This window comes from Triticum urartu, chromosome 2A, assembly GCF_056163025.1.
Source record: "Triticum urartu cultivar PI428250 chromosome 2A, HENAU_Tu73, whole genome shotgun sequence".
Classification (NCBI taxonomy): Eukaryota; Viridiplantae; Streptophyta; class Magnoliopsida; order Poales; family Poaceae; genus Triticum; species Triticum urartu.
The window spans coordinates 177133029-177205117 of record NC_141874.1 but is presented as its reverse complement, the minus strand read 5'-3'; the positions used below and the strand labels follow the sequence as shown (position 1 = coordinate 177205117).

At 45.1% G+C, this 72089-nt stretch overlaps 2 protein-coding genes and 1 non-coding gene across 5 annotated transcripts; 2 read left to right on the top strand and 1 right to left on the bottom strand.

Annotated features, from left to right (window-relative positions):
- The first annotated feature begins 29937 nt into the window (after positions 1–29937).
- LOC125536565 (uncharacterized) lies at positions 29938–43457 on the top strand. 2 transcript variants are annotated; one of them, XR_015616002.1, is made up of 4 exons: positions 29938–31736; positions 42465–42851; positions 42956–43084; positions 43171–43457. It is a non-coding gene; the product is annotated as an uncharacterized LOC125536565 (transcript). The 2 variants fall into 2 exon arrangements; XR_015616001.1 differs by lacking the exon at positions 29938–31736 and having other exon boundaries at positions 33668–42851.
- An 857-nt stretch (positions 43458–44314) lies between these two features.
- On the bottom strand, positions 44315–45289 carry LOC125536566 (copper transporter 4-like). 2 transcript variants are annotated; one of them, XM_048699801.2, is made up of 2 exons: positions 45150–45289; positions 44315–45042 (listed from the first exon to the last, which is right to left on the bottom strand). In XM_048699801.2, exon 2 carries the CDS (start codon positions 44938–44940, stop codon positions 44422–44424), a length of 519 nt encoding a protein of 172 aa, XP_048555758.2. In that variant the 5' UTR covers positions 44941–45042; positions 45150–45289; the 3' UTR covers positions 44315–44421. The 2 variants fall into 2 exon arrangements, with proteins under 2 accessions (XP_048555758.2, XP_048555759.2); XM_048699802.2 differs by having other exon boundaries at positions 44315–44906; positions 45150–45227.
- Positions 45290–50610: 5321 nt separating this feature from the next.
- LOC147984438 (uncharacterized) lies at positions 50611–52142 on the top strand. Its single transcript, XM_087539754.1, has 2 exons — positions 50611–50706; positions 51462–52142. Exons 1-2 carry the CDS (start codon positions 50611–50613, stop codon positions 52140–52142), a joined length of 777 nt encoding a protein of 258 aa, XP_087395880.1.
- Positions 52143–72089: the final 19947 nt, after the last annotated feature.

The following is a 72089-nucleotide window of genomic DNA, read 5'->3' as shown; positions in this document are numbered from 1 at the left end:
CCCTCAAATCTCTATAATTGGTTCAAATTCCCCCTTAAGTCCAAAACCGGATTAAGGCTACTCATAGTGGGGAGTAACATATACTAGTATCATGCATATGATACTAGTACATGATACTACCTTCATAGTGTATAGTATCATAAAGTAGTATCATAAATGGCCATATTTATTGCCATGCATGACACAAAATAGTATAGCATTTAACATGATATGGTATCTATCTATGTTACTATAACTCTCTCTCTCTCTTATTTAATTGTGTGCCACATAAGCATGTTTGCTAGTCCCAAGTGCATGTCACCGGTTATGTTACTCACACTATGGCCAGCCTAATCACCCCCTCAAATCTGTTATACCGCATAAACCAGGCCCCAAGGTGGTATTGGACAAGATTTAAGGCGGTTTTGAGTTATTGATGCTGACTGGACATATAAAAGTCAACTCCGATGAGTCTCTCCCCCCAATCATCCTCTTCTCCGGCGGGATCTGGCCGGTGAGCCCCAGGCCACATGACGCGGTGCTCGCGTGGTCATCCATTTTGCTCTGCGCGGCCCTCCACCATGAGCCTCCTCATCGCGCGGCCTCCAATGGGGAGCAGAGCCGGCAGACGTGGCACCAGTGCTCGCCGTGGTGCGCGAAGGCGAGGCCCCGGAGCGGCTCATGGGGAACCGGCGGTGCAGCAGGCCGAGGAAATTGGAGGGGCGGTGATCATCTCGTCGGGGACCTGCGCTACACGACCGCTGACAAGTGCTCGAACAGGTCGTCGTCCGCACCAACCCGTCTGGGTCAAGCTCAAAGAGCTTGGTGGCCGCCTTGGCCTAGGCCGTCTCGTGAAGCTTCTTGTCGGCCATCCGCTCCACCTCATAATCTCCGATGACCGGCCGCCACGGTGGCAGTACTAACCTTCTACTACGAGGCCGGGGAGGAGATCACGAGCCACGGCGCGTGAACCCGCCTCTGCCTGCGCGCAGGAGTACGAGCGGCGCCCAAACGCCGACAGCTTCCCGAGCGCGCACACCGACGATATCCCGCGGCCAAACGATCACATCGCGTTTCCGTCGGCATTTTCTGCGGCAGCCCCGGGGCAGTGCAGTACGAGCACCTGCCAGTCCGGGAGAAGCACGACCTCAGTCTCTGGCAGCAAAGATCGTGAATTTCCCCAAGCGCCCTGATGCGACCTGTATTGCGGACTACCGCCCCATCAGCCTTATTCACATCATCGCCAAGCTTGTGGCCAAGGTCCTCTCCCTGCGCCTCGCCCCGCGCCTCAGCGAGATGATCTCGACGAACCAAAGCACCTTCATCTCCGGAAGATGCATCCATGATAACTTCCTCCTCGTGCAACAAACGGCGTGCCGCCTCCATAATCTCAAGCTGTCCTGCGTCATGCTCAAGCTGGACATTGCTCGCGCGTTTGATTCAGTCTCTTGGCCCTTCCTCCTCGACATCCTGCGACATCTGGGTTTTGGCCCACGATGGAGGGAGTGGATCTCCATCCTCCTCGGCACGGCAAGCACACCAGTCCTCCTCAACGGCTGTCCCGGGCCCCCTATTGCGCACCACAAGGGACTCCGTTAGGGCGACCCTGTTTGCCCCATGTTGTTTGTGCTGGTCATCGACGTCCTGGATCGGCTCCTCCAGTGGGCCATCGCCGACGGTGTCCTCCGCTGCCTTACCCCACGCCACATGGCATCCAGCATCTCCCTTTATGCTGATGATGTCATCGTCTTCTGCCACCCGGATGAGCATGACCTCGCCGTGGTCCGCGAGCTTCTTCGGGTATACGGCGTTGTCTCATGCCTCCACACGAACTTTGCGAAGTGCTCTGCTTCCCCGATCCAGTGCTCACCGGATGATCGCGCCGCTATCCATCACGGCCTCGCCTCCCCGATCGTGGATTTCCCCACCAAATACCTTGGCCTGTCCCTATCTATCAGGAAGATCTCCTCCACCGCGCTCCAATCCTTCATTGACAAGCTCGAGCACAAGCTATCGCCTTGGTGGGCTTCCTTGCTCTCCAAGGGAGAGAGGCTGGCGCTTGCTCTCCACGTCCTCGGGGCCATGCCGCTGCACATCATGATGGCCATGGCTCTCACTCCACCCATCCTTAAGCAGCTGAACCGATTGGTCCATTCCTTTCTCTGGCGCGGACGCAAGGAGGCCAACGGAGGCCACTGTCTCATCAATTGGAGCATGGTCTGTCGCCCTATTTTGCTAGGAGGCCTCGGCATCCCAGACTTCCAGCGCGTAGGGATTGCGCTCCAGACTCGTTGGCTATGGCTCCAAGCGACAGATCCTTCCCGGCCTTGGCACCACCTGCACATGCCGAGCTGCCTTGAGACCCAGGCCATCTTCCGTGCTTCCACGTCATGGGCCCTCGGAGACGGCCGCTCCTGCCGCTTCTGGGTTGACCCCTGGCTCGACGGCAGGTCTATTGCGGAGCTCGCCCCGCTAATCTTCGACAAGGTGTCGCGACGTCGGCGCAAGATCCCTTCGATCCGCGATGCCCATGCTGATCGCTCTTGGGTGCGGGACATCTCTGGGTCCTTGGGGCCGGCGGCTCTGGTTCAGTATGTTCACCTTTGACAGCGGTTGCGTCAGGTTACTCTCTCGGACTCCCCAGACTCGCTCTCGTGGCGATGGACTACGAATGGCGCATACTCTGCGAGCTCCTGCTACAGCGCCATGTTCTTCGGCTCCATTGAGCTCCCCCACTGGCGGCTCATCTAGCGCCCTTGGGCTCCTCTTCGGGTGAAGATCTTCTTTTGGCTCGCGCTTAGGGATTGGTGCTGGACGGCGGAGCGCCTAGCCAGGCACGGCCTCCCCCATGGTTCTGTTTGCCCCCTTTGCGACCAGACTACGGAAACCATGGCTCACCTCCTCTCGGGTCGTCCATTCTCTAGACAGGTTTGGTACGACTCCCTCGCTTGGTGTCCGTTGCCGGTGTCCACCCCCACCGCGGACACCCCCTTCATCGATTGGCTGGCCGCTTCAGCTGCCACCACACCCGCTTGCCTACGACGGGGATTCACCACCCTGGCCTTGCTCATCGCATGGGAGATCTGGAAGCAACACAATGCATGTGTCTTCGACGCTGCCCGGCCATCCATCTCTAGGACCTTGGCGACGATCAGGGAGGAAGCTTGCGGCTGGGCTCATGCGGGCGCCCTAGGACTCGGCCTCATCCTGCCCGACGAGTAGTTCCTTTCTGCTTTGGGGATGCGTACACCCCTTTCTGTTGTATGCATAACCTCCTGACTCATGCGGCGCTGCGTGATCGTCCTCGTCAGAGTTGTTCCTGTAATTGTTGCTAACACTCTTTTCTACCTATCAATGCAATGATACGCAAGCCTTTTGCGTATTCGCGAAAAAGATCGTGAATTTTGGCCGGCGGACGCAGTAGTCCGCGGACGGCGAAGAGGCGGGCGTACAACCGACGGGGCGGGACGAGCTGCAGCATGTGGCGGGCCGTGACAAGCAGCCCCATGGGGTCGAGGCGGCTGAAGCAGAGGACTGATGCGACCTGCAAGTGACATGGTGATGGCCACGGCTGGCAATGAGTGCGCGACACCGTGTCATGGTGTGTCGCCGGCGCGCGTGCAGCTGGACTGGCAAGCTGCTTATTGCCGGCGCAGATGCATGACCGATATTGCACAGGCCTCAATTCCACATGGCAGAACGAATACCAAGCAATGGGTGCATATATTGACCAAAACAAAATTTCATACACAATGGACGCACCGTGTAAGTTCTTTACAGAATACAGTGATTTCGGTTGCCAACCAGTTAATCCGGTCCTCGAACCATCCTACTACTAGTCTATCAAAGGAGAAGAAACATACTACTACGTCTACGTACCACCGATCCCAAACGCAGACCATGTCAGGAATTAATCAGTCGATCCGACCAGCCAGCCGGCGCCCGGTCATCATCATCTTTGGCGGTGGGGACGCCTAGGAGGTCGAGCGCCGAGTGGCGACGTGCTCGTCTTCGCCAAGGGAGTCAACTCGTGGCAAGGCGTGAACCGCGTGGCCTCCGACATCTGGTGCGCACATACTACTTGTTGGAAATATGAGCAATTTACTGAATGATTTTATTAACAGAAATATTAGATAAAGCATGACTAATATAACATGGATAAAAGTAGTCATGTGATCTGACAGAGAGAAGGTAAATAACATCTGCATATACGAACTGCAACCAAACATGTCTAAATCAGATAGTAGAACAGGTTGCATATATGGCGTAGAACCTATCATATGTAGGACAGACACTAGAGTAAAGAACTGCGACAGGACCTCTAACAGAAAGAGTAAGAGCACGTACGGGACAGCAGCAGCAGAAGCACTGGACTTGGGGTCGACATCCTCTCCAGCCATGTCGTTGATGAGGTTTTCGACGTCAGGGAAGAAGTCGTCGGAGTCCGTGATGAGGAAGTCAGTAGTCGCACGAAGCGCTTCCCAAAACCTTATCACCCTTCTCCCGTACATGACTCAAAGAGGTGCGGTTTCGGAGGCCTACTGTCCGGACTCGCGGTGCACGCCGCAAGCCGGGATGAGGAAGACAGCAACAACTCAGAGATTGGAACTGGTGGCGAGAGGAAGGAGAAGTTCTGGTGCATCTCTCTAAGAGGAGCGACCTCCCTTTTATAGGCGCAAGAGAAGGAGGCGATAGGCTACGCCGGAAGCTGAAGGGAACACGGAAGACGAAATGAACGGGCAGCAAAAACTTTCCAGCTCCCGAGTGGCTTTTCGTATACCCGTAGTGCGTGACAAAAATTTAGATATCGGCTCGGCTCATTCCCGCAACCCGCGGCGCGGCGCGGCGAGGCGTGGCATGGTGAGGCGAGGCAGGCGGCGGAGGAGGAGCGCACGTGGATATCCCTCCTGTTCTCATGCTCATACAAGTGGGGAAAGAACCTCCCTTATAAGGAGGTCCAACTCCCTCTAAACTAGCAATGTGGGACTAAACTTTAGTTTCACCTCTTGCCTTGCACGAATGGGCTGTGTGGGCCTCTAGGATTTATTAGGAATTTCTGAAACTGCTATTGGGCTAGGCCCAAAATAGAAAAAATTCCAGCAATCCCCCACCAGATCCCATAGGCACACAAAATTTGCCTTTGGTTCCAAAACATTGTTTTATATACCGGTACTGCAGTGGAGACTGTTAAGTTGAACTTCCACCTAGAACTCTATGCTACATTAGTAAGCAACTTGAACAGTGGACTGGGCCTTGGACTGCAAGTTTTCTGGGAATCTAGCTTCACATAAAGCCTTGACCGATGCGTGGCTACCGTGGGTCTTCCCTGCGGGTGGAGCTTATGCGTCATACTCCGAGACCTTTCATGAGTTTACTAGAGAGAACCCTACTCTCATAGATTGCGACGTTTGATAATCAGACTCCTATAGGTGTGTTCTTCAAAAGATGTTCTGCAGGACAACATCTGTGCTTAAAAGCAGGGCCGTCTCCAGAAATTCAGGGCTCCGGTGCGAAAAGCAAAATGGGGCCCTAACATTTGAAAAAAAAATCATAACATATAACTCAAGCATAATCACTTAATTATACAATTTAAAATCATGTTATTTAGTAGTACAATCTTTAGAAAATTCACAACTAGCAATGCAAATTCTTACAACAAATTTATCAAGAGCACCCCTTTGAGATTGATCATCTTCTTCTAATTATTGTTTCTTCTTACGCTTTAAGGCACAAAATCATACTTTATTCTAAGACTAGAATGCAAGATTGTTTCTGTTTATGAACCAAACAAAAAAATATTAATGCATTTGAACTGGTAAACTCATATGAATTATAGGCTTGTGACTTGAATAGTAAGACTCAGATAGAACCTTCATTCTGGTCTTGGACCACAGGACGAGCAACTATTGAAAATCTTGATTCTATGACAATTTCTGAACTTCAACAACTAGAAAAACAATTGTTCCAAACATATTAGTGAAATCTTAATACAACTTCACAGTTTGTATCAAAATTAGAAAAAAAGGAGGAGCTTAGGGCACCGGTTGGCCTTCTATTCGGGGGCCCTTTGATTTTGGGGGCCCTGTAAGAGTGCACAGCTCGCACAGGCCCCTCAACGGCCCTGCTTAAAAGAGTCACTTAGAACACATTAAGATATACATCAACCTGCCATGCAGATTAGAAGAGTATTGCATCTTCATGGAGTGGTATTGTTAATGAAGGAAATATGCCCTAGAGGCAATAATAAAGTTATTATTTATTTCCTTATATCATGATAAATGTTTATTATTCATGCTAGAATTGTATTAACCAGAAACATAATACATGTGTGAATACATAGACAAACAGAGTGTCACTAGTATGCCTCTACTTGACTAGCTCGTTAATCAAAGATGGTTATGTTTCCTAACCATGGACAAAGAGTTGTTATTTGATTAACGGGATCACATCATTAGTTGAATGATCTGATTGACATGACCCATTCCATTAGCTTAGCACCCGATCGTTTAGTATGTTGCTATTGCTTTCTTCATGACTTATACATGTTCCTATGACTATGAGATTATGCAACTCCCGTTTGCCGGAGGAACACTTTGTGTGCTACCAAACGTCACAACGTAACTGGGTGATTATAAAGGTGCTCTACAGGTGTCTCCAAAGGTACATGTTGGGTTGGCGTATTTCGAGATTAGGATTTGTCACTCCGATTGTCGGAGAGGTATCTCTGGGCCCTCTCGGTAATACACATCACTGAAGCCTTGCAAGCATTGCAACTAATGAGTTAGTTGCGGGATGATGTATTACGGAACGAGTAAAGAGACTTGCCGGTAACGATATTGAACTAGGTATTGAGATAGCGACGACCGAATCTCGGGCAAGTAACATACCGATGACAAAGGGAACAACGTATGTTGTTATGCGGTCTGACCGATAAAGATCTTCATAGAATATGTAGGAGCCAATATGGGCATCCAGGTCCCGCTATTGGTTATTGACCGGAGACATGTCTCGGTCATGTCTACATTGTTCTCGAACCCGTAGGGTCTGCACGCTTAAGGTTTCGATGACAGTTATATTATGAGTTTATGAGTTTTGATGTACCGAAGGAGTTCGGAGTCCCGGATGAGATCGGGGACATGACGAGGAGTCTCGAAATGGTCAATACGTAAAGATCGATATATTGGACGACTATATTCGGACATCGGAAAGGTTCCGAGTGATTCGGGTATTTTTCGGAGTACCGGGTAGTTACGGGAGAAGCAATGGGCCTTGATGGGCTTTAGTGGGAAGAGGAAAAAGGGCCAAGGGGCTGCTGCGCCCCCCCTCCCCTCTAGTCCGGATTGGACTAGGGAAAAGGGGGCCGACCACCTTTCCTTCTCCTCTACTTCCTTCTCCCTTCCTCCCCTCTTGGTGGACTCCTACTAGGACTTGGAGTCCTAGTAGGACTCCACATCCTGGCCGCACCAATTGCCTTGGCCGGCCTCCTCCTCCTCCATCCTTTATATACTGAGGCAAGGGGCACCCCATGAACACAAGTTGATCCACGTGATCATATTCTTAGCCACGTGCGGTGCCCCCTTCCACCATAGTCCTCGATAATATTGTAGCGGTGCTTAGGCGAAGCCCTGCGACGGTAGTACATCAAGATCGTCACCACGCCGTCGTGCTGACGGAACTCTTCCCCGACACTTTGCTAGATCGGAGTCTGGGGATCGTCATCGAGCTGAACGTGTGCTAGAACTCGGAGGTGCCGTAGTTTCGGTGCTTGATCGGTCGGGCCGTGGAGACGTACGACTACATCAACCAAACGCTTCCGTTGTCGATCTACAAGGGTACGTAGATCATACTCTCCCCTCTCGTTGCTATGCATCACCATGATCTTGCGTGAGCGTAGGAATTTTTTTGAAATTACTACGTAACCCAACAGTGGCATCCGAGCCTAGGTTTTATATGTTGATGTTATATGCACGAGTAGAACACAAGTGAGTTGTGGGCGATATAAGTCATACTGCTTACCAGCATGTCATACTTTGGTTCGGTGGTATTGTTGGACGAAGTGGCCCGGACCGACATTACGCGTACGCTTACGCGAGACCGGTTCTCCCGACGTGCTTTGCACATAGGTGGCTTGCGTGAGTTTCTTCGGACATGGTTTAGTTGATTTGGATCACGTAATCACTTAGAGGATTAGAGGGATGTCTATCTAAGTGGGAGTTCTTTAAGTAAATTAATTGAACTTAAATTTATCATGAACTTAGTCCTGGTAGTATTTTGCAAATTATGTTGTAGATCAATAGCTCGCGTTGTTGCTTCCCTGTGTTTATTTTGATATGTTCCTAGAGAAAATTGTGTTGAAAGATGTTAGTAGCAATGATGCGGATTGGATCCGTGATCTGAGGTTTATCCTCATTGCTGCACAGAAGAATTATGTCCTTTATGCACCGCTAGGTGACGGACCTATTGCAGGAGCAGATGCAAACGTTATGAACGTTTGGCTAGCTCAATATGATGACTACTTGATAGTTTAGTGCACCATGCTTAATGGCTTAGAATCGGGACTTCAAAGACGTTTTGAATGTCATGGAGCATATGAGATGTTCCAGGAGTTGAAGTTAATATTTCAAGCAAATACCCGAGTTGAGAGATATGAAGTCTCCAACAAGTTCTATAGCTAAAAGATGGAGAAGAATCGCTCAACTAGTGAGCATGTGCCCAGATTGTCTGAGTACTACAATCGCTTGAATCAAGTGGGAGTTAATCTTCCAGATAAGATAGTGATTGACAGAATTCTCTAGTCACCATCACCAAGTTAGTAGAACTTCGTGATGAACTATGATATGCAAGGGATAACAGAAACGATTCCCAAGCTCTTCGTAATGCGGAAATTGACGAAGGTAGAAATCGAGAAAAACATCAAGTGTTGATGGTAGACAAGACCACTAGTTTCAAGAAAAGGGCAGAGGGAAGAAGGGGAACTTCAAGAAGAACAGCAAGCAAGTTGCTGCTCAAGTGAAGAAGCCCAAGTCTGGTCCTAAGCCTGAGACTAAGTGTTTCTACTGCAAAGGGACTGGTCACTGGAAGCGGAACTACCCCAAGTGATTAGCAGATAAGAAGGATGGCAAAGTGAACATAAGTATATTTGATATACATGTTATTGATGTGTACTTTACTAGTGTTTATAGCAACCCCTCGATATTTGATACTAGTTCAGTTGCTAAGATTAGTAACTCGAAACAGGAGTTGCGGAATAAACAGAGACTAGTTAAGGGTGAAGTGACGATGTGTGTTGGAAGTGGTTCCAAGATTGATATGATCATCATCGCACACTCCCTATACTTTCGGGATTAGTGTTGAACCTGAATAAGTGTTATTTGGTGTTTGCGTTAAGCATGAATACGATTTGATCATGTTTATTGTAATATGGTTATTCATTTAAGTAAGAGAATAAATTGTTGTTCTGTTTACATGAATAAAACCTTATATGGTTACACACCCAATGAAAATAGTTCGTTGGATCTCGATCATAGTGATACACATAATCATAATATTGAAACCAAAAGATGCAAAGTTAATAATGATAGTGCAACTTATTTGTAGCACTGCCGTTTAGGTCATATTGGTGTAAAGCGCATGAAGAAACTCCATGCTGATGGGATTTTAGAATCACTTGATTATGAATCACTTGATGCTTGCGAACCATGCCTCATGGGCAAGATGACTAAGACTCCGTTCTTCGGAGCGAGCAACTGACTTATTGGAAATAATACATACTGATGCATGCGGTCCGATGAGTGTTAAGGCTCACGGCAAGTATCGTTATTTTCTAAACTTCACAGATGATTTGAGCAGATATGGGTATATCTACTTGATGAAACATAAGTCTGAAACATCTAAAAGTTCAAAGAATTTCATAGTGAAGTGGAAAATCATCGTAACAAGAAAATAAAGTTTCTACGATCTGATCGCGGAGACAAATATTTGAGTTACGAGTTTGGTCTTCAATTAAAACAATGTGGAATAGTTTCACAAACTCATGCCACATGGAACACCACAGCATAATGGTGTGTCCGAACGTCATAACCGTACTTTGTTGGATATAGTGCAATCTATGATGTCTCTTACCGATCTACCACTATCGTTTTGGGGTTATGCATTAGAGACAGCTGCATTCACGTTAAAAGGGCACCATCTAAATCTGTTGAGACGACACCGTATGAACTGTAGTTTGGCAAGAAACCAAAGTTGTCGTTTCTTAAAGTTTGGGATTGTGATGCTTATGTGAAAAAGCTTCAACCTAATAAGCTCGAACCCAAATCGGAGAAATGTGTCTTCATAGGATATCCAAAGGAGACTATTGGATACACCTTCTATCACAGATCCGAAGGCAAGACTTTTGTTGCTAAGTTCGGAAACTTTCTGGAGAAGGAGTTTCTCTCGAAAGAAGCGAGTGGGAGGAAAGTAGAACTTGACGAGGTAACTGTACCTGCTCCCTTATTGGAAAGTAGTGCATCACAGAAAACTGTTTCAGTGACACCTACACCAATTAGTGAGGAAGCTAATGATGATGATCATGTAACTTCAGATCAAGTTACTACGGAATCTCGTAAGTAAACCAGAGTGAGATCCGCACCAGAGTGGTACGGTAATCCTATTCTGGAGGTCATGTTACTTGACCATGACGAACCTATGAACTATGAGGAAGCGATGATGAGCCCAGATTCCGCAAAATGGCTTGAAGCCATGAAATCTGAGATGAGATCCATATATGAGAACAAAGTATCGAATTTGATTGACTTGCCCAATGATCGGCAAGCCATTGAGATTAAATGGATCTTCAAGAGGAAGACAGACGCTGATAGTAGTGTTACTATCTACAAAGCTAGAATTGTCGCAAAAGGTTTTCGACAAGTTCAAAGTGTTGACTACGATGAGAGTTTCTCACTCGTATCTATGCTTAAGTCTGTCCGAATCATGTTAGCAAATGCCGCATTTTATGAAATCTGGCAAATGGATAAACAAAACTGCATTCCTTAATGGATTTATTTAAGAAGAGTTGTATATGATGCAACCAGAAGGTTTTGTCGATCCTAAAGGTGTTAACAAAATGTGCAAGCTCCAGCGATCCATCTATGGACTGGTGCAAGCATCTCGGAGTTGGAATATACGCTTTGATGAGTTGATCAAAGCATATAGTTTTATACAGACTTGCGGTGAAGGCTGTATTTACAAGAAAGTGAGTGGGAGCACTACAACATTTCTGATAAGTATATGTGAATGACATATTGTTGATTAAAAATAATGTAGAATTATTCTGCAAAGCATAAAGGAGAGTTTGAAAGGAATTTTTCAAAGAAAGACCTCGGTAAAGCTGCTTACATATTGAGCATCAAGATCTATAGAGATAGATTAAGACGCTTGATAAGTTTTTTCAATGAGTACATACCTTGACAAGATTTTGAAGTAGTTCAAAATGGAACAGTCAAAGAAAGAGTTCTTACCTGTGTTGCAAGGTGTGAAATTGAGTAAGACTCAAAGCCCGACCACGGCAGAAGATAGAAATAAAATGAAAGTCATTCCCTATGCCTCAGCCATAAGGTTCTATAAAGTATGCCATGTTGTGTACCAGATCTATTGTATACCCTACACTGTGTTAAGAAAGGGAGTACAATAGTGATCTAGGAGTAGATCAATGGACAGCGGTCAAAATTATCCTTACTGGAATAAGGATATGTTTCTCGATTACGGAGGTGACAAAAGGTTCGTCATAAAGGGTTACGTCGATGCAAGTTTTGACACTGATCCAGATGACTCTAAGTCTCAATCTGGATACATATTGAAAGTGGGAGCAATTAGTTAGAAGTAGCTCCATGCAGAGCATTGTTGACATAGAAATTTGCAAAATACATACGGATCTGAATGTGGCATACCCGTTGACTAAACTTCTCTCACAAGCAAAACATGATCACTTTTTGGGTCTTAATCACATAGCGATGTGAACTAGATTATTGAATCTAGTAAACCCTTTGGGTGTTAGTCACATGGAGATGTGAACGAATCACATAAATATGTGAACTATTGATGTTAAATCACATGGCGATGTGATCTAGATTATTGACTCTAGTGCAAGTGGGAGACTGAAGGAAATATGCCCTAGAGGCAATAATAAAGTTATTATTTATTTCCATATATCATGATAAATGTTTATTATTCATGCTAGAATTGTATTAACCGGAAACATAATACATGTGTGAATATGTAGGATCTTGAAGTAGATGTGTCTAGAGGGGGGTGATTAGACACTTAATGCTAAAGTTGCAATTTTTAAGCTTTTTCGGTTTAAGTGGAGTTTAGGCATAATTTCAACATTCACAATACATATCAAGCAAGCATGCAAAGAGTGTATAGGCAGCGGAAAATAAAGCATGCAACTTGCAAGAATGTAAAGGGAAGGGTTTGGAGAATTCAAACGCAATTGGAGACACGGATGTTTTTCCCGTGGTTCGGATAGGTGGTGCTATCCTACATCCACGTTGATGGAGACTTCAACCCACGAAGGGTAACGGTTGCGCGAGTCCAGGGAGGGCTCCACCCACGAAGGGTAATGGTTGCGCGAGTCCACGGAGGGCTCCACCCACGAAAGGTCCACGAAGAAGCAACCACCCACGAAGGGTCCACGAAGAAGCAACCTTGTCTATCCCACCATGGCCATCGCCCACGAAGGACTTGCCTCACTAGCGGTAGATCTTCACGAAGTAGGCGATCTCCTTGCCCTTACAAACTCCTTGGTTCAACTCCACAATCTTGTCGGAGGCTCCCAAGTAACACCTAGCCAATCTAGGAGACACCACTCTCCAGAAGTAACAAATGGTGTGTAGGTAATGAACTCCTTGCTCTTGTGCTTCAAATGATAGTCTCCCCAACACTCAACTCTCTCTCATAGGATTTGGATTTTGTGGAAAGAAGATTTGAGTGGAAAGCAACTTGGGGAAGGCTAGAGATCAAGATTCATATGGTAGGAATGGAATATCTTGGTCTCAACACATGAGTAGGTGGTTCTCTCTCAGAACATATGAGTAGGAATTGTGTATGTGTTCTGATGGCTCTCTCTACAAATGAAGAGGAGGTGGAGGGGTATATATAGCCTCCACACAAAATCCAACCATTACACACGATTTACCAATCTCGGTGGGACCGAATCAACAAACTTGGTCAGACCGAAATAGGAAACCTAGTGACCGTTAGAGATTTTCGGTGGGACCGACTGGATCAACTCGGTGGGATCGATGTGCTAGGGTTAGGGTAAATCCAAAACTTGGTTTGACCGATTACTCAAACTCGGTGGGACCGATTTGGGTAATAAGTGAAACAGAGAGTTGGCCAAGCAAACTCGGTGGGGCCGATTGCATATCTCGGTGGGACCGAAAATATTGCAATAGGTAACAGAGAGTTTGCAAGCCCATCTCGGTGAGACCGAGATCCCATGGGTGAGATCGAACTGATTAGGGTTTTTGGCAGTGGCTATGACAGGTGAAACTCGGTGGCGCCAGATAGGAATAATCGGTAGGTCCGAGTTTGGCTTCGGGTTTAGGTCATATGTGGAAGTGGGAAAGTAGCTGAGGATTTTGGAGCATATCATTAAGCACATGAAGCAAGAGGCTCATTAAGCAACACCTCATCCCTCCTTGATAGTATTGGCTTTTCCTATGGACTCAATGTGATCTTGGATCACTAAAATGTAAAATGAAGAGTCTTGAGCTTTAAGCTTTAGCCAATCCTTTGTCCTTAGCATCTTGAAGGAGTTCCCACAACCTTTAGTCCATGCCACTCCATTGTTGAACTTATCTGAAACATACTAGATAGAAACATTAGTCCAACAAAAGATATGTTGTCATCAATTACTAAAACCACCTAGGGAGCACTTGTGCTTTCAATCTCCCCCTTTTTGGTAATTGATGGCAACATACATCAAAGCTTTAGATAAGGATATAAAGAACAGCAAGTAAAGCTTTGGAAGGACATGCAACAAGCATAGGCTCCCCCTACATGTATGCACTCATGTAAATATGAAATATAGAGGCATGTGAGAGCATAACCATGACAGAGTAGGCAATGTGTTACATGTATCTTGGCCATATGCATCAGAGCAAAAGATTATCAAGGAAAATACCTTCATGCTCATGAGTCCTTCTTGCAAACAGTATGTACATAAGCAAGAACTCCTCATACTCATGATTTTGATGCATATACTTACCTTGTGGTCTTGAGTTGGCTTAGGATGGAATGAACCTACACAAACAAAGTTAGATAAAACAGGTACATCCACTAGCCAGAGCAAACAAAAGAAATCACAAGAATACCAAGAATGGGATGACATGTAGAGAGTGAGTACAAGGTACCACATTGGATTCAACATGTCCCCAAGAATAAAGATATGCAATGAATTTGACTGATTTCTTTCCCTTAGGTGTCTTGCTCCCCCAGAATCTTACATGGGATATTGGGAGAAGATAAGGAACAGCAAATCAGAGCTGAAAGATACAAATGAACATGTCTTTCCCCCTAAAAAGACATGTGACATCTCTCCTCTTGAACATCAAGCATCAAGCATCTGGGACATCTGGGATCCTTGAGTATTCTCTCCCCCTGGAAGTCTCTCTCTCCCCCTTAATACTTTCTCTCTTGTAGGTTTGGTCCTTGAGACTTTTTCTCTCCCTTGATGTGATCTCTCTCTCCTACAAGCTTTGATGTGATCTCTCTCTCCCCCTTTGACATCAATTTCCAAGAAGGGCTTTCTGGAATCCGTCGTATAGGTTTGGTCCTTGAGACTCAGCGCAAAGCAATGGATAAATCTGTGATGCTTGTAGAGGACAAGATTCATTGAGTAGAGCTGGATCAGAAGAAATATAGAACAAGTGGCAAACTGTTTTTCTTGTTGCGAAGTCGGTGGCACTGAGTGGTATGTTTCGGTGGTACCGAAAGGATTCGGTTGGACCGAAAATTACAAGTCGGTGAAACCGAGTTTATAAAGAGAAAAACATTTGTCACCTCAGCTCACTAGACATGTAGGATCTCACAAAGATTTGCAATGAATTACCTGAAGGATTTGCAAGGAATTGAATGCAGAAAATGCAGAACAAAAACAAAGAGAAAAGAGAAGAAACTGAAAGATCTAGATGAAGTTTTTTTTTGAAAAAGAGAAAGAAAATAAACATGCATGAGACAAATGCAATAACACAGAAAAGAACACAAGAGAACTTCATCTAGAGTTGGGCGGTGACATAGTCACCTATGTTAGAGTATATTGACTTAGGAGTCAAGTGAGAACACTTGATCATAGGCCATACTCATCGTTTAAGCTCAAAATGGGGTTACCATTTTTCGTTTAAGCATCTTGATGTATTCACATCTTGTTGAGTTGCTTTGACTCATGTCTTGGAGTAAAGCTTCTCTAAGATGGAATAACATACCTTGGGTGGTGGTGTGGTTCTTGCTCATGTAGTTGAACTTGTGTGGGTGCTCAAGGTTGATGTAGCTCATCAAGAGTTGGGAGCACCACTTGGAGTTTGAGTTCATCTATCTACATGGGTTAGTTCTTGCAAGGAAGAGCACTTGTGTATCCAAAAATGACAATCATGAAGCTCAACATAGAATTTGTCAAAGGATATGTTTGAATGGTTTTGTGCTTCCTTGTCTTCAACCACCATTGTGTAGAGTCTTGGTGATGTAGAGATTGCTCAAGATGTGAGTGAGTCGCAATCTCATGGAATTAGATTCAACCAAGCACCTACATGGGTTAGACAACATGCAAGGTGCAAATATATCCAAGACATAAGATAGTTATCATAAGAGATATATCATGGATTAGTCATAAGCTCATGTCTTGCATGTATCCAATGGAGTTTCTACTCCAAGTTCGAAGCATCAATGATGTTCAATTCTCCTCTCAACCTGCAAAATACTTTCTCATCAAGAGGTTTAGTAAATATATCCTCTAATTGCTTATCGGTGCGAACATGCTTAAGATCAATGTCACCCTTAGCAACATGATCTCGAATGAAATGATGACGAACTTCAATATGCTTAGTTCGAGAATGTTGTACAGGATTATGACCAATTTTGATAGCACTTTCATTGTCACAAAGTAGTGGAACATGTTTCACATAGATCCCATAATCTTTAAGAGTTTGGGTCATCCAAAGTAATTGAGCACAACATGAACCAGCGGCAATGTATTCCGCTTCGGCGGTGGATAAGGATACCGAGTTTTGTTTCTTGGAAGACCAAGACACAAGAGATCTACCAAGAAATTGACAAGTACCCGAAGTGGACTTTCTATCAACCTTGTCTCCGGCATAATCCGAGTCGGAATAGCCAACAAGATCAAAAGAAGACCTCTTAGGATACCAAATGCCAAAAATTGGTGTATGGATTAAATATCTCACTATCCTTTTCACAGCCTTAAGATGACATTCTTTAGGAGCAGCTTGATATCGTGCACACATGCACACACTTAGCATAATATCGGGACGTGAAGCACATAGGTATAACAATGAACCAATCATAGAGCGATAAACCTTTTGATCAACCGGTTCACCATCTTTGGTCAAATCATTATGTCCACTAGTAGGCATGGGTGTAGACATACCTTTGCATTCTTGCATATTGAACTTCTTGAATAAGTCCTTGGTGTACTTCGTTTGAGAGACAAATGTACCTTCCTTAGTTTGCTTGATTTGCAAACCGAGAAAGAATTTGAGTTCACTCATCATAGACATCTCAAACTTCTCTGACATTAGCTTTCCAAACTTTTCACTAAAGAGAGGGTTAGTTGAACCAAATATGATATCATCAACATAAATTTGGCATACAAATAGTTCTCCATTAACCCTTTTAGTAAAAAGAGTAGAATCAATTTTACCAATTTCAAAACCACTTGTAGTAAGGAACTTGGTCAAGCATTTATACCATGCTCTAGGAGCTTGTTTAAGACCATAAAGAGCTTTGTGAAGTTTGTAAACATGATTTGGTTTCTTAGGATTGATAAAGCCGGGAGGTTGTTTGACATAAACTTCCTCCTCTATTTCACCATTTAGAAAAGCACTTTTAATGTCCATTTGGTACAAGGTGATATTATGGTGATTAGCATAGGCAAGTAAGATGCGAATGGACTCAAGTCTAGCAACGGGAGCATATGTCTCACCATAGTCCATACCTTCGACTTGTGTGTACCCTTGGGCGACGAGACGTGCTTTGTTGCGAACCACTTGTCCATCTTCATCTTGCTTGTTGCGAAACACCCATTGGGTACCAATGATGTTGTGGTTGTTGTCGGGCTTCTCAACTAATGTCCAAACTTGGTTTCTCTCAAAGTTGTGTAGCTCTTCATGCATAGCGTTTATCCAATCCGGATCTTCCAATGCTTCTTCAACCTTCATAGGTTCAATGCTAGAGATGAATGAATAGTTTTCACAAAAGTTAGCTAAACGAGTCTTTGAGCGAGTGATTCTCCCGGTTTGTATATCATTTAAGATTTGCTCGACGGGATGATCTTTGGCAATTCTTGCTCGAACTCGTGAGAGCTTTTGCTTGGGTCTTTGTTGAACATCTTCTTCATCTTGTTCTTCTTCTTGGTCTTCTTCATTGTTGACGTTGTCGTTCTCTTGTCGTGGTGGAGAAGGAGGTTGTTGATGTTCGTCTTGATGTATTTCCTCATTTTCTTCATCTTGGTGTGTCCCACTTGTGGATGCTTCCGTGTCAATTATTGGTTCACTTTGTCGTGAAGTAGAAGCTTCCACTTGGACGAATGAAGTACTCTCCTTCACCTCCGTTGGACGAATTTTGCCAATGGACAAGTCTTGGATTGCTTCTGAAGGGTCTTTGTCTCCTACATCAATTGGCAATTCCTCTACTTGCGAGCCATTAGATTCATCAAACTTCACATCTACCGTCTCTTCAACCTTTCGGGTGAAATTGTTGTAGACACGGTAAGTGTGAGAGTTTGAGCCATAACCAAGTAGGAAACCTTCATGAGATTTAGGAGCAAACTTTGAACGACGATGCTTATCAAGAATGTAGCACTTTGAGCCGAATACTCGAAAGTATCCAACTTGGGGTTTGTTACCGGTGAGAAGCTCGTATGCCGTCTTGCCGAGTAGCTTGTGAAGATATAAGCGATTTGTTGCGTGACAAGCTGTCTCAACCGCTTCTGCCCAAAAGTGCTTCGGCGTCTTGTATTCATCAAGCATCGTTCTTGCCATTTCGATGAGCGTCCGGTTCTTCCTCTCAACAACTCCATTTTGTTGAGGTGTGTACGTAGCCGAGAACTCGTGTGAAATCCCTTCTTCGTCAAGAAAGGTGTCCACATTTGCGTTCTTGAACTCTGTTCCGTTGTCACTCCGAACCTTCTTGATCTTCACGTCAAACTGATTTTGGGCCTTCCTAGCGAAGTTTTTGAAGATCTTCTGGACCTGCGACTTGTCATTAAGAAAGAACACCCACGTAAATCTTGAAAAATCATCAACTATAACTAGACCAAAAGAATTTCCACCGAGACTCTTGTAGGCGTTGGGACCAAAAAGATCCATATGAAGTAGCTCGAGTGGCCTCCTTGTGGTCATGATGTTCTTCACGGGATGTCTTCCTCCAACCTGTTTACCTGCTTGACAAGCACTTCAAAGTCTATCCTTATCAAATATGACATCGTTAACTCCAAGGATATGATTTCCTTTAATAAGCTTGTCAAGGTTTCTCATGCCAACGTGACCTAGTCGTCTATGCCACAACCAACCTTTTGAGGATTTAGCAATAAAGCAAGTTTTAGGTTGTGCCTTTTTAGAGAAATCGACAATGTAAAGATCACCTCTACGCATACCGGTAAAGACCATTTTATGATTGTCTCGACGAAATACTTGGCAATCTACTTCAGTAAATAGGACATTCAAACCGAAATCAGCAAGTCTAGATACTGAAAGTAAGTTGTAGCCGAGAGATTCAACGAGCATGACATTTTGAATGGAACTATCATGTGAGATGGCCACCTTACCAAGGCCAACCACTTTACCCTTTGAATTATCACCAAAGGTGACATATTTTCGAGGGCCGTCATTTTCAGCAAGCTCACGAAACATCTCTTCATCTCCGGTCATATGATCAGTACATCCACTATCAAGAACCCATTCCTTTCCTCCTGATTCATATCCCCGAAGATTTGCCATAAGACCAAAATGTCTCATTGCATCATCAAGATCGAAGTCACTATCATCATCATCATCATAGTATCCATGTTCATCATGATCTTGTGACTCATCATTTCCTAGAGAGGGTAATTCATTAGATAAATGATCATCAAAGTGGTCACTTTTATGAATTCTTATAGCTTCGAATATGATATCACTAATGATTCCAACATCTCCTTTAGCATGCTTAAGATTGGTAAGTTCAAATAGACAATTACCAAAACTAGGATCACTAGAGTTCATCTTACTCAAGGCAATAGATTTATGGAGAATTTCATCCAAAGTTTTCAAGGAATGATCGAGAAATCGTTCCTCAAGAAATTTCCATATAGTATAGGCACAATTAAGAGTAGGCAAACTAGCAATCAAATTTTTGGGCAATCCTCTAATGATGAGCTCAATAGTTCTAAGATTGCGAATCATGTCAATATCTTTATCTAGGGTAGGATGCAAAGGATCAATATGAGGTGCACAAGGGCTAGCAATATACTTGTTCAAATGATATTGATTGAAAATTATAAGCATCTCATTTTTCCACTCATGAAAATACTCTCCATCAAGAATAGGCACTCTATGTCTAAGACTCCCTAAGGTAGACACATCCATCTTCCTCCAATGGTGATTAAACCAAGGCAATGGAAACCAAGGCTCTGATAACACTTGTAGGATCTTGAAGTAGATGTGTCTAGAGGGGGGGTGATTAGACACTTAATGCTAAAGTTGCAATTTTTAAGCTTTTTCGGTTTAAGTGGAGTTTAGGCATAATTTCAACATTCACAATACATATCAAGCAAGCATGCAAAGAGTGTATAGGCAGAGGAAAATAAAGCATGCAACTTGCAAGAATGTAAAGGGAAGGGTTTGGAGAATTCAAACGCAATTGGAGACACGGATGTTTTTCCCGTGGTTCGGATAGGTGGTGCTATCCTACATCCACGTTGATGGAGACTTCAACCCACGAAGGGTAACGGTTGCGCGAGTCCACGGAGGGCTCCACCCATGAAGGGTAATGGTTGCGCGAGTCCACGGAGGGCTCCACCCACGAAGGGTCCACGAAGAAGCAACCACCCACAAAGGGTCCACGAAGAAGCAACCTTGTCTATCCCACCATGGCCATCGCCCACGAAGGACTTGCCTCACTAGCGGTAGATCTTCACGAAGTAGGCGATCTCCTTGCCCTTACAAACTCCTTGGTTCAACTCCACAATCTTGTCGGAGGCTCCCAAGTAACACCTAGCCAATCTAGGAGACACCACTCTCCAGAAGTAACAAATGGTGTGTAGGTAATGAACTCCTTGCTCTTGTGCTTCAAATGATAGTCTCCCCAACACGCAACTCTCTCTCATAGGATTTGGATTTTGTGGAAAGAAGATTTGAGTGGAAAGCAACTTGGGGAAGGCTAGAGATCAAGATTCATATGGTAGGAATGGAATATCTTGGTCTCAACACATGAGTAGGTGGTTCTCTCTCAGAACATATGAGTTGGAATTGTGTATGTGTTCTGATGGCTCTCTCTATGAATGAAGAGGAGGTGGAGGGGTATATATAGCCTCCACACAAAATCCAACCATTACACACGATTTACCAATCTCGGTGGGACCGAATCAACAAACTCGGTCAGACCGAAATAGGAAACCTAGTGACCGTTAGAGATTTTCGGTGGGACCGACTGGATCAACTCGGTGGGACCGATGTGCTAGGGTTAGGGTAAATCCAAAACTCGGTTTGACCGATTACTCAAACTCGGTGGGACCGATTTGGGTAATAAGTGAAACAGAGAGTTGGCCAAGCAAACTCGGTGGGGCCGATTGCATATCTCGGTGGGACCGAAAATATTGCAATAGGTAACAGAGAGTTTGCAAGCCCATCTCGGTGAGACCGAGATCCCATCGGTGAGACCGAACTGATTAGGGTTTCTGGCAGTGGCTATGACAGGTGAAACTCGGTGGCGCCAGATAGGAATAATCGGTAGGTCCGAGTTTGGCTTTGGGTTTAGGTCATATGTGGAAGTGGGAAAGTAGCTGAGGATTTTGGAGCATATCATTAAGCACATGAAGCAAGAGGCTCATTAAGAAACACCTCATCCCTCCTTGATAGTATTGGCTTTTTCTATGGACTCAATGTGATCTTGGATCACTAAAATGTAAAATGAAGAGTCTTGAGCTTTAAGCTTTAGCCAATCCTTTGTCCTTAGCATCTTGAAGGAGTTCCCACAACCTTTAGTCCATGCCACTCCATTGTTGAACTTATCTGAAACATACTAGATAGAAACATTAGTCCAACAAGAGATATGTTGTCATCAATTACCAAAACCACCTAGGGAGCACTTGTGCTTTCAGAATACATAGACAAACAGAGTGTCACTAGTATGCCTCTACTTGACTAGCTCGTTAATCAAAGATGGTTATGTTTCCTAACCATGGACAAAGAGTTGTTATTTGATTAACGGGATCACATCATTAGTTAAATGATCTGATTGACATGACCCATTCCATTAGCTTAGCACCCGATCGTTTAGTATGTTGCTATTGCTTTCTTCATGACTTATACATGTTCCTATGACTATGAGATTATGCAACTCCCGTTTGCCGGAGGAACACTTTGTGTGCTACCAAACGTCACAACGTAACTGGGTGATTATAAAGGTGCTCTACAGGTGTCTCCAAAGGTACATGTTGGGTTGGCGTATTTCGAGATTAGGATTTGTCACTCCGATTGTCGAAGAGGTATCTCTGGGCCCTCTCGGTAATACACATCACTGAAGCCTTGCAAGCATTGCAACTAATGAGTTAGTTGCGGGATGATGTATTACGGAATGAGTAAAGAGACTTACCGGTAACGAGATTGAACTAGGTATTGAGATACCGACGATCGAATCTCGGGCAAGTAACATACCGATGACAAAGGGAACAACGTATGTTGTTATGCGGTCTGACCGATAAAGATCTTCATAGAATATGTAGGAGCCAATATGGGCATCCAGGTCCCGCTATTGGTTATTGACCGGAGACGTGTCTCGGTCATGTCTACATTGTTCTCGAACCCGTAGGGTCCGCACGCTTAAGGTTTCGATGACAGTTATATTATGAGTTTATGAGTTTTGATGTACCGAAGGAGTTCGGAGTCCCGGATGATATCGGGGACATGACGAGGAGTCTCGAAATGGTCGAGACGTAAAGATCGATATATTGGACGACTATATTCGGACATCGGAAAGGTTCCAAGTGATTCGGGTATTTTTCGGAGTACCGGGTAGTTACGGGAGAAGCAATGGGCCTTGATGGGCTTTAGTGGGAAGAGGAAAAAGGGCCAAGGGGCTGCTGCGCCCCTCCTCCCCTCTAGTCCGGATTGGACTAGGGAAAAGGGGGCCGGCCACCTTTCCTTCTCCTCTACTTCCTTCTCCCTTCCTCCCCTCTTGGTGGACTCCTACTAGGACTTGGAGTCCTAGTAGGACTCCACATCCTGGCCGCACCAATTGCCTTGGCCGGCCTCCTCCTCCTCCATCCTTTATATACTGAGCCAAGGGGCACCCCATGAACACAAGTTGATCCACGTGATCATATTCTTAGCCGTGTGCGGTGCCCCCTTCCACCATAGTCCTCGATAATATTGTAGCGGTGCTTAGGCGAAGCCCTGCGACGGTAGTACATCAAGATCGTCACCACGCCGTCGTGCTGACGGAACTCTTCCCCGACACTTTGCTGGATCGGAGTCCGGGGATCGTCATCAAGCTGAACGTGTGCTAGAACTCGGAGGTGCCGTAGTTTCGGTGCTTGATCGGTCGGGCCGTGGAGACGTACGACTACATCAACCAAACGCTTCCGTTGTCGATCTACAAGGGTACGTAGATCATACTCTCCCCTCTCGTTGCTATGCATCACCATGATCTTGCGTGAGCGTAGGAATTTTTTTGAAATTACTACGTAAGCCAACAGTTAATAGTAAGGACACTCTCCTCTTAGTTGACCAACAGCTTGTCTTCCACATCTAATTCATGGGATCTCCGGTCACAAAGAATAGGTTACCACTGTGAACAACTCATATTGTGGGTCTCATACCCATCTCCCTCGATGCATTATCTATCACATTGCGTGATAGACCCTTACTACCGGATTTTTAGATGTTTGGATATAATCCAATACAATAAATCCGGAGTTTCTCATTTTCCTGACAGACTTTAACCTTCTCTGAACGTGTCTTGATAACTTCATGTTATCCTTTGAGCTGCTCACTTTCGTGCTCACTTTCCTCTTCCCACTAAAGCCCATCAAGGCCCATTGCTTCTCCCGTAACTACCCGGTACTCCGAAAAATACCCGAATCACTCGGAACCTTTCCGATGTCCGAATATAGTTGTCCAATATATCGATCTTTACGTCTCGACCATTTCGAGAATCCTCGTCATGTCCCCGATCTCATCCGGGACTCCGAACTCCTTCGGTACATCAAAACTCATAAACTCATAATATAACTGTCATCGAAACCTTAAGCGTGCGGACCCTACGGGTTCGAGAACAATGTAGACATGACCGAGACACGTCTCCGGTCAATAACCAATAGCGGGACCTGGATGCCCATATTGGCTCCTACATATTCTACGAAGATCTTTATCGGTCAGACCGCATAACAACATACGTTGTTCCCTTTGTCATCGGTATGTTACTTGCCCGAGATTCGATCGTCGGTATCTCAATACCTAGTTCAATCTCGTTACCGGCAAGTCTCTTTACTCGTTCCGTAATACATCATCCCGCAACTAACTCATTAGTTGCAATGCTTGCAAGGCTTCAGTGATGTGTATTACCGAGAGGGCCCAGAGATACCTCTCCGACAATCGGAGTGACAAATCCTAATCTCGAAATACGCCAACCCAACATGTACCTTTGGAGACACCTGTAGAGCACCTTTATAATCACCCAGTTACGTTGTGACGTTTGGTAGCACACAAAGTGTTCCTCCGGCAAACGGGAGTTGCATAATCTCATAGTCATAGGAACATGTATAAGTCATGAAGAAAGCAATAGCAACATACTAAACGATCGGGTGCTAAGCTAATGGAATGGGTCATGTCAATCAGATCATTCAACTAATGATGTGATCCCGTTAATCAAATAACAACTCTTTGTCCATGGTTAGGAAACATAACCATCTTTGATTAACGAGCTAGTCAAGTAGAGGCATACTAGTGACACTCTGTTTGTCTATGTATTCACACATGTATTATGTTTCCGGTTAATACAATTCTAGCATGAATAATAAACATTTATCATGATATAAGGAAATAAATAATAACTTTATTATTGCCTCTAGGGCATATTTCCTTCAAACCCAACATGCGACACGGTCCCGATCACCCTCAACTGGGCACCACTACTGATCATCAGGAAAGGAAACATAGTAACATTGAGAGTCCTCATCAAACTCCCACTGGAGCTCGAGCGCGTCACCTGGAGCGGAATCATTAGGCCCTGCATCTGGTGTAATAGTAATCTGTGAGCCACAGGGACTCAGCAATCTCGCACCCTCGCGATCAAGACTATTTAAGCTTAATAGGTAAGGCAAGGTAAACATATGTGGAGCTGCAGCAAGCGACTAGCAAATATGGTGGCTATCTTGTTCGCAAAAGAGAGCGAGAAGAGGAGGCAAGGCGCGAATGAATAACTAGAGAGCAACCTGCGCAAACATTACTCCAACACCGTGTCCACTTCCCGGACTCCGCCGAGAAGAGGCCATCACGGTAACTCACGCTGTTGATTCCCTTTAATTAAGTTAAGGTTCAAGTTATCTACAACCGGACATTAAAAAATTCCCATCTTCCCATAACCGCGGGCACGACTTTCGAAAGTTCAAATCCCTGCAGGGGAGTCCCAACTTAGCCCATGAGAAGCTCTCACGGTCAACGAAGGAATAGACCTCCTCCCGAGACATTCTGATCAGACTCGGTATCTCGGTTCTTCAAGACACTTCGACAGGTTAAAACAAATCCAGCAACACTGCCCGAATGTGCCAACAAATCCCGATAGGAGCTGCACATATCTCGTTCTCAGGGCACACTCAGATTGTCTAAACTTCCGGTAGGCCAGCCCAGAGTTGCCCCTGGTAGCCACCGGCGGCTGACGGGTTGGACCAACACTCAGAGGAGCACTGGCCCGGGGGGGTTTAAAATAAGATGACCCTCGGGCTCCGGAAACCCAAGGGAAAAAGAGGCTAGGTGGCAAAAGGTAAAACCAAGGTTGGGCATTGCTGGAAAAGCTTTAATCAAGGTGAACTATCAAGGGGTTCCCATTATAACCCAACCGCATAAGGAACGCAAAATCCGGGAACATAACACCGATATGACGGAAACTAGGGCGGCAAGAGTGGAACAAAACACTAGGCGAGAGGCCGAGCCTTCCACCCTTTACCAAGTACATAGATGCATTAAGATAACATGGCAATATAATGATATCCGAACAAGTAAATAATGTTCCAACAAGGAACGGTCTCCAATCGTCACCTGCAACTAGCAACGCTATAAGAGGGGCTGAGCAAAGCAGTAACATAGCCAATCAACGGTTTGCTAGGACATGGTGGGTTAGAGGTTTGACATGGCAATTTGGGAGGCTTGAAATCAAGTGGTAGGCATCGTAGCATTGGCATAGCAAAAGAGCGAGCATCTAGCAAAGCAAAGATAGTAGTGATTCCGAGGGTATGATCATCTTGCCTGCAAAGTTGTCAGAGTTGACTGGATCCTCGAAAGCAAACTCAATGGGCTCCTCGTTAGCGAACTCGTCTCCCAGCTCTACCCAAACAAGACAAACAAGCAACAAGGACACAATCAACCACGTGCAAGGATCAAACAATATGATGCAAACATGGTATGCTATGCGGGATGCGATGCGGGATGCATATGCAAGATGTGACAAGGAATGCATGACCCTGGCCTCAACTTGGAAATCCAAGTGTGCCACTGGAAAGATGAGATGAAATCGCTTGAAAACGATATAAAGAGCGCCGGAATCGGAGTTACGGTTTGGAGATGGCAATCAATTCAAATATGACCACGTTTTGCGATTTACAGCAAGTAGCCATCTAAATGCAACGAGATGAACATGCTACAGCACCCAAACATGACAACAAAATGCATGGCAGGAATGCATTCAAGATGCTTAACAAAAGTCTAGCACTGAGCTACGGCCAAATCATCCATTAACAGGTTCAAACAAGCATGGCACAAATGCATCTGGTAAACAGATCTCAGACTTAGTGAAATTAACATTTGTCTGGAATTTCAGATCAGGTAGCACTCTTTGGAGCAACAAAACTACATGCTACAGGACCTGAACATGGCAAAGTAAAGCATGGCATGGAGATACTCAAAGAGCTTAACAAAAGTCCCTTAGTTACCTTGAGCCAAAAGGGATCAGAAAATACAATTGCAAGCATGTGAACATGGCAAAAATATAATCAGATCTCATACTTAGTGAAAACTGGAGCATGCTAAAAACAGATATCAAGTAGGCATGTTTACGAGCTCGATGCACTCACTACAGAGCAAGTCATGATGATATAAGCATACATCCATCAAGAATACACAAAATGCAAGCTAGACATGGCAAGAACAATAACATAGCATGCACGGATCAACTACCACATCATCGGCAAAATCGCTAACAAGTAGACAATCTGCCCAGATTCACGAAGTAGCAAAAGTAGAGCTCAATTGGCTCAAGCTAGGGTGCTCCATAAATGCAAACAAAGACATGGATGGATAGAGCATTACAAGATTAACAAAACATCCTTAGTGATCATCCTCAAAAGAGGCACGGATCACTAGGAAACAACATGAACATATGGCCATATGAGATAAACAGCTCAAGGACTTGGTGAAAATGCTAAGTCCCTGAAATCAGCTTTACCAAGTGCCTCACTTTGCAAGCTTGTGCTAGTCACCACACACATCACAAAAATACATGGGTTGCACCTCTGGAAATATGGCAAAACTCTTAACAAAACATATGTAGAGCTCATGGGCATGTCATGCATACAATAATCATGGCAAAAATGACAAATGTCTAAATGGAGCAGCAGATCTGACAATTATCTCAAGTAGCACTCTTCTAACAGCATTTCGGGCATCAAGATGAACTCAAATGAAAATGATGCAATGGAATGAAATGATGTAATCTCTGAGACGAACATTCTGATATGCTATATGCCCAAAACGGAGCTACGAATGCAAAGTTACGGCACGATGAACAAGGGCACTTGAATCTGGAAAAACGGGGACTTAGAAGAAAATTTGGACCTCCAGATCTAGGGTTCTCACGCGACCCGAGGTTGGCCGGAGCGCAGCGGCCTTGTCCGGCGACGTGGACGCGTGGCGGCGCCGGAGAGTGGTCGGGGAGGCGGAAGAGGAGTAGATCCGGCCTTCTCCGGCCGGATCCGGCGGCGAGGAGGCGCGGGGACGGGTCCGACGACGAGCTTCCTCGCCGGACGGAGAGCGGGGCAGCGGCCGGCGACCTGGGCGACGGAGGCGGCGACCGGCCGCGAGGAGGACGAGCGGCGGATCGGGCGGTAGGCGGCGGAGGGTGCGCGGGCCGGGAGGGCCCCGCGCGGGCCTGACTGCCGGCGGCGCTGGCGGCGATGTGGGCACGGGCTGCGCCATGTGGCAGCGCGGGATTGGCCCGGGTGGGGCGGCGGACGTGTCCGGCCGGGGACGGACGTGTCCGGCCGGCGCGAGGTGGATTTTTTTAGGGTTTGGAAGAGGGGATCCGCGAATTTCGGGAGGGTGGTGAATATATAGGCATAGAGGGAGCTAGGAGAGTCCAAATGAGGTGCGGTTTTCGGCCACGCGATCGTGATCGAACGCTCTAGATGATGGAGAGGGTTTTGGTGGGTTTGGGTCCAAAATGGAGGGGTGTTGGGCTGCAACACACACGAGGCCTTCTCGGACCCCCGGTTAACCGTTGGAGCATCAAACGAAGTCCAAATGATACGAAACTTGACAGGCGGTCTACCGGTAGTAAACCAAGGCCTCTTGGCAAGTCTCGGTCCAATCCGGAAATGTTTAATCCCCACACACGAAAGAAAGGTATAAATGACCACCGGAGGAGAACGAAGCGCCGGAATGCAAAATGGACAACGGGGAAAATGCTCGAATGCAAGAGACGAACACGTATGCAAATGCAATGCACATGATGACATGATATGAGATGCATGACAACGACAACAACACACGGAGACAAAAACCCGAACCCGAGAAAATAAAATAACTTAAGGCCGGAAACGGCAAGAGTTGGAATACATATTGGGAAAGTCATATCCGGGGTGTTACAACAGGACTCAAAGAGGTGCGGTTTCGGAGGCCTACTGTCCCGACTCGCGGTGCACGCCGCAAGCCGGGATGAGGAAGACAACAGCAGCTCAGAGATTGTAACTGGTGGCGAGAGGAAGGAGAAGTTCTGGTGCATCTCTCTGAGAGGAGCGATCTCCCTTTTATAGGCGCAAGAGAAGGAGGCGAGAGGCTGCGCCGGAAGCTGAAGGGAATGCGGAAGACAAAACGAACGGGCAGCAGCCGAAGGGTGCAGCGTTCGTATTCAATATCCACTACAGCAAAAACTTTCCAGTTTAGATATCGGCTCGGCTCATTCCCGCAACCCGCGGCGCGACGGGCGGCGAAGGAGGAGCACGCGTGGATATCCCTCTTGTTCTCATGCTCATACAAGTGGGGAAAGAACCTCCCTTATAAGGAGGTCCAACTCCCTCTAAACTAGCAATGTGGGACTAAACTTTAGTTCCACCTCTTGCCTTGCACGAATGGGCTGAGTGGGCCTCTAGAATTTATTAAAAATTTCTGAAACTGCTATTGGGCTAGGCCCAAAATAGACAAAATTCCACCGACGTGGAAAGTAAGAAGAGAGAAATAGAAGCAAAACCACCTTCGATTCTCTCCAAAACTACCCAGGGTGAGATTTATACGGTTTTGCAAAGTTTAGTGGGGAAATAATTCGGTTTTGAAGTTGAGGGGGTTATTGATCCATTAAATAGGATTTGAGTGAAAAACTATACTTTCTTCAAAAATATACGACGATGTGCCTACAATCAGCCCAGTTTTATGTCGAGCTATATTATTCCGGACACGTGCTACATGTACGCCAAACACACGTCTAGCAACGTCTAAATTTCAAGAAGATATGTTGATCCAGTCTTTCGGAGATGCTCATAGAGATAGAGTGTGCGTATGTGCGTTCATAGGGGTGAGTGTATGCGCGTGTATATGAGCACTTGTGTCTGTACTGTATTTAAAAAAACTACTTATCCCCCTCATTTAGAATGTTTCACCCTTGCAATTTATTAATATTTTAAACTTGAAATTTGTTCAAACCTTAAAAAAATTATTCATGAATCCAAAAAAGTGCTTACATCTATAAAAATAGATTATGCGCTTAATTTATCGAATAACATTACTTAGTGAAATTTTAAAAAATGCTTGCAGGTAAAAACACAAACAGACCATGCACTTAACTGAATTGAGTAACACCTTTCAGAGGTAGAAAAAACCATTTACTAACGAATGGAGAGAAAAGAAAAAACATGACCATTTTATTTAATGACAACTTGGTATGCCAGAATTCCTTACAAGATTAAAACACCCTTTTCTGGTGTTTTTTCCAGCTTTTATCGGCACTAACAAAAGAATCTATTATTACCAGCTCACCCTCAAACTGACTGGCGCCTTCTCTCTTACGAAAAAAATATAACACTGGCGTGCCGCAGCACCTCTGCTTGCTAGTGACTATAACATTGGGTACCATCTTTCTGATAGTATCTATCCTCTGTTGACGATGTTTGTCAAGACCATCTCCAATTCAAGGGGTAACAGAAAATGCCATGTTTTTCAAAAATAAGAAGGATCTAGAATGGATGTGGAGAGGACATTTGCAGTGCTCCAAACTCGTTTTGCAATTGTTCGCGAACTTGCTAAACTATGAGACTCAAAGACATTGTGGAAGACGATAACAACTTGTGTAATCATTAACAACATGATTGTGGAGGACGTGGGTGAGGGGGTTCGCCATGGCCTGAAATTTCAAGAGATGGGTGATCATATATCCAGCTGCCACCGCAAGATCAGACAACATTTCATTTCAGCAATTTCTTGAAATGCATCATTAGTTGACAACAGAGGAACTCATATACAACTTTAAAATGATGTGGTTGAGCGTCCGTGGGCGTTTCATAAGGTGGCAAGGCAAACAATAGCCACAAGCAGCTGCTGCGCTTGTAGTTCTTTGATACGTGCGCAGCAAGTTAGCTCGGCGGGCCAAACCCAAAGAAGAGCCGAAGCCTGGAAACGAGAATAAGCACTGTAAAGAAAACCCCATGAATGCATTATGCATAAGCATTGGGAACTGGTGCGTCTGTTACAGTAGCAGTTAGACTCCATGGGCCCCACCGGCGTGCAGAGCTGTACCAAAGCCTGCTGTGTATATAAACTGCACCGGGCAACGTCATGCTTTGGGCGCCACATTTCCATTTCTCTGTTGCCGATTCGCACAGGTTCTTTTCCCCTCGTCCCTCCCTTGCTCCACATTTTCCTTCCTTCCCTCCCTCTCCCCATAGCTATATGCACTGAAAAGAAAAGAAAGAAAATAAAAGAAAGATGGGAGAGTAATATCGTCCAGCCACCCTTGGTTGATTTCCCTTCTTCGATCTACACACCTTCTGTCTTTGTATGCTTCCGATCCATGTATTCCGTAGAGCAAATCCATCATGCATGCGTACATGCTTGTGTGTGTGTGTGTGTGTGTGTTCCTCTTGTCTAATTTCTTGAAGAACGGCGCCTCATGTTCTTAGATCCGTTCATCTGTGCATCTTGCTGCTATGTTTTAAGTTGGTTTGTTGTGATTTCTACGGTCTAGTCTAACGTGTACCGTATTTTTTCTGTGGACAACAGCACCGATCCGAGCATATGGCGGCGCCCCGTGAGATCACGCACACCGTTCTCGGCATCATAGGTGGATACACGGAGCTTACTTGGATCTTTACCTTACGAATGCTTAAACGAGCACATAGCTTAGTTTTTCTTTTGATGGAACACAGAGCTTAATTTTGGTGTTTGCGTTGTTGCAGGCGTTCTGACTTCCGCCACCGGATACACGGTACCCTGGTACGCAACTCGTCTTACAACCCTTTTTCTAGATCTGGCCCGGCCCTAGGGCAGGCATCTTGGGCTTTTTCGTGAGTGTATGTATGTAAATCTGCTCAGGCCCTTGGGCCGTTAGTATCCATCCTCGCTCGAAGAGAAAAGTTCCCCTAAAAAAAAGGGGGAAAATATCCTCGCTCCTCTCCCTCCCCTCCCAATGCCTCTGCCTTTGCTCGCCTCCTTTCCCGCCGCTCGAGCACCGTCGATCCGCCGCGGGGTCGCCGCCGTTGATCTTCTTCGGCCAGGTTCAGCCGCTCGCCCCTGACATCAACGGAGAAGCCGTCTTGCCGACCCCGTGCCAACCCGGTGATGTTTGTTTGGTTACTGCAATCGATTGTACGTATAATTTGCAGTTCATTATGAGCGACACACTATTTCAAAAATTAATGAACGAATGCATCTTCGCCGCCGGATCCTTGCTCTGCTCCCAAACTCCTGCCACTTTTCCGTTGCAGTCTGCCTCTTCCCCAAGCTTGACATGTCTGCTGTGTGCAACAAGGCGCCAAGGCCCTCGCCACCTGCTCGATGGGTGATCCGGTCCAGGGTGGTGACGATGAAGGTCCCATGTCTGTGGCCATGGCCCTCTGAAGCACACCAGTGGCCGCACCATCCCCGCCGCGGAGATTGGTTCCTAACCTCCAGCTTGTCATGACGACGCCCACCAGTTGTTTGTTGAAATGCTTCGTCGCCGCCGACTACATGTTGATGCCCGTGTCGATGCCAGAGCTGACACTGGGGTTGAAGCCACAAGGGCAAGTGATCAGGCCAGCACCATGGCCTTCATTCATCGACAAGCATACTGATACAGCTTGCAACGACATTGTCGAGCTGCCGGCAAGCGCCGCCACTGCATCAAGCAGGGAGGTGGTTCCCTATTCGACCTTGCCACCGCTCCCCTTCACACTTGTGGCGTCCCTGATGTTCTGACATGGTAGCGGACATGCAGGCCCCATTGGGCTCCATGAAGCATCTTTTTTCTGTGGTTTAGTATCAAGGGTTGTCACTACCTTGGTACCACCTCCGGTCACGGGTATGCATTCAAGTACCGTTATTTATCCTGAAATTTCTGTGCACCTGCTCATTGTCAGGCGGGGGAATGAGACTCGAATGGCACTATGCTCTCTGAAATTAGATGTTCTTCAGATAGCTTCCTGCTTGGGTACTGTTGGGTCTGGTGCTTGTTTGCGGGAGATGTTGCTGGTTGATATCTATCATGAGAAGGTGTGCCAAGAGGAGCTCAGTTGTTGTCCTCAGCCAAACTCACGTACTACAATCCCTCAACCTCCTGGGCAGGCAAGAAATGATATGTGGCAATGCGTTGCTGAGATATGGGAACAGTACATCATGGCTTAGGATTGGCAATCAGTTTAACTCTATGGATGGCACCATGTTTGTTTGATAAAAAATATTGAGGAAGCTCCAATTTGTACAGAAGATTTCAAAATACACCAAAATGGAATTCAAGGTGTGGGTGATTGTTACATGTACAAGGAGAAACAACCATGCATGGTTGGAGCTTTATTTGTGGCAGTTGTTAGTGCGAATTTTCATGGATTGTTGATTATTACCAAGAACACCTTGGGCTGGTACTTACACCTACTAGGACGTGTGAAGAAGTTAGATACTGCAGGTGAGACTTGTTTGACTAGAGAGTTGGATGTGCTGCACATACATGACTGTATGGGGATGGTTGTGGAGTAGCCTTGGCCTTCATGGAAAATCAGTGGTCATTACAATGGTGGTTTCTTCTTCAGAATGCATTCTCCGTAATATTTTTTGCAACTATAGAAAATGTGCTGCACCTAATGGATTGGTGGTCTGTTATTCCATTTGTACAGCCAGCTCATGCCTTTGATCCCAAGCCTATTTTTCAGACAGAATGTGCAGCAGTAGTGTCTTGGTGGCTTACAACTCAAGAGATGTGCTATTTGTGTCAGACTGCAGTGCTCAGTTACAAGATATGGTGCACACAACCTGATGGGAAGATATCTTCTGTTGCTGAAGCTAGTACTTGTGGCTCACTGAATTGGATCAAGCTAGTGGTGGCGGAGCATCAGTTCTTCACACAAAGCGCCACCTCCCAAACAGCAGATGTCACAGAACAATGGACCATTATATGAGGTGTTGTCTCCGGATGTATGCGGCACAAGGCACATATGGGGTTATGTGGCCATCCCCTCTTTGCCAAATGTGTAATTATCGGTTGTTAGGGTCTTTCCTTGAATGGTCAGTCATGCAAAGAGCTTACATTGGGGGGGGGGGGGGGGGGGGGGGGATCTTGATGCTCCAGATGAGACTGATGTAGTTCGAAGAATGGGAAGGCTGCTGTTGAAATTGGTATTCAGAGCTTGCGCAATACCATTCATCAGCAATCCATTTCCAGATCGCTTCACCAGGTTGGTTGGAGAGGAGAATCACCCGAGTTCTATGCCACAAGTCAATGTATTCGCGCAGAGTTTGCAAGCTGGGGGAGCGGTTTGATCAAGGATATCCACCTGCTATCCTGGAGGCATTGCGGGACGCGCAAATTTCTTTGCCAGCTGTGTTGAAACAGGTTGGGAAACAATAGTTTTGGCGCCATTTCATCCATCCAGCGGGCGTGCCAAAAGAATGTGCCTCTTCCATCACCAATTTGAATCTTTGTGCAGGCTCGGAACAACTCTTCTATGACCTTATCAATCGGGAGGGGAAGCCCGTGCCATGGTTTGTCAGTGTTGTGCACATTCTTCCAAAGCCTCATTCTCAAAGCTCTGCTTTGCAGCTGCATATCTGGTATTCCAAGGCTTCCCAGCTCAAGAGGTCCACAAACCAAAGTCCATTTGACCAAACATTTACCTCCTGAAACTTCGTCCGAGGCCGCCCATAAGAATGCCCTTTTTATTTTATCAATCATTTTATCAAGCCATTTAGGATGAAGGATGGACATCATTTGGTAGGTGGGCATTGCAGATAGCACATTCTTCATCAACGCCAACCTTCCAGCCATTGTGATCAATTTTGCAATTTTATCGGTAAACCTTTGGAAGTCACTTCTTTTCAATCTTCTGTCAGACAGGGGCATTCCCAGGTAAGCACATGGGGACTGAGAGATGGTGCATCCCAGGACAGTGTGAATGGAATTAAGGTTCAGACCCTCACAAGCAATGGAATGATGCCGCTCTTCTTCTTTTTCTCTCGAATACGCACGAGTGTGCGTACTATATATTAAAAAAGGAACGGGGAAGAGCCCCTCCACGTTGGGTGTTACACAATATTACGATAAAGCCCAACTCCACCACAAAATTACCTATACTACTCTCTCATGCTCTCCCACCTAGCCACAACCCTAAAGAGAGCTTCCACATCTCCCTTCAAAAGTCCCGCTTCCTTCCATGCCCGGCCCTCCTTTCGATGGTTTGTAACGAAACTCATAGGGACGGGGTAGCACCGTCAAAGACGATGGCATTCCGGTGTTTCCATAATTCCCACATAACAAGGAGGATGATCGTTCGCATCTCCTTCATGCTCCTGTTTGCGCCGTTCTTCTCCGCACACCAATCCACCAGGTTTGTTCCGCCTGTCGGCACCCATTCCGGCCTGTTTAAAGCCGTACAGACAATAGTCCACACCTTTCTTGCCATGACGCAATTTAAGAGAATATGCCCAATGGTCTCATGCTGGGCGCAGAAGGGGCAAGCGTCGTGGTGATCAAGGCCATGACGGGCCAGCCGGTCCGCCGTCCAACATCTACTCCGTACTGCAAGCCAAGTGAAGAACCGACAACGGAGCGGAGCCCTGGATGACCACGTGAAGATGGCAGCCGGAGACACTTCCCGGCCCCAAAATCTAGCTTGGTAGGCGGATCTACAAGAGTATCTTCCATCCGGCTCCCAGACTCAACTAATCTTATTTGTGGCATCCGGAATCAGATTGACGTGAGTAACCTGCGCCCATAGCTGAAAGTATTCCTGCAGCGCATCCGGAGAAAGCTCCGGGCCGACATCCCGAGCCCAGTCTGTGGTTGACAGGGCCTGGTGGACCGTCCTAGAGCACCTAGCTGCTCGGCTCACTGATGCGTAGACGTGCGGTGCAATCTCCTGCAGCCGGAACCCACCAAGCCACCGGTCCTCCCAGGATAGGGTGCGCATTCCGTTGCCAACGGTGGAGCACATAGCCGCTGCGCAGAGTGCCCTCGCTTGCTCCGGGACTTGGATTTGAAATTCTGCCCATGGCCTGGAGGCATCCGTTTGCTGCAGCCATGGCCATCGCGCTTGCATAGCAATGTTTAGCCAATTTTGGTTCGGAATACCCAATCCACCTGCCCACTTTGGCGTGCATAGTGCGTCCTAAGCGACCATGTAGTGGCCTCCACTAGCTTTGTTCTTAGCGCACCACAAGAAGCCCCTGCAGATTTTGGTCATGGCCGAGATCACTTTCTGCGGGATGTCGAGGGCCATCATCGCGTGCATCGGAATAGCGCAGAGGACGGATTTGACAAGCAGTAGACGACCACTTTTAGGCATGTTTGCTACTCTCCACTTTGGTAGACTCGCAAGGCAGTCTGCGATGCCCATAAGTTGGGCTGCCGTTTGCTTCCGAATTGTGAGGGGTAGGCCAAGGTACTTGCACAGATATGATCCGATCGGACATCCTAGCGTGGCTTCCACCCTCAGCATGGTTTGCTCATCGCACCAAATTGGCAGTGCTTCACTCTTGGAGAGATTGACCCTTAGCCCTGATGCGTGACCGAAGAGATCCAAGATTATAAGGAGGATGCTTGGAGATCTAGCTTGTTAGGCTTGATAAACAACATGATGTCATCCGCAAACATAGAGATGCGCCGCCTGAGGCCGGTCCCCGCAAGCGGCGCCAAAATACCCCTAGATGAAGCCAATTCCACCATTCCGTGCAGGGGCTCCATGACTAGTATGAATAGCATCGGAGATAGTGGGCCTTCCTGGCGTAGTCCACAACAGTTGTAGATGGGCCGTCCCGGCAATCCATTCACCAAAATCCTCGTGGAGGAGCTCCCCAATAATCCGCAAACCCAATCGATCCATCTTGTGCCAAACCCCATCGCGCGTAGGGTTTCCACTAGGAAGGCCCAGTTTACTGTGTGTCAAAAGCTTTTGTGATGTCGAGCTTGAGCATAACAGTGGCCTCGCGCAAAGCGTGTAGTCGGCGAGCCGTGCATTGTACCAACATAAAATTGTCGTGTATCGATCGCCCTTTGTTGAAGGCGCTATGATGATGTCCTACCAGGTTCGGCAACTCAACGGCCACTCTAGTTGCCAAGACTTTGTCGAAGATCTTGATCGCGCCATGCATGAGGCTCACCGGCCGAAAATCTTTGAGTTGAACTGCACCATCAACCTTCGGGAGCAGGGAGATGATGGCCTTGTTGATCGATGGCAGTCCGCGCATGTCGCCCCTGTGGAAAAGCTCGAGCGCCCGCATGATATCGTTCTTGATGATATGCCAACATACAACATAGAATCCCCCAGTGAAGCCGTCCGGGCCCGGCGCCTTGTCCAGCGACATGGCTTTGACCACTTTCCTTACTTCATCCTCCAAGAAAGGCATTTGAGGTGCGACATATCTCTTCGTGGCAGAAAGCTCATTCTGGCCCATAGCTATTCTTGACCCGTGTGTCAAGGAGGTGATCATATTCCTCCTCTGCCGGTGCCGTGCGTGGCTGTGGAAGAAGCCAGTGTTCGCATCTCCCTCACGGAGGAAGAGCAGGCGAGATCTTTGACGCGCAAATGTTCTCTCTAGTGAGCATAGGCCAAGCAACTTCTTCAGCAGCTTCCGTAGCGCATGTTCAGGCTGGGAGAGAGGCCTACTATCCATTGCCTTGTCCAACCGAAGGATCACTTCCATTGCAATGGCTATTTGTAGCTTGATATTGCCAATTCTCCTGTCACTCCACTTATTTAGTGGTTTGGCCGTGGCTCGAAGCTTCGAGTCCAGAATCACGTATCGGTTTCCAGCTGCGGGTACGGGCTCCCACGCCTTGCTGACCACATCCAGAAATCCATCCACTTTAGTCCAGAATGCCTCGAACTTGAACCGTCTACCCATGAGCAAATCCGCGTTGAGGTCAAGGAGCATTGGACAGTGATCCGAGACTGCTGAACCCAAAGCCATGAGATAGCTAGTTGGGTGTAAATCCTCCCAGGAACTTGTGCAGAATGCATGATCGATCTTCTCCAGGGTAGCCGCCGCTCTCTCATTTGACCAAGTGTATCTACGACCATTATGGTACAATTCCTTCAGCTTCAAGAGGTTCAGTTTGGCTCGGAACCGAGCCATCATCATCCTGTTGATTCTGTCGTTTCTTTTGTCCTCCGGGTTCACTAGCAAGTTCAAGTCACCAGCTATCAACCAAGGGCCCGCCTGCTGCTCTCGGACGTCAACCAGCTCCTGCATAAAGTCAATCTTCTGACTATTTGCCTGCGGTCCATATACCCCTGTGATCCACCATTCCGCTCCACTGAGGGGCTTAACAAGGGCCGTGAGGGTGTTGTTCATGTAGTGAGGGTGGGAGAGTGCCACGGCCGAGGCATCCCATGCAAGAAGGATCCCGCCTCTCGTGCCAACCGCCGGCAAGTAAAAGAAATGCTCAAATTTATTACCAAGACAATGGTTGACGATGTCCACCGTTACAGTCTCCGGCTTAGTTTCCTGCAAACACACCACACGTGGATTGGCCGCCATGACCACTTGGGCGATGGCCGATCTATGGGCTGGGCTGTTCAGGCCCCGGACATTCCACACTAGTGTTTTTAGGGGAAGAGCACTCATTTTTGCAGCCTACCGGTGCGTCCACAGCAAGGCACTAGTGCCCGCTCACCACAACATCTCCGTGCTCGAACAGAGGCAGAACCGAAGGTTCCCAACCGAACAACGCTAGGATAGCCCTGATGTGGTTGTCCGTCAGTGGCTGGTTGAACAGCTGGATGTACGCCTGGAGGGCCTCGTCAGAGATGACATCCCCTTCATTAGCTATGCATAGCTTGCGGATCAGAACTCCTTGTTGCTTCGTGGTCTGCGAGCCTCGTCCCACGCCCCTCGCCAGTCGCACACTTCTGCGGGGGTTAGATGTTGGCTCCCTCCTCTTGTGTGGTCGCCTTGTCGCCACCGGTGGTTCTCTGCTTGGCAGCCTTGACAGAATCGGAGAAAGGGCCGTGGAGAGATCTCTATGTAGTACGTCCAGCGGGCTACAGGAGTTGCATGGCGTGCCTGGCTGGGGTGCAGTGCATGCGGGGCAGGTGTCACCCTCGTCATGGCCCGAGAGACTAATCATAATCATGCCCCCTGCACACGGCCCATCGGAGACAGCAGCTCACCAGACCTGATGCCGGCCCCACTCGCCTCCAGATCCACATGGTCCATCTCCCTATCCGCGCCCACCAATGGCATGATTTGGTCCTGGCTGGGTGGCAGGAGGTGTAAGCTGCCAACTGGAGCCGGGTAAGGCTGTCATCCGCCCCATCAGGCAGTGTCAGAACGACGGAGCCCACCCGCATCAAATTCAAGCCATCACCTGTACCTTCGCCGCCCGGCTGATTCCTCACCAATCGGTGGCCATCCATGCCCCAACGTTGTAGTGTTACCGACCCTGGGGATCCACCAACCGAATCCACCGCGGTCCACGCAACGCGACTACTTGCTAGCCCACCACAGGACACAGAACTCTCCCGCGCGCCCAATGCCTGCTCTGCACAAGACTCGAGGGAGGGACCGGTCAGGCAGCTCCACTTTGCCCAACAGCCGTATCGCCCACGTCAGCCAGAGAGATGACGGCAGCAAAGCAGCTGGAAGGAGGGCCCATCTCTAGGGGCGCAGGTGGCTGATCGTCCATCGGCTTCGACTACAACAGGCCTTCCGCCGGCGGCGCTGACCCGGCGAAGGAGGCGACGGAGCCACCGTGGCTCACCCGCCGAGCAGCGTGCTGACGAACCCCGCCACGATCAAGGCTTCCACTGTGCGGGTCGTCCTCCTCAGACGGCGAAGAGGGGGGTGGGGGCGCCATCAGCGGCGGGGTCAATCCTCACCGGCGGTGCGAGCACCGCGATCGATATTGGGTACCACAGAGCCGTTGGCGCATCCGAAGCGCGTCCACCATGACCCAATCGTGGCTCCTCAATGTACAGCCAGCGGTTGGCCGGAATCCTCGCCGGGTCCAGCGTACGCAGCCATACGTGGAACCCAGACATGTCGTAACGACTCGCCGTGCGCTCCCGACCTGCTCCACAAAACCGAGGCCTCGCAGGGCCTCCGCCGCCGCCGCCAAATCCACCGCAAGCCGCGTACCAGTGACGGTGACCACCACTGCGCGCGCCAGGTCGCTCTCCATCCGTCGAAGCTCATCCGAAGACTCCAGGAAGCAGCAGTCGTCTGCATCCACAAGCACCTTCGGGGCGAGGCGGCACGGCGCCACAGCCGGCCGTGCAAACGGGACGGAGAAGTCTGGGCCCCCCACACTGGCCACAGACTCAGAGCGCACTGTCGGGCTCCACGGGCTTAGCACCCTAACCGCGTCGGGGGGAGGGGGCTGCACGGCGGGGGCGGGAGCGACGAACCGGAGCGCGAGGCAGAAACGGGGAACCGGGGAGGGGCCGACGGCATGAGGGGCGGGAAGTCCTCAACTTGGGCCCGAGGCGGGAGGGCGCCACCCCGGCGCAGGGCAGGAGGTGGGCGAGCGTGGCCCTCCAGCGGCGAGTCGCTCCGCCACCTAGTGCATCCACGGGCGATGTGCCCTCGCCACCACAACGAACGCACAATGTCTCATTCTGGCAGTCCCGCGAGATGTGCCTGTCATCCCCGCAATTGTAGCAGCAGCCATGGAGGCAGGCTGGGATGCAGGTCTCGGCGGGCGCGTGGTGGGGAGGGTCGGAGAGGTCCGGCGGCGCGCGCCAGTATGGGGAGGGCGAGCCGCAGGGCTCCGCGGGCGGCGAAAGGCCCTTGTCTGCCAAGCCGACGGGCAAGGTGGTGAGGGGCACCCACCAGGACCGGGCTGGACGATGGGTCCGAAGGCTGTGCCAAGCACATAAGGCACCAGAACCATGGAACGAAGAGGTGGCCGGGGAGGAGGCGGCGGCGACCCCGCGAGGAGGACGAGGAGGACCCCGAGAGAAAAACCTGTGATGCTATGAGGGACGGCGGGAGGGTGGACGCCGGCACCAGAGTGGTGGCCGCCGGGGCCGGGGCGGCCGACCGGCGCTCAGGGGCGTTGGTCTCGCTAAAAAAGTATTCACGGATGATGATGATAAAGAAAGGGGTTTGGAGAATTAATTGCCTTTTAGAGCTGATGCTGCTCTTCTGAAAGTTGGTGCGAAATCCAGTTGCATTTCCGAACAGCGATAGGATCTCAGCTACTGCGGTCGCCTCATTTCCCAACGGGCATATGAAAACGATAACATCGTCAGCATAGAGAGATGTCCTATATCGAATGGGTATGCTTCCCAGGGGAGATAAAATGCCAGCCTTGCTCGCCTTGTCAAGCATCCTGCAAGGCAATCAATGACCAACACAAATAACAAGGGGAAGAGGGGGTCCCCCTGCCTCAGCCCTCTGCGATGATCAATTTTCTCTGCCAATTCTAATTAACCAATGCCCTTGTTGAGGCCGTGGAAAGGAACATAAATATCCAGCACCTCCACTTCTCGCCAAAGCCTCAAAAAAAATAAAAAATCCCACGCAACAGTGTCAAATGCTTTTGAGATGTCCAGCTTGATCAACAAAGAAGGTGTCTTATGCTGCCTCAGGGATATTGTCATTGCCTGCACGTACATGAAGTTGTCATGGATTGACCTCTGATAAAAGCATTTTGGCATGGGGCAATAAGAGTGTGCATCTTTGGTTGCAGTCTTGTGGGCTCATGTCTAGAATCTTTGCGACAAGCTTTGCAAAAAAATGGATCATGCTTATCAGCCTGAACTCGTTTGGTTGCGCTACCCGTGAGTGTTTTGGCAGGAGAACTAGGGTAGCAGTGTTCAGAAGATGCAACGAATGGGAATTGAGCGTCTGGAGCTTTTGCATTGTCAACATAACCTCGTTCTTGACAGTAGTCCAACAGTGCCTAAAGAACAGTCCCGTAAAACCATCCGGACCCGATGTTTTCTCTGGGTGGATATCAAAGACTGCCTTCTTCACCTCCTCTTCTGTGAAGTCCCTTTCTAGATCAGAGTGATCGCAGAATTCCATTCCAAGCTGGGCAAGATTGAGTCCAGCGGTTGGAGGTTGGTAAGCACAGAGAATGCTATTAAAATGGTCCCAAAAATATCCTCCTTCTGCTGCTGGTCCACCACCGTGACATCCCCAACCTGCAGGGACTGAATCATATTCTTTCTAGATCGCGTTGTTGCCTTCATACGGAGAATTTTTGTGTTTCTATCTCCCTCCTTTAGCCGAAGGAAACGCGACTTCTGCCTCCATATTGCTCTGTCAAGATCCGCCAAACCTAGACATTGCATCTTATTGCTCTTGCTATTGAATGGATTAGGTTCTGACCTGCACTTGCATTTGACCTTGGTCACATAGAAGCCAGTGGGCCAAGTCATGACATGGGCTTGGAGCAGCCGTTGAGCATTATAAAAGAAGCAGTAGCAAAGGAGAATGGGAGCGCAGATTGAAACGTCTTGAAGCCTCTCATCCTCTTGCTTCTGTTTCTCACCTTCCCCTACCTGTATCTCACCCTTGTTGCTGATTCTCACCTCAAATCCCTTCTCTTGTATCCGAAATCGGCACTGATCTGATTGCTCATCCCATGTATGTGTTTGGGTCGTGACATCCTGCTAACGGATTTACCAAGGAAAGGGATTCTGGCTGAAAGAGATGCGGGTGTGGGAGATCTTCTCTCTAGTCGCATCTTCTCTGTCTCTCTCTCTCTGTATGTGATTTTTTGACAGTACTGTGCAATTTTCACTCCAATGTACTTGAGCTTTTCAAAGTTGAACTGTTTTTCACTTTTTCTGAAAGATCTTAATCCTTAACTGCTATCTACATTGTTCCGTTGCCCTAGTTAGTTGTTGTGAATATGCCAGGGCTTATGTTGTTGAATTTGAGTGATTTTGTCTTCAGTGCAATACAAGCATACACACAGATTTAATTTGACGTGTGTTCACGACTATGGCGGACTTGAAGAGAAATGAGCACGTTGGAGAGCGCTCTGTGTTTCCTTACCTGACCGCTCTAGTCAACTGCGCCCTTTGGCTTTGCTACGGCATCTCACCAATGGGTAGCAGTCTCATAATTGTGATCAATGTGTTCGGGGCTGCATGGGAGATCTATTACATTTACACATTCCTGTACTTCTGTGAGGAAGATCAACGTTCGTGGGGATTCATTTATGCGTGGTTCGGAATCCTTATTGTTTTTCTAGCAGATATGGCAAAATACAAGTTATTCTTCAGCTGGGCCTGCGCCCTGTGTGGCAGTTTGGTATCGGTTTCCCCTCTGTTCAACTTGGTACGTACACCAATACCATCTTGAATTCCCCTCTTTTGTCACAAATTACTTCCTCTGCATGCGAATGTTGTCACATTGCTCTACATGCTAATGTTTTGCTCTAGGGGACTGTGCGTCGGCAGAAGAGCATGGACTCGATGCCACCATTGCTTCAAGTGGTGTTGTCTTTGGCGAACACAACGCTCTGGGCTGGATACGCCTACATGGCTGAAAAATGCGACAATTTCATCTTTGTAAGTATGAAGTAGTGTGTTTCCTGTTCCAAACCATGACCAACTGTCTAACTGTAGTTCTCCACATCTCATCGGCCTCAATGCAGTACCCAAGCTTGGTAGGATTCTCCTGCGCTGTTATCCAGTTGGTTCTTCACATCGCCTTGAGGCAGCACGGTGACTCTGAGTTGGACGAGGTGCTTGTGTAGGTGGCGCGGCATCCGGGATGACACATGAATGTGAAGAACTGCAGCAGGATATTTAACTCATCATCTATCCTTTTGTTATATATCTATATGGCATTGTTGGCATGTTATGAAGTGTCTGCATGAAGAACATAGACATGCAAATTGGAGCAGCTCGTGCGATATCTAAACAGGATGTCACTTATTTTTGCCTTCTGATGATTACACCGTGAATTTGAGTCAGTCTGGTTAAACTGACGGGAGTTGTAGTTAGCTGTAGAAGTAGCTGAGTGCCCCTCCTCTTTCTGGCCTTGTGCCTACATTTATTGTTCTCCAACTCCGGTAAAAGAGTTTCTTTTGGCCTTGTGCTCTAGCTGTCAACCGTGTTAAATCAGCGAATTTGTAACAGTGCTTATTATATTATACGTCATGTGGAAAATTTGATGAATTCTGAAAAGCAGCGACAAAATCCATCTACAGAAGCATAGGAACTCCACAAAACTATGATACAGTGTGCAACTATAGATGTAACTCGCACTGGAGCAATATTCAACATATTGTACGACCTGGTGCCTGCTTATCAAGAATAGAATCTGGTGCCCAATTAGAAACAGAAGAGCATCTACAACCATAGGTAGCTAATCCGAGACATAATATCTGCAGACGCGCCCGCGGACAACGGGCATCAAATCTTGTTATTTGCAACCACAGCTCCTATTTTCAAGACATTTGTGTCGATCATTTTGGCCAAACATAGTTTTGTGCACACGAATACAAATTGTTTGCACTTAATAATACAAATTTTAAACATAGTTCAAACATAGATATTGATCTCGCGGTTGTCGGTGCATCTCCGGAAGCTTTCTGCCTCTTGTTCCGGGAGGCGGATCAGAACACCGGACTTTTCGAAATCATGTGTGTGCGTTGACTCTTCACCCTCATCCTTGTCAATCATGAGGGAGAGACCTCCATGTGGGGTCTAATTCGTTTGAAAAATTAAATTTGAGAATTCCGTCAGGTTGTGTTTTTTATAAAGTTATGTCGAACCAAGGAGGAGGAGGAGTACTAGTATAATCTTGTAATTTTCTAGAATGTACTCCGTACATATACTTCTCATATTCAGTATCCATCCGGGTCTTAATAAAACAATTTCCAGCATCTAATCATGTCAGCTTAAGGTTTGGGCTCAGCCTCCGAGGGAACGAGAGCACCGTTCTGTGGCGCGTCACCCGGAGTCGCTTGGCGGAACACGGCGCTCCGCGCGAGGAGGAACCCGATCGCGTGTCCGGCGACGGCAGCGAGGAGGACGCCGACGTTGAACGACATGACAGCCAGCATCACCAGGTAGGCCAGCGCCATCTTCACCGCGTGGAGCCCCGTGAGCGCCAGCACCACGGCCGGCCGGCGGCTGGAGACCCCCCTCGACGCCGCGGAGAGGGCCTCCACGAGCGCGGCGAGCGTGAGGACGATGAAGAGGCAGAGGACGTACATACCTGCGCCGGCACGGTCTCCGGGCCAGTCGCGGAAGAGTACCTGCGCTCGGTGCCCCCAGAAGAAGGCCGCGTGCATCACTGGCATCGTCCCCATCCCAGCCATGTCGGCTGCCGGCGGCGGACCCATCGGTCCCATCGGCCCCATCGGCCCCATCGGAGGCATGCCTGCGGGCGGCGGTGGCGGCATCGGCATGGCCATTTTCCGGTGAGTTGAGCAGAAATGTCGGGTCGACGAGTTGGTGGGCAGTATAATTAAAAAGAACTCGCCCAGTGACTCTTGTCTATTGGAAAGCGAGGAATTCTACCAGAGAATGGAAAGACATAATAAAGGCATACATATCTATCTAACAAGAAAGAAAATAGGAACAAGAACAAGGAAGAGATGATAGCGATAGGGGCATTAGATACCGTGAGCTTTGGGATAGCAGATAGAGGATGTCTTCCTGGTTGCTGCCGGTGTAGCTGTCTCTTCCAAACAAGGCTGCTGCTCCGATTCTTCCTATAACCAGCCTTTATATTGACCTACGGACTGTGAGTCTTATCTTCTCGCAAAAAACAAAAGGACTACGAGTATTATCGAACTGGTGCCATGTATTTCAATAGTTCCAACTTTCCATAAAAAAAAGAGTTCCAACTAAAAAACAATTATTAGGATGGATTTCCAAGTTTGAGCGCTAGATTTCAATTGGCACTAAAAGCTACTTTTCAGACATGGTATTACTACTAAAAGGGTTGCGCACGTTTTGCCGCGCCGTTGGCGTTGTTGGATTTCTTAAAAAAACACTATATTTCAAAATATAAGGTGTATTACTTTTCTAAAAAGACAAACCTTCTAAGTTTGATCAAATTTATAGATAAATTTATCAAAATCCATAATATCGAATCAATATTTTTAAATTCGTCATGAAATGAATTTTCATAGTCATTTTGTTTAATATTATGGATGTCGATAGTTTTGCTCTGAACTTGACCAAAGTTAAAGAAATTTGACTTTCTGAAAAACTAATACCCCTTATATTTTGGAATTGGTTGAATATTTAGTTTGGTGGGCGGGGAAGTAATAGAACATGTTTCTTTTATAATGCATTGATTTGGTGCACCTTTCGTGGTGTGATTCTATGTTATCCGCTAACCAACCTATATTTATGTGAAGAAATTTTTGGACCGGTAGTTGCATATACCATATTGGTGCTACAATATCACATGGCGACGCTTCTTTTTTCTAGGTGCTGGGAGGGTGCTCGGGATTGATATGTTTTTATAGGCTGGTTGTCGCTCGTTGATTTGAAAAATCATTGGCCCGGTCAAAATCGTAAACCAAATGCAAAATTAAATATCTCAATTGAATGAAAGAGTTTCAAAATTAGAGAACATAATGAATTAAAAAAATTGAATGGGAGAGCTCGAGAAATTGTTGACCCGGTCAAAATCGGATGTCATGATTTTAAATTGAATACATCAATTAAATGTGAGCGTTAAAAATCAGGAAGCATAGTGTATATTATAAAATAATTGAATGAGAGAGCTTGAAGAAATTGTTGAGCCGGTCAAAATCGGATGACCCAATTATAATTGGAGACCTCAATTGAATATGGACTCTTTAAAACTAGGGAGATTAGGATTATAGAAAATTAATTGTGAGCCTTAAAAATTAGGAAGCATAGTGTATAGTATAAAATATTTGAATGAGAGAGCTTGAAGAAATTGTTGATCCGGTCAAAGTCGGATGACCCAATTATAATTGGAGATATCAATTGAATGTGGGCTCTTTAAAACTAGAGAGCTTAGTGTTATAGAGGATTATCGTAGAAATTTTTGGACATGGTATTTTATCACTAGTTGTATTTTGAACCATGTGTATTCAAATATTATACTTTAGACTATGGAAATGATAACATTCTCTCAGCAATTGTGTTGGTTGTCGTTTGATATCCTGGCACGAATCACAACGCAAGGCTGCTGTTACGTCGGTTCTCAGAATCGATTGCTATAACCAGCTTCTTGTCGAACATCCCCTCCTTTATTCTCCCCACACAAAAATTATGGCAAAGGCGCGTGAGTGGTGGCTCAATCCGGTGACCTCCTGAATGAAGGAGGGGCGGGCTAAGATGTTTTGAATCCGATTTTCATTTTGAAATTCTCGGTTGAATTATTTTTCAAAAGTTTTCCATGTTTTGAAAGATCCAGAATTCCTAATTTTTGTCATGTGCCCACGACACAATCCAAAAAGCTGCCATGTTTTTTGGAGAACAATTTTCAAAACTTTTCATATGCATTTTTTAATTTTTTGGCATGTGCCCATTAAAAAATCTCAAAGTTTTCATGTTTTTAGAGGAGAAATTTACAACATTTTCTTTGTGCATTTTTATTATAGGTAGCATGGCAATTCATGATTTAGATGTTGGGCATTTTTTAAATTAGTCCATGATAATTTTAATTATTTAGACCATGGGCAATTTTTGTAGATTGCGTGGCAATTTCATTCTATTTAGACCGTGCCAATTTTTTCAGTTAGACCATGGCAATTTTTCTCATTTACACCTTGTCAATTTAATTAATTATGCAATCGTAATTTGTTATTTACATCATGATAATTTTATTAATTAGACCTTGGAAAATTTATTAATTAGACAATGGCAATTATTTCAGTTGGACCATGGCAATTTTTCTCATTTACACCATGTTAATTTAATTAATTATACAATGGTAATTTATTATTTACATCATGATAATTTTATTAATTAGACCTCGGAAAATTTATTAATTAGACAATGGCAATTATTTAGAACTTTACACCATGATAATTTTGCTAATTAGACTCTTCACAATTTTCCGTGCCTTATACAATTTTTCATCATCTTTGGACCATGATAATATTATTGGACTTATCTAGATAAAACATTTTTCCTATTGAAGTTGCCATCGAATCAATTATGTTTTTTTGCACGTTAGAGCATGGCAATTTTAGTTTTTGTAGATACCATGGCATATTTTGCTTTCAAATATACCATGGTTAAATTTTAAATTAGAGGATGGAAGTTTTATAAAGTTTTAGCATGGCAATTGTAAATTTTTGTTTGTCTGCCTTTTATGCGTTGTTTTTTTTGTATTTTTATAGCATTTTAAAAATAATGAGGTAAGTGGGCCACCTCATTTTTTCCTTGGTGCTTCATAAGTCAGCTTAGGGTTCACGTGAACAATCGCTATAGCGAACGCTAAAAAGGGAACATGGTGTTCACTCGCGGACAAACGACATTTGTTGTGGTCCTTAGACTATTATGTCCACCGATATTTTCGCACTTTGGGCCAAGCCAAGTAGATTTGCATGAACTGAAACAGGCATCCATTCTAGCATCATCTGTCAATTAGACAAGTTGTGCCCTACTTGATGCCAGATTGTAGAAGTACTTGTTTGATAAGTCAAGTTGTGCTTCATTAGTGCAAAGTGTTAAGGAGCGTTAGGTTGCAACTCTTATTCTCTTCGTCTAGACCACACAAGTCCAGTTCATAAAGTTCATTGGTCTCTATACTCCTATACTTCTAAGATTCTGGTGAACCAGACAACTACCTTCGGATAAGCTTGCTTAGATGCAACTCCTAGCAGCATTCCCTCCTATCTATGGGTCTCATGTAAAACGAAAGGGTAATAATCTTGATGGGCTGTCAGGCACATCAAATATGTAGTGTATTTCTCTTAAATTTTTGGTTTCATAGGCAAGGAACAAAGTTCACATCTACGGGACATCAGAGCACCTCCAGCAGAGCAACAAAAAACTTCCCTGATAGAGCTCTTCCAATAAATTTATTGGGGTTCATAGCTATGGTGCTATAGCGAGTAAATTGCAAAAACCCACCCATTTGTGGACCCTAAATCAAAAAAACCACCACATTACCTTTTTTCCTTTTTGAAAAAAATCCATCACAATCTTGTTTACAATTTGCAAAAAGCATTGATCGATCAATTATAGTCATTTGACACAAAATTTGACAGTTGGGTTCCATTGTCAGGTACCACATGGCCGGGATAGAGACAATTCCCATCATGTAGGTACTAAAGGCACTAACTAAATAGGTTTGATCGGCCAAAATCGTACCCATCGTTGTGCCACAGTGCGCCCGCACGCTAGTCGGACACTGGTAGGCCTGCCTCGCAGTGCAGTCGCCAAGCGCTGCCAGGCCGCGTCATCGTCGTCGCCTCCCTTCCTCTCAGGCTGCCGCCACCACCTACTCTTGGTCGAGCCGCCTGGTTCCATGGAGCTCTGACTAGCCCAGCCCACCGCCAACCCAACCTATGACAGCATCGCTGAAAGGATCAGTATGGTCGAGTAGAGGGGAGGGGGTGAAAAGGCGAGTAACAATTTTTAATCTTTTTTTCAATTTTAGAGGATACAACAAGAATATAGTTTACTTAGATATGCAGGTAGATGAACAACCAATATGCCAAGCTCTCAACTAACAACAAGCTAGGAAGATAAACACTAAAGCAAGCTTGCAACTAGTGAGTAAAGGAAAGAAGTAACCACAATTTCATCTCAAGATAAACACTAAAGCAGTTTGCAGACACTAAAGCAAGCTCTCAACGAGTAGTAGTGAAATCAACAGTAGTAGTGTTGATCACACTTGATGGCACAATAGTACTCTTGATATGAAATTGTTCTATGCCTTGATAAAAGTTCAAATAGATACAAATAATAGTGTCCGCACACCACCAACACACTCATGCACTCACACATGGATGGATACCACCATTATCCTAACCATTTAACTACTGGTTCGTTTCAATAACATATTTTTATTTTTCAATAACATATTGTTCTGTTTGATAGTATGATGCATGTTAACGAATTGTCAAAAAAATGTGTATTAGTTGAGACGACATAGTTCTCGGTTATTTTAGGTCCATGGATAGCATCTTATTGGCAACGTACAGGCGTTCTACTAGTAATACACAATAACTTAGGCCTTGTTTGGTACTAGGGTTTTTGAGGGGATTGGGGGGGGGGGGATAATCCCCACAGGGATTGGGTGAAACCCCAACCTTCACCCAATCCCTTCAAATCCCCATTTATCCCCAATCCAATAGGTAGGGGTAGTGTATTGGGTACTGAGAAACATGCACTAGAGTTTGGGGATTTGTGGGGAAATATGGGGATGAAACATGTCAAATACACTAGAACCAAATGGTGTTTTGGGATATGTGGGGATTTAGGGGTTTGACTAGAGTAAATTGTACATAAGTACCACAATTGGGGCATTGGAAGCAGATTGGTACCAAGATTAGTAATTTTTATGTGTTAGTACCAACTTTGGGGCGAGGTGTTGCAAAATAGGCTAAAACGCTGGTTTATACGTATTGATAGTGAATCTGATCGGTTGGGCCCGCCCTCAAGTGCCACGCTAGCAAAGTGAGCGCGTGCCCGCGCGCTGACTCGAACGAGGCTGGGTCGCACCGTTTAGGCACGGCTGGTGCGGCCCGAGCCAGTTGCCGCTCATTCCCCTCTTTGCTCTGCCTTCTTCTTCCTGCTCTCTCCCTCGCCGTCGCCTGCGGCCGCCCCCGCCGGCCGCCCCACCATGCCTCCGCGGCCATGGTTTTGGAGGACGAGAGCAGCGATGACAACTCAAGCCTCCCGTACATGTATCCGAAACCTCCATCGATGGGCTCAACCAGGTCAGTTACTCCATTGGATCTAGGGTTAGGGTTAGGTTTAGAAAATTTGGGAATCTTTCTATGTAGGTGGTCTTTGGTGTGAGGATTTCGTTTGATTTGCTTCGTCCTCGTCCTCTGCACATGATGGTAACTTTGATTTTGCTTCGGTAGGTGCCTTTCTCACTTGAGGACCCGGATTACAAGGGCCTTGAGCTAGATCTGATGTCGTTCTATGACAAGCATGAGAAGCCATCAGAGAGGCTTGTTGCATTTGAAGGAACATACACTGGGAGAAGGTTCTTAGCATGTGTAGAGCTGGTATTTTTCTTGCCTTATTGATTATGCACAGGATGTGTTCATTGAAAGTGGCAGAGTCTTGTTTGCTAAGTGTGATTCAGTTATGTCTATGGTAAATTTGTTAGTCATGTATGCCCTACTGTAGTGCTCATTGTAGGAATGCTCAATATTAAGTTTAGTGGAGTCCAATTTTGCTAAATATATGCTCCTGTTGTGTGCATATGCTATTTCTTTATACTTGTTTCCAAATGCAGTGTTGCTTAGTACTCACATTAGCCCCTCCATTAGCTGATGTGTTACTCCCAATAAGTAATTGTTTCTTACTACTGACGGTAGGTACTCTCATTAGCTAGTTTGTTGCTACATGCTAATGTAGTGTATTTAGCTAGGCTAATGTAGTCTGGTTTGATAACCTTGATTCAGTGATGTCTATGTTCCAATTGTTAGTGATATATGGCAAAGTAGTTCAATGGCAGTGCACATTGTAGGATTCCATTGTATTAATGGTCAATTCTAAGTTGGTCATTCTGCTAAATATATGCTCCTGTTGCTTAGCACATGCTAAGTTGAATGGAGTGTTACTCAACTAAATATATACTGATCACCCATTGTAGGATTACATTAAGTTATCTTACAATGTGCTCCTGTTGCTTAGCACATGGTTGTGCAAATTCAGTGTTGGTCAGTACCAACATTAGCTACTGCCATGAACTAACTGTTGCTTACTACTCATAGTAGCTGTATTGTACTAAATTTTGCCCTTGTTATTTTTCCAGGAAGGTCATAATCGTGGGTTTGTTCAGTGGGTTGATGAGCAGTGCCCCCCAACAATGGAGAATGCATTGTTGAAGCTTTGGTCAATGGTTGAAGAGAGCAAGTCTGCTAGGGTGAATGATAATCTTGAAAGTGCTTTAACTATTCACCATTTGACAGAAGAAAATAACAAGCTGGATGCAGACTATGACAAGTTAGTGAAAGATGTGCATCAACTTGTGGATATGCAGGAGGATAGGGTTGTGGATTTCAGTTATCTGCAGTCCAACATCACATATCTGCACCAATGCAGAGTTGAATTGGTGGCTGGTATGAAGGCAGAAATGGCAAATAAAGATGCAGTTACAGAGAAGCTTAATCAGAAGTATGAACTCCTGTGCAACCTGACAAGTGCTCAAGCAACTGTCATTCAGAACTTAAAGTTAAAGAATATGAAAGAGAAGGAATTGCTGAGTGAGGCTAGGATGAATTTGGAGTTGAAGAATGCAGAGTTCACAAAGTTTGAGGAGAAGCTCACCCAAGAGAAGCTAGAGTTGAAGCTTCAGGTTGCTGATCTGCTGAAGGGAAAGGAAAAGCATAATGAAGAGAAGTACATGCTAGAGATTAAGATTATTGAGCTCATGAAGGCAGAGGAGAAGCTCAAGGAGAAGATCAAGGGGATCCAGGCCATCTTACAGAACTGAACAAGATGAAGTGAGATTAGTGGGCATTGCAGACCTTTTGGGAAGGATGACTGTGTAATGACCTAGTAACTTAGAATTGTGGTTGTGTAATGTATGGTTCTAGTAATTGTGAACTCTGGATATTTATGTACCTAGTAGTTATGATATTCATCCTTTTGTGAGAAAATGATGGATTGTGCATTTGAACTCCACTATGTATTGTGAACAATGATTGTGTATGCCTATAACGTGTTGAACTCCAGTAAGTATTATTTGCCTTGAATGTTAGACTGAAAATAATGATATACCAAGCATTGGAAGATGCTTATGTTATAGTGATGCTTAAATGCATTTGCAAAAGGAATAGTAACTCACTATAGGAATCAGGCACTTGCCGTCTGCCATGGCTGACGACAAAGGCATGCCTGGTGGACGGCAAAGGCCTTTGCCGTCAGTCAGCAGACGACACGACGTCCGGCTGAACGAACTACGACAAAGGGCACTTTGCCGTCTGCTGGCAGACGACAAAGATGCAAATGCCTTTACCGCCAGCCAGCTGACGGCAAAGGGCATGGACGACACAGGTTAGGCTTAGGTCCGTTAAGGGGTTAACGACGTGCTTTTCCGTCTGCTGGTAGACAGCAAAGAACTTTGCATCTTTGCCGTCTGCCAGCAGATGACAAAGTGGCCAAATAGGCCAGCCTAGGTGCCCCCCAGGTAGTTGCCACATGGCTTTCTAAGCCGTCTGCTGGCAGACGACAAAGAATGCAAAGTTATTTGCCATCTGCCAGCAGATGGCAAAGTGCCTGTATTGCCCCTGTTTTTTTCCTTAAATTCAATCAATTTCATATATATATATATACATATATATACACACATTTGAAAATACTTTCAACAAGCATACATATCCCTGCCATATGGATATGATCATCCAACACATATACATAACAACTCAAAAGTCCATATCCAACATATATATAGCCAACATATATCCAACAACAAGCATACAATGGTTTCATCCAAACATACATATATAGGTAGGAAGTTTCACATTGTTCATCCTACAAAATCAAAACAAAAAGGAAGGACAAGGACAAGAGTAGACTCCATCAATGCAAGCTTCCGTGATCTAAGCAAATTTGCAAATTGGGAAAGAAGAAGAAGACTAGAAGAAGAAGTAGTAGAAGAAGAATTTTTCTTCTCTTTCTTTTTCTCCTCTTCTTTATCTTCTTCTAACTAAGGTAACCTAGGTAATTATGCCATTTTTAGCTAAGCTAGGTAAAAATGCTAAGTGTAGGTCATTTTAGAGCTAAGCTAGGTAAATATGTCATTTTGAAGCTTAGTAAGGTTATTATGTAACTTTCGAGGAAAATAAGCTAAGTATATGTCATTTTGGAGGTAACCAAGATTATTATGCCATTTTGACCTAAGTATGCTAACTATGTCATAAATGAACTAAAGAAGCTAAGTATAGGTCATTTTTTCCTAACCTAGGTAGTTATGCCATTTTTGAGCTAACTAAGCATATTTATTCATTTTGGAGGACAAAATGGTAAGTGTAGGTCATTTTAGAGTTATCCTAGTTAAAATCGGTCATTTTGGAGCTAGGTAAGGTTATTTTGTCATTTTGGAGGAAAATAAACTAATGATATGACAGGTTGGAGCTAAACCAAGGTTATTATGCCATTTTTACTTAAGTATGCTAAGTATGTCATAAATGAACTAAAGAAGCTAAGTATAGGTCATTTTTGAGCTAACCTCGATAGTTATGCCATTTTTGAGCTAACTAAGCATATTTATTCATTTTGGAGGATGAAATGGTAAGTGTAGGTCATTTTAGAGCTATCCTAGTTAAAATCGCCCATTTTGGAGCTAGGTAAGGTTATTTTGTCATTTTGGAGAAAAATAAACTAATTATAAGATAATTTGGAGCTAAACCAATGTTATTTTGCCATTTTTACCTAAGTAAGCTAATTATGTCATAAATGAACTAGCTCAGCTAAGTATAGATCATTATTGAGCTATCCTATGTAGTTATGCCATTTTTAGCTAACTAAGCATATTAAGTCATTTTGGAGGAAAAAATGCTAAGTATAGGTCATTTTATAGCTATCTCCTAGGTAAAATATGTCATTTTGGAGCTAAGTAAGGTTATTATGTCATTTTCGAGAAAAATAAGCTAAGTATAGGTCATTTTGGAGCTAAATAGGTCATTTCTTAAGCTAAGTATGCATTTGTTAAGCAAAACACTTGGGAAAACATACCATCATCATGGAGGTGAAGGACTGGTCAGGGTTGCGCCAGTGCCAGACGGAGAAGGATCGGTTGATGCTTGTCGGGAGGCATGCTGCACCAAAGATCATTTGCAATGTCTCATTAGCATGATGCAACTCAAATGTGAATACTAGTAACTAATGACCATTAAAATGAAACTCACCGTGGGTGCTATACCAATCTGGGGCATCGGCGAAGGGGTCTGACCGTTGCTCTGGCACACGGACTACACATATTATTTTCACGAGTTAGTCATATTAGTTAGTAATGAAACGAACATTACATGCATGATTTGGCTAATATGCAGGAGAAACTTACCACGAGGAGCTCGTATAGGGCCCGGTGAGACGCGTCGTTCCGGTTCCTCTCCTCCTCCAATAGCCTAGCCATCCTCTCCTAGACGTCCCTCTCCCTCTCCGCCGCCTGCCTGTTTGCCTCCGCCAGAAGATCCTGGGCCCTAGCCTCTATGGCGAGCTCCATTGGTCGTGGATGAGGCCTTATCTCAGGATCGGAGCTTGTCTGGCACTTCTTGATCTCCGAGAGAGTTCTAGGACAACGTATCAGTCCATCCCCAATGACTACCGAGCCATGGCACCTCCCGCCACCAGATATCATCACAAGCTCTAGATCAAAAGGACTCCAGCTCGGGTTGAAGTCCTCCCCTTTCCTCATCTTCCCAATGTCTCTGTACCTCACGAGCTTGTTGTGGGAGGAGATGTTGGTGAAGCTCTCTGGATGATCAAGGTCAGACTCAGAGAATGCCTTGGCCTTGTTGTACAGGGCGGTATGGGCCATGGCATAGAGGTCGAACACCGGTGGCACCTCCTTCTTGTTGTGTCGCGCCTAAAAGAGAGGAACAAAATATTAGTTAAGGGCTCAAGCTAGCATGAAGAATGAAATTGCATGAATCATGAAGCAAACCACATACCCAGTTATCCCTGTACTCAATCAGGTTGGAGCTCCCTTGGTGGTGTGGCACACCTTGCATTTGGGAACGCTTATCCTTGGCCTTGTTGTGGATGGCTAGCAATTGGGGAGAGCACCACTCATCCACCAACGCCTCCCAACAGTCCATCCTATCCGCACACCATCTCGGGGGCACCTAAGTTAGTCAAGAGAAATTTCAGCGCTACGCCTATGAATCAAACAAGAAAACTAAGTACAAGGTCTTAAGACTAGGTAATTACCTTCATGTATTTCTCCTTACTCAAAAACTTGGCGCGACACTTCGTCTTGGACCTCTTAATGTTAGTTGAGGCGTAGTAGTCTCGAACAGCCTGCACCCGAGCCTCGTGCCATAAGTTTTGAAGTAGGCACTTGCACTCGGCTTCGACAACCATAGCCGCGGCCTCCTCATGTTCCTCAAGACACCTGTAGAAGGTCTGCAATCAAACAAGACAACACTGATTAGTACAATCACTAGGTACTGTTGATTTTTAATTCTGTAAAGGAGAAATTGTTGGGGAACATAGTAATTTCAAAAAATTTCCTACGCACACGCAAGATCATGGTGATGCATAGCAACGAGGGGAGAGTGTGATCTACGTACCCTTTGTAAATCGACAACGGAAGCGTTTGGTTGATGTAGTCGTACGTCTTCACGGCCCGACCGATCAAGCACTGAAACTACGGCACCTCCGAGTTTTAGCACACGTTCAGCTCGATGACGATCCCCGGACTCCGATCTAGCAAAGTGTCGGGGAAGAGTTCCATCAGCACGACGGCGTGGTGACGATCTTGATGTACTACTGCTGCAGGGCTTCGCCTAAGCACCGCTACAATATTCTCGAGGACTATGGTGGCTGGGGGCGCCACACACGGCTAAGAATAAGATCACGTGGATCAACTTGTGTATCTCTGGGGTGCCCCTGCCTCCGTATATAAAGGACTAAAGGGGGGAGGCGGCCGGCCAAGGAGGGCGCGCCAGGAGAGTCCTACTCCCTCTGGGAGTAGGATTCCCCCCAATCCTAGTTGGAATAGGATTCGCGGAGGGGGGAAAAGAGAGAGAGGGGCCGGCCCCCTCTCCTTGTCCTTTCGGACCAAGGGAGGGGAGGGGCGCGCGGCCCATGTAGGGCTGCCTCTTCTCTTTTCCACTAAGGCCCATCATGGCCCATATAGCTCCCGGGGGGTTCCGGTAGCCTCCCGGTACTCCGGTAAAATCCCGATTTCACCCGGAACACTTCCGGTATCCAAACATAGGCTTCCAATATATCAATCTTTATGTCTCGACCATTTCGAGACTCCTCTTCATGTCTGTGATCACATCCGGGACTCCGAACAAACTTCGGTACATCAAAATGCATAAACTCATAATATAATTGTCATCGTAACCTTAAGCGTGCGGACCCTACGGGTTCGAGAACAATGTAGACATGACCGAGACATGTCTCCGGTCAATAACCAATAGCGGAACCTGGATGCTCATATTGGCTCCTACATATTCTACAAAGATCTTTATAGGTCAGACTGCATAACAACATACGTTGTTCCCTTTGTCATCGGTATGTTACTTGCCCGAGATTTGATCGTCGGTATTCCAAATACCTAGTTCAATCTCGTTACCGGCAAGTCTCTTTACTCATTCTGTAATACATCATCCCGCAACTAACTCATTGGTTGCAATGCTTGCAAGGCTTAAGTGATGTGCATTATCGAGAGGGCCCAGAGATACCCCTCCGACAATCAGAGTGACAAATCCTAATCTCGAAATACGCCAACCCAACATGTACCTTTGGAGACACCTGTAGAGATCCTTTATAATCACCTAGTTACGTTGTGACGTTTGGTAGCACACAAAGTGTTCCTCTGGTAAACGGGAGTTGCATAATCTCATAGTCATAGGAACATGTATAAGTCATGAAGAAAGCAATAGCAACATACTAAACGATCGGGTGCTAAGCTAGTGGAATGGGTCATGTCAATCAGATCATTCACTTAATGATGTGATCCCGTTAATCAAATAACAAGTACTTGTTTATGGTTAGGAAACATAACCATCTTTGATTAACGAGCTAGTCAAGTAGAGGCATACTAGTGACACTTTGTTTGTCTATGGATTCACACATGTATTATGTTTCCGGTTAATACAATTCTAGCATGAATAATAAACATTTATCATGATATAAGGAAATAAATAATAACTTTATTATTGCCTCTAGGGCATATTTCCTTCAGTCTCCCACTTGCACTAGAGTCAATAATCTAGATTACACAGTAATGATTCTAACACCCATGGAGCCTTGGTGCTGATCATGTTTTGCTCGTGGAAGAGGCTTAGTCAATGGGTCTGCAACATTCAGATCCGTATGTATCTTGCAAATCTCTATGTCTCCCACCTAGACTAGATCCCGGATGGAATTGAAGCGTCTCTTGATGTGCTTGGTTCTCTTGTGAAATCTGGATTCCTTTGCCAAGGCAATTGCACCAGTATTGTCACAAAAGATTTTCATTGGACCCGATGCACTAGGTATGACACCTAGATCGGATATGAACTCCTTCATCCATACTCCTTCATTTGCTGCTTCCGAAGCAGCTATGTACTCCGCTTCACATGTAGATCCCGCTACAATGCTTTGTTTAGAACTGCACCAACTAAGAGCTCCACCGTTTATTGTAAACACGTATCCGGTTTGCGATTTAGAATCGTCCGGATCAGTGTCAAAGCTTGCATCAACGTAACCTTTTATGATGAGCTCTTTGTCACCTCCATATATGAGAAACATATCCTTAGTCCTTTTCAGGTATTTCAGGATGTTCTTGACCGCTGTCCAGTGATCCACTCCTGGATTACTTTGGTACCTCCCTGCTAGACTTATAGCAAGGCACACATCAGGTCTGGTACACAGCATTACATACATGATAGATCCTATGGCTGAAGCATAGGGAACGTCTTTCATTTTCTCTCTATCTTCTGCAGTGGTCGGGCATTGAGTCTTACTCAACTTCACACCTTGTAACACAGGCAAGAACCCTTTCTTTGCTTGATCCATTTTGAACTTCTTCAAAACTTTGTCAAGGTATGTGCTTTGTGAAAGTCCAATTAAGCGTCTTGATCTATCTCTATAGATCTTAATGCCTAATATGTAAGCAGCTTCACCGAGGTCTTTCATTGAAAAACTCTTATTCAAGTATCCCTTTATGCTATCCAGAAATTCTATATCATTTCCAATTAGTAATATGTCATCTACATATAATATCAGAAATGCGACAGAGCTCCCACTCACTTTCTTGTAAATACAGGCTTCTCCAAAAGTCTGTATAAAACCAAATGCTTTGATCACACTATCAAAGCGTTTATTCCAACTCCGAGAGGCTTGCACCAGTCCATAAATGGATCGCTGGAGTTTGCACACTTTGTTAGCTCCCTTTGGATCGACAAAACCTTCTGGTTGCATCATATACAACTCTTCTTCGAGAAATCCATTCAGGAATGCAGTTTTGACATCCATCTGCCAAATTTCATAATCATAAAATGCGGCAATTGCTAACATGATTCGGACAGACTTAAGCATCGCTACGGGTGAGAAGGTCTCATCGTAGTCAATCCCTTGAACTTGTCGAAAACCTTTTGTGACAAGTCGAGCTTTGTAGACAGTAATATTACCGTCAGTGTCAGTCTTCTTCTTGAAGATCCATTTATTCTCAATTGCTTGCCGATCATCGGGCAAGTCAGCCAAAGTCCATACTTTGTTCTCATACATGGATCCCATCTCAGATTTCATGGCTTCAAGCCACTTTGCGGAATCTGGGCTCACCATCGCTTCTTCATAGTTCGTAGGTTCATCATGATCTAGTAGCATGACTTCCAGAACGGGATTACCGTACCACTCTGGTGCGGATCTTACTCTGGTTGATCTACGAGGTTCAGTAGTATCTTGTTCTGAAGTTTCATGATCATCATCATTAGCTTCCTCACTAACTGGTGTAGGTGTCACAGAAACAGTTTTCTGTGATGCACTACTTTCCAATAAGGGAGCAGGTACAGTTACCTCGTCAAGTTCTACTTTCCTCCCACTCACTTCTTTCGAGAGAAACTCCTTCTCCAGAAAGTTTCCGAATTTAGCAACATAAGTCTTGCCTTCGGATCTGTGATAGAAGGTGTATCCAATAGTCTCCTTTGGATATCCTATGAAGACACATTTCTCCGATTTGGGTTCGAGCTTATCAGGTTGAAGCTTTTTCACATAAGCTTCGCAGCCCCAAACTTTCAGAAACGACAACTTTGGTTTCTTGCCAAACCACAGTTCATAAGGCGTCGTCTCAACGGATTTTGATGGTGCCCTATTTAACGTGAATGCGGCCGTCTCTAGAGCGTATCCCCAAAATGATAGCGGTAAATTAGTAAGAGACATCATAGATCGCACCATATCCAGTAAAGTACGATTACGACGTTCGGACACACCATTACGTTGTGGTGTTCTGGATGGCGTGAGTTGCAAAACTATTCCACAATTTTTCAAATGTACACCAAACTCGTAACTCAAATATTCTCCTCCACGATCAGATCGTAGAAACTTTATTTTCTTGTTACGATGATTTTCAACTTCACTCTGAAATTCTTTGAACTTTTCAAACGTTTCAGACTTATGTTTCATTAAGTAGATATACCCATATCTGCTTAAATCATCTGTGAAAGGTGAGAAAATAACGATATCCGCCACGAGCCTCAATATTCATCGGACCACATACATCTGTATGTATGATTTCCAACAAATCTGTTGCTCTCTCCATAGTACCGGAGAACGGCGTTTTAGTCATCTTGCCCATGAGGCACGGTTCGCAAGTACCAAGTGATTCATAATCAAGTGGTTCCAAAAGTCCATCAGTATGGAGTTTCTTCATGCGCTTTACACCGATATGACCTAAACGGCAGTGCCACAAATAAGTTGCACTATCATTATCAACTCTGCATCTTTTGGCTTCAACATTATGAATATGTGTATTACTACTATCGAGATTCAACAAGAATAGACCACTCTTCAAGGGTGCATGACCATAAAAGATATTACTCATATAAATAGAACAACCATTATTCTCTGATTTAAATGAATAACCGTCTCGCATCAAACAAGATCCAGATATAATGTTCATGCTTAACGCTGGCACCAAATAACAATTATTTAGGTCTAATATTAATCCCGAAGGTAGATGTAGAGGTAGCGTGCCGACTGCGATCACATCGACTTTGGAATCGTTTCCCACGCGCATCGTCACCTCGTCCTTAGCCAATCTTCGCTTAATCCGTAGTCCCTGTTTCGAGTTGCAAATATTAGCAACAGAACCAGCATCAAATACCCAGGTGCTACTGCGAGCATTAGTAAGGTACACATCAATAACATGTATATCACATATACCTTTGTTCACCTTGCCATCCTTCTTATCCGCCAAATACTTGGGGCAGTTCCGCTTCCAGTGACCAGTCTGCTTGCAATAGAAGCACTCAGTTTCAGGCTTAGGTCCAGGTTTGGGTTTCTTCTCTTGAGTAGCAACTTGCTTGCCGTTCTTTTTGAAGTTCCCCTTCTTCTTCCCTTTGCCCTTTTTCTTGAAACTAGTGGTCTTGTTGACCATCAACACTTGATGCTCCTTCTTGATTTCTACCTCCGCAGCTTTCAGCATCGCGAAGAGCTCGGGAATAGTCTTATTCATCCCTTGCATATTATAGTTCATCACGAAGCTCTTGTAGCTTGGTGGCAGTGATTGGAGAATTCTGTCAATGACGCAATCATCTGGAAGATTAACTCCCAATTGAATCAAGTGATTATTATACCCAGACATTTTGAGTATATGTTCACTGACAGAACTGTTCTCCTCCATCTTGCAGCTATAGAACTTATTGGAGACTTCGTATCTCTCAATCCGGGCATTTGCTTGAAATATTAACTTCAACTCCTGGAACATCTCATATGCTCCATGACGTTCAAAACGTCGTTGAAGTCCCGATTTTAAGCCGTAAAGCATGGCACACTGAACTATTGAGTAGTCATCAGCTTTGCTCTGCCAGACGTTCATAACATCCGGCGTTGCTCCTGCAGCAGGACTGGCACCCAGCGGTGCTTCCAGGACGTAATTCTTCTGTGCATCAATGAGGATAATCCTCAATTTACGGACCCAGTCCGTGTAATTGCTACCATCATCTTTCAACTTTGCTTTCTCAAGGAACGTATTAAAATTCAACGGAACAACAGCACGAGCCATCTATCTACAATCAAACATAAACAAGCAAGATACTAATCAGGTACTAAGTTTCATGATAAGTTTAAGTTCAGTTAATTTACTTAAAGAACTCCCACTTAGATAGACATCTCTCTAATCCTCTAAGTGATTACGTGATCCAAATCAACTAAACCATGTCCGATCATCACGTGAGATGGAGTAGTTTCATTGGTGAACATCACTATGTTGATCATATCTACTATATGATTCACGCTCGACCTTTCGGTCTCCGTGTTCCGAGGCCATATCTGTATATGCTAGGCTCGTCAAGTATAACCTAAGTATTCCGCGTGTGCAACTGTTTTGCACCCGTTGTATTTGAACGTAGAGCCTATCACACCCGATCATCACGTGGTGTCTCAGCACGAAGAACTTTCGCAACGGTGCATACTTAGGGAGAACACTACTTGATAATTTAGTGAGAGATCATCTTATAATGCTACCGTCAATCAAAGCAAGATAAGATGCATAAAAGATAAACATCACATGCAATCAATATAAGTGATATGATATGGCCATCATCATCTTGTGCTTGTGATCTCCATCTCCTAAGCACCGTCGTGATCACCATCGTCACCGGCGCGAGACCTTGATCTCCATCGTAGCATCGTTGTCGTCTCGCCGAGCTTGTGCTTCCACGACTATCGCTACCGTTTAGTGATAAAGTAAAGCATTACAGCGCGATTGCATTGCATACAATAAAGCGACAACCATATGGCTCCTGCCAGTTGCCGATAACTTGGTTACAAAACATGATCATCTCATACAATAAAATTTAGCATCATGTCTTGACCATATCACATCACAACATGCCCTGCAAAAACAAGTTAGACGTCCTCTACTTTGTTGTTGCAAGTTTTACGTGGCTGCTACGGGCTTTAAGCAAGAACCAATCTTACCTACGCATCAAAACCACAACGATAGTTTGTCAAGTTGGTGTTGTTTTAACCTTCGCAAGGACCGGGCGTAGCCACACTCGATTCAACTAAAGTTGGAGAAACTGTCACCCGCAAGCCACCTATGTGCAAAGCACGTTGGGAGAACCGGTCTCGCGTAAGCGTACGCGTAATGTCGGTCCGGGCCGCTTCGTCCAACAATACCGCCGAACTAAAGTATGACATGCTGGTAAGCAGTATGACTTATATCGCCCACAACTCACTTGTGTTCTACTCGTGCATATAACATCAACATATAAAACCTAGGCTTGGATGCCACTGTTGGGGAACGTAGTAATTTCAAAAAATTTCCTACGCACACGCAAGATCATGGTGATGCATAGCAACAAGGGGAGAGTGTGATCTACGTACCCTTTGTAAATCGACAACAGAAGCGTTTGGTTGATGTAGTCGTACGTCTTCACGGCCCGACCGATCAAGCACCGAAACTACGACACCTCTGAGTTTTAGCACACGTTCAGCTCGATGACGATCCCCGGACTCCGATCCAGCAAAGTGTCGGGGAAGAGTTCCGTCAGCCCGACGGCGTGGTGACGATCTTGATGTACTACTGCTGCAGGGCTTCGCCTAAGCACCGCTACAATATTCTCGAGGACTATGGTGGCTGGGGGCGCCGCACACGGCTAAGAATAAGATCACGTGGATCAATTTGTGTATCTCTGGGTGCCCCTGCCTTCGTATATAAAGGACTAAAGGGGGGGAGGCGGCCGGCCAAGGAGGGCGTGCCAGGAGAGTCCTACTCCCTCTGGGAGTAGGATCCCCCCCCCCAATCCTAGTTGGAATAGGATTCGCGGAGGGGGGAAAAGAGAGAGAGGGGCCGGCCCCCTCTCCTTGTCCTATTCGGACCAAGGGAGGGGAGGGGCGCGCGGCCCATGTAGGGCTGCCTCTTCTCTTTTCCACTAAGGCCCATCATGGCCCATATAGCTCCCGGGGGGTTTCGGTAGCCTCCCGGTACTCCGGTAAAATCCCGATTTCACCCGGAACACTTCCGGTATCCAAACATAGGCTTCCAATATATCAATCTTTATGTCTCGACCATTTCGAGACTCCTCGTCATGTCTGTGATCACATCCGGGACTCCGAACAAACTTCGGTACATCAAAATGCATAAACTCATAATATAACTGTCATCGTAACCTTAAGCGTGCGGACCCTACGGGTTCGAGAACAATGTAGACATGACCGAGACATGTCTCCGGTCAATAACCAATAGCGGAACCTGGATGCTCATATTGGCTCCTACATATTCTACGAAGATCTTTATCGGTCAGACCGCATAACAACATACGTTGTTCCCTTTGTCATCGGTATGTTACTTGCCCGAGATTTGATCGTCGGTATTCCAAATACCTAGTTCAATCTCGTTACCGGCAAGTCTCTTTACTCGTTCTGTAATACATCATCCCGCAACTAACTCATTGGTTGCAATGCTTGCAAGGCTTAAGTGATGTGCATTACCGAGAGGGCCCAGAGATACCCCTCCGACAATCGGAGTGACAAATCCTAATCTCGAAATACGCCAACCCAACATGTACCTTTGGAGACACCTGTAGAGCTCCTTTATAATCACCCAGTTACGTTGTGACGTTTGGTAGCACACAAAGTGTTCCTCTGGTAAACGGGAGTTGCATAATCTCATAGTCATAGGAACATGTATAAGTCATGAAGAAAGCAATAGCAACATACTAAACGATCGGGTGCTAAGCTAGTGGAATGGGTCATGTCAATCAGATCATTCACTTAATGATGTGATCCTGTTAATCAAATAACAACTACTTGTTTATGGTTAGGAAACATAACCATCTTTGATTAACGAGCTAGTCAAGTAGAGGCATACTAGTGACACTTTGTTTGTCTATGGATTCACACATGTATTATGTTTCCGGTTAATACAATTCTAGCATGAATAATAAACATTTATCATGATATAAGGAAATAAATAATAACTTTATTATTGCCTCTAGGGCATATTTCCTTCAGAAATTACCCAAAACGTCTGGATCACAATGTCGGTCACCGTCTCGCACAAGACACCGTCGACCCTCTCCTCTGGGGGGCGGGCAGCCAAGTACAACTCCCAGCTTAGTGCGAGCTGTGGAACCTGACCCTCACCGGGCAACATGACCCACCCCGGTAAGTTCTGCCGGCAAAGCACACCAAGGACCTGGTTGGGCATGCGGACACCAGGGGCGTGTTTCCAACCACTGCAGTATGACAAGGCCAACACATTAGAGATTAATTTGAAGAAACATGAAGGCAAAATGTTAAAAAAGAGTAAATGCACTTACTTCAGCCCATTAGGCGCAATCAACCACCTTTGATTGCGGGTCGTTGGCAGGTGCGGGAGCTTCGTACCACCACGCTGGTAGACCTTGCCCCCCTCAACCAGCTCGCCCTCGCTATAGCTATCCTCAGAAAAGCTGTCCTCGCCACCATCAGCATGGCACTAGCCTCCACAGTCATGTGAGACGAAGACTCTGGGACCGGAGTCTCGTGGGACGAAGACTCTGGGACCCGAGTCTCGTGGGACGAAGACTCTGGGACCCGAGTCTCGTGGGACGAAGGTTCGGTGACCCGAGGCTTGCTACCTCTTGGGCATGCGTTGGTTTTCCCTTGAAGAGGAAAGGGTGATGCAACAAAGCAGCGTAAGTATTTCCCTCAGTTTTTGAGAACCAAGGTATCAATCCAGTAGGAGACCACGCGCGAGTCACCTCGTACCTACACAAACAAATAAGAACCTCGCAACCAACGCGATAAAAGGGTTGTCAATCCCTTCACGGCCACTTGCAAGAGTGAGATCTGATAGACATAATAATAAGATAAATACTTTTGGTATTTTTATGATATAAATTGAAAGTAAATATTGCAAAATAAAATAGATTGGAAACTTGTATGATGGAAGATAGACCCGGGGGCCATAGGTTTCACTAGTGGCTTCTCTCAAGATAGCATGAGTATTATGGTGGGTGAACAAATTACTGTCGAGCAATTGATAGAAAAGCGAATAATTATGAGAATATCTAGGTATGATCATGTATATAGGCATCACGTCCGTGACAAGTAGACCGACTCCTGCCTGCATCTACTACTATTACTCCACACATCGACCGCTATCCAGCATGCATCTAGAGTATTAAGTTCATAAGAACGGAGTAACGCTTTAAGAAAGATGACATGATGTAGAGGGATAAACTCATGCAATATGATATAAAACCCATCTTTTTATCCTCGATGGCAACAATACAATACATGTCGTTTCCCTTTCTGTCACTGGGATCGAGCACCGCAAGATTGAACCCAAAGCTAAGCACTTCTCCCATTGCAAGAAAGATCAATCTAGTAGGCCAAACCAAACTGATAATTCGAAGAGCCTTGCAAGAATCATACATAAAAGAATTCAGAGAATATTCAAATATTGTTCATAGATAATCTTGATCATAAACCCACAATTCATCTAATCTCGACAAACACACCGCAAAAGAAGATTACATCAAATAGATCTCCAAGAGAATCGAGGAGAACTTTGTATTGAGATCCAAAGGAGATAGATGAAGCCATCTAGCTAATAACTATGGACCCTAAGGTCTAAGGTAAACTACTCACACATCATTGGAGGGGCCATGGAGTTGATGTAGAGGCCCTCCGTGATCAATGCCCCCTCTGGCGGAGCTCCGGAAAAGGCCCCAAGATGGGATCTCTTGGGTACAGAAGGTTGCGGCGGTGGAATTAGGTTTTTGTAGTGCTCTCTGATGTTTTCAGGGTACGTAGGTATATATAGGAGGAAGAAGTAGGTCGGTGGAGCCACGAGGGGCCCACGAGGGTGGAGGGCGCACCCCCTGCCTCGTGGCCTCCTTATTGATTGTTTGACGTCCACTCCAAGTCCTCTGGATCACGTTTGTTCCAAAAATCACGCTCCCGAAGGTTTCATTCTGTTTGGACTTCGTTTGATATTCTTTTTCCGCGAAACACTGAAATAGGCAAAAAAACATCAATTTGGGTTGGGCCTCCGGTTAATTGAACAATGCTTGTATTTCTCACTTTCACTTTCCTTTTTGAAAAAGTCTTGGGTTCCCCTCTTTATTTTTGTTGTTTTTAAACTATATGAAAGCACTCAACAGAAATAAATGACTCTCTAAAACTTCCGGGTTGTCTCCCTGGCAGCACTTTCTTTAAAGCCATTAAGCTAGGCATATAGTGCTCAAGTAATGAATCCACCCGGATCCCAAGGTATATCAAAGCCAATTTTAATTAACAATGATTTATAGTTTAGTAGTGAGAACAAAGTAACATATATCAACTAACAACAAAGTCTAACTCTCTTCCTATGCATCGGCATGTCATAAAAGAACAATTCATGCACACATAGTAAAGGCCAATGCATAGTATAAACAGTTTCTTGCAATTTTATCGTGTGGGAAACATAGAGAGGTGGAGATATAGTTCCTCTCTCATAATAATTGCAAGCAGGAGCAGCAAGCACATGCATATTATATCTATCAAAATCATCATGTGTAATGGTAAAAGGCAACCCATCAATATAATCCTTAATAAGTGCAAACTTCTCCGATATAGTGTAGACAGGAGAATTCAAAAAGATAGTAGGACTATCATGCGTGGGTGCAATAGAAACAATTTCATGTTTAACATAAGGAACTATAGAAAATTCATCTCCATAAGCATAATTCATATTGGCATCTTGGCCACAAGCATAGCAAGCATCATCAAAAAGGGATATTTCAAAAGAATTAATGGGATCATAGCAATTATCATAGAATTCATCCTTCGGTAAGCATGAAGGGAAATTAAACAATGTATGAGTTGGAGGGTTACTCTCATTAGAAGGTGGGCACAGGTAGCTAATCCGCTCTTCCTCCTTTTGTTCTTCGCTCTCCTCATCATCTTTTTCATCCAATGAGCTCACAGTTTCATCAATTTCTTCCATAGATTCCTGCAAAATATTAGTCTCTTCTTGGACAACGTAGACTTTCTCAATAAGTGCATTAATATCGGAATTGTATTCATAATTCTCATAGAAATATTTAAGGATAGTTAAATTTTCAGGTCTATAAACCGAATCATCAAAATCTTCAAACGCTTTAAACATAGATTCAATTTCATAAGCACCCATAAAAGCAAGAAATTCTTCTATTTGTTCCACATCATAGTAATCATATATACCATTAGCGTAAGAAGCTAAGGTTTTATTATCATGAAATTCGCATAAAAAGGGAAGGTGTGGAGCCTTCATCCTAGAGCAACAAGTATAATCATATCTCAAGCATAGTTGCCTAGCATACCAATTCAATATATGAATTTGATCCCATAATAGTTTCCCTTTTTGTGTCAAGCGGTAATCCCTAAAGTATTCACGTTGATCCAACGTTACTCCCATTACATAATTGAATGGGGTTTTCTCAGGATTATTAAAGTAGTACATAATATCTTTCACATAACCAGCATCGAGGGTTTTAGGAGGTTCCCCATCTCCATGAGTAGCAAGTACACCTAATTTTTTTTGTATTTCGTGTTCCATATCCATAACTAAAGATAAAGAACAACTAAGAACAGCAAATAAAAATTACTTAGTGATAAAGCAAACAAGCACACACGAGAATATTCACCCCACGCTATTGCTCCCCGGCAACGGCGCCAGAAAAAGGTTTTGATAACCCACAAGTATAGGGGATCAATTGTAGCCTCTTTCGATAAGTAAGAGTGTTGAACCCAACAAGGAGCTAAAGGTAGAACAAATATTCCCTCAAGTTCTATCGACCACCGATACAACTCTACGCACGCTTGACGTTCGCTTTACCTAGAACAAGTATGAAACTAGAAGTACTTTGTAGGTGTTGTTGGATAGGTTTGCAAGATAATAAAGAGCATGTAAATAAAAAGTAGGGTCTGTTTAGATAAAGACACAACTAAATTAGTTCTAGTAAAGAGCTTTTTGTTACGAGAAAGTTATTTGTCCCTAGGCAATCGATAACTAGACCGGTAATCATTATTGCAGTTTCATATGAGGGAGAGGCATAAGCTAACATACTTTCTCTACTTGGACCATATGCACTTATGGTTGGAACTCTAGCAAGCATCCGCAACTACTAAAGATCATTAAGGTAAAACCCAACCATAGCATTCAAGTATCAAGTCCTCTTTATCCCATACGCAACAACCCCCTTACTCGGGTTTGTGTTTCAGTCACTCACGCAACCCACTATAAGCGAATCATGAACGTATTGCAACACCCTACAATGGGGATCCCTCACACTTGCGCGACACGGAGAGCACCATAGGACAGCACCAATAACAAAACATGCAACTCAAACCAATCTTGATCATCAAATAGCCCATAAGACAAAATAGATCTACTCAAACATCATAGGATAGACATACATCATTGGGAAATAATATATAGCATTGAGCACCATGTTTAAGTAGAGACTACAGCGGGTAAGAGATAAGTTACACTGCTGCAAGAGGGGGGGAAGAGTTGGTGATGATGGCGGTGAAGTTGTTAGCGAAGATTGCGGTGATGATGATGGCCACGGTAGCGTTCCGGCGCCACCGGAAGAGAAGGGGAGAGGGGGCACCTTCGTCTTCTTCTTCCTTGACCTCCTCCCTAGATGGGAGAAGGGTTTACCCTCTGGTCCTTGGCCTCCATGGCGTGGGAGGGGCGAGAGCCCCTCCGAGATTGGATCTGTCTCTCTGTCTCTCTCTGTTTATGCGTTCTCAGATTCTTCCCTTTCACCGTTTCTTATATTCCTGGAGATCCGTAACTCTGATTGGGCTGAAATTTTAACACGATCTCTATCCAGATGTTAGCTTTCTTGCGGCGAAAGAAGTGCACCAACCGCCTTACGGGGTGGCCACGAGGGCCCAGGGCGCCTGCCCCCCTGGGGCGCGCCCCCTGCCTCGTGGCCCCCTTGGGCATCGTCTCGCGTGGATTTTTCTTCCCCAAAACCATATATATTCCAAAAAAATCTCCGTCAATTTTTATCCCATTTGGACTCCGTTTGATATGGATATTCTGCCAAACAAAAAACATGCAACAAACATGAACTGGCACTGGGCACTGGATCAATATGTTAGTCCCAAAATAGTATAAAAAGTTGCCAAAAGTATATGAAAGTTGTAGAATATTGGCATGGAACAATCAAAAATTATAGATACGACGGAGACGTATCAATCCCCAAGATTAGGCTCTTGCCACTCCTTGTTCCATAATCCATCAAAATCTTTACCCAAAACTTGAAAACTTCACAACACAAAACTTAACAAGAAAATCTCGTGAGCTCCGTTAGCGAAAGAAAACAAAACACCACTTCAAGGTACTGTAATGAACTCGTTCTTTATTTATATTGGTGTCAAACCTACTGTATTCCAACTTCTCTATGGTTTATAAACTTCATTACTAGCCATAGATTCATCAAAATAAGCAAACAACACACGAAAAACAGAATCTGTCAAAAACAGAACAGTCTGTATTAATCTGTAACTAACGCAAACTTCTGGAACCCCAAAAATTCTAAAATAAATTTCTGGACGTGAGGAATTTATCTGTTAATAATCTGCAAAAATAATTAACTAAATAGCACGCTCCAATAAAAAATGGCAGCAATTCTCGTGAGCACTAAAGTTTCTGTTTTTTACAGCAAGATCAAAAAGACTTTCTCCAAGTCTTGCCAACGGTTCTACTTGGCACAAACACTAATTAAACACGAAAAACACAACCAAAACAGAGGCAGATAAATTATTTATTACTAAATAGGAACAAAAAGCAAGGAATAAAAATAAAATTTGGTTGCCTCCCAACAAGCGCTATCGTTTAATGCCCCTAGCTAGGCATAAAAGCGAGGATAGATCTAGGTATTGCCATCTTTGGTATGCAATCCATAGGTGGCTCTCATAATAGATTCATAAGGTAATTTAATTTTCTTTCTAAGGAAGTGTTCCATGCCTTTCCTTAACGGAAATTGGAATCTAATATTCCCTTCCTTCATATCAATAATTGCACCAATCGTTCTAAGGAAAGGTCTACCAAGAATAATAGGACATGAAGGATTGCAATCTATATCAAGAACAATGAAATCTACAGGCACATAATTCCTATTTGCAACAATAAGAACATCATTACTTCTTCCCATAGGTTTCTTAATGGTGGAATCCGCAAGGTGCAAGTTTAAAGAACAATAATCAAATTCACGGAAACCTAGCAAATCACACAAAGTTTTTGGGATTGTGGAAACACTAGCACCCAAATCACACAAAGCATATCATTCATGATCTTTAATTTTAATTTTAATTGTAGTTTCCCATTCATCATAAATTTTTCTAGGGATAGAAACTTCCAACTCAAGTTTTTCTTCGTAAGATTGCATTAAAGCATCAACGATATGTTTAGTAAAAGCTTTATTTTGACTATAAGCATGAGGAGAATTTAGCACGGATTGCAACAAGGAAATACAATCTATCAAAGAGCAATTATCATAATTAAATTCCTTGAAATCCAAGATAGTGGGTTCGTTGCTATCTAAAGTTTTAACCTCTTCAATCCCACTTTTACCAATTTTTGCATCAAGATCAAAAAACTCTGAATTTTTGGGACGCCTTCTAACTAAGGTTGACTCATATCCAGTCCCATCATTATCAAGATTCATATTACAAAACAAGGATTTAATAGGGGACACATCAATTACTTTTAGATCTTCATCTTTATTTTCATATAAACTAGAAGAACACACCTTCACAAAGCAATCTTTCTTAGCACGCATCCTAGCGGTTCTTTCTTTTCACTCATTAATGGAAATTCTCATAGCTTTGAGAGACTCATTGATATCATGCTTAGGTGGAATAGATCTAAGTTTCAAATAATCAACATCAAGAGAAATTCTATCCACGTTCCTAGCCAATTCATCAATCTTAAGCAATTTTTCTTCAATCAAAGCATTGAAACTCTTTTGCGAACTAATAAATTCTTTAATACTAGATTCAAAATCAGAGGGCATCTTATTATAATTTCCATAAGAATTGTTGTAGGAATTACCATAATTATTAGAGGAATTACTAGGAAACGACCTAGAATTAAAATTACCTCTATACGCGTTGTTACCAAAATTGTTCCTACCAACAAAATTCACATACATAGATTCATTATTATTCTCAATCAAAGTAGACAAAGGCATATCATTAGGATCAGTAGGAGCACTCTTATTAGCAAACAATTTCATAAGTTCATCCATCTTTCCACTCAAAACATTAATCTCTTCAATTGCATGCACCTTTTTACTAGTAGATCTTTTAGTGTGCCATTGAGAATAATTAACCATAATATTATCTAGGAGTTTGGTAACTTCTCCTAAACTGATTTCCATAAAAGTGCCTCCCGCGGCCGAATCTAAAAGATTTCTAGAAGCAAAATTCAATCCGCATAATTTTTTTGTATAATCATCCATAAATTCAAACCATGTGTAGGGAAATTACGTATCATTAATTTCATCCTCTCCCAAGATTGTGCAACATGCTCATG

Coding starts and splice junctions, on each gene's coding strand:
- LOC125536566 (XM_048699801.2), bottom strand. CDS start 44,940: ATGGCCATGCCGATGCCGCCACCGCCGCCCGCAGGCATGCCTCCGATG.
- LOC147984438 (XM_087539754.1), top strand. CDS start 50,611: ATGTCGTTCTATGACAAGCATGAGAAGCCATCAGAGAGGCTTGTTGCA. Junction 50,707..51,461: donor TCTTAGCATGTGTAGAGCTG/GTATTTTTCTTG, acceptor TTATTTTTCCAG/GAAGGTCATAATCGTGGGTT.